The following is a 52,940-nucleotide window of genomic DNA, read 5'->3' as shown; positions in this document are numbered from 1 at the left end:
TTCAATTTCCATGTAAAGCTAAAATTGCTCTAAAAAATAAAGTCTATTTTTAAAGCTTGAGAAAAAAACCAAAACAGTATTGGTTAACCTCTACGGGCCTCAGTTTCTTCATCTGTAAAATGAAGGGACTAGACTATGATCTGATATTCCTGTTCTGTTTCTGGATTTCTTGTATTTTACGTTTCTTCCTTTCATTATTTCTGGAAAAATTTTCCGCATTCATTTCCTCCACTTTTCACTTCCTACTCACCCCTAAATGTTAATCGCATCATTTTACTGAAACTTATCCCACAAAAATTACTAATTACCCTACATCTCAAATCCAGTCATCATTTTTCATATTTCTTCTCCTACACCCTCTTGGACACATTTGATACTGACCACCTGAGTCTTAACTGAGTCCTAAACGGTTGCTTTCAAGAATATAGCTACATCTCTGCTCCTTTTCTTTCTTCCACTCATAGATTCTGAAAGAATGGTCTAAACTGTGTCATTCTTTACAGTTTTATACTCGAGCTTTTTTTTTTCCCCTACCCTGTCTCCCTCAGTGACCTTATCCCTTCTTGTGGCTTTGGCTCTGTGTGAATGGTTTGATATTCTCTAATAGTGGCTTCGTCCCCATTCTGGACACATTCCTTACTATGCCCATCAGATATTCCTCCTTGGATGTTCTGTCATGACTTTCAACTCAGTCACCTTGTCATCACACTTTGTTCGTTGGCATCCTTCTCTGTTATTTGTTGATAGAATTACCCTGAGTCATCTCATGATTATTAAGAAAAATTTTAATTGCTCTCATTTTATACCAGCTGTCTCCAGTAATTCACTAGGTACTATTGAATCTACTTCTGCAGTTTCTCTTGAAGAATTTTTCTCTTTTCCTTGTCTTTGTCACTATAATTTTCTTTCAACTCAGTTATTAGAACCTTAATTGGAATTTTGGTTTCAAGTCTTTTTTCTTTCCATCATGGTCAGGAGGCCAAGGTACCAGTCCTGAAGTACCATACCATTCACGTAATTGAAAGAACTTGGGTTGTTGAGTCAGATATGTCAGCATCCATATATCAGTTCTGCCATTTTTTTCTAACTGTGGTACTAATGCAAAGTTCATTCTTCCTGAGCCTTTTTCATTACTAAGATGGAGCCATTACTTATATTATTCAGAGACTATTGAATGGTAGCTAAATATGTTATGCAATTATGCTTGTCAATGATAGGTAGTCAATGAGTATTTCTTTCCTTCCTCTACTCTCTTTCAGTTTAAATCCATCAACCATAGGCTAGCTGAAGCTTCTTCTCTTGACATTTCAGACTCTTCTTCTACCTGCCTGACTTGTCCATTCTTTTATTTTACTCCTCCTTTCCCTCTCCTCCATTTTGTTCTTTGCTCCATGCTGTTTTCTCCATTTGGGATTATTTAAGATCTTGAGAGATCTTACATTTGCCAAGAATTACATCCCTTTCAATTATATAGATTGAAAATGCAGTTGATAAAAATATAAATTTTCATGAGATAATAAGTGAATTTTCAGAAAAGTAAACCAGAAAAACATGCTGATCAATCAAGAAATCACTTTAATAGAGCATTAATTTATTGTATTACATAAAATTAGAACATCAAAAATATTTTTTTGACTTATAAGTTTTTGTTATTAGACATGTATCATTATTACCTTTACTATATAAGTAATGAAATGTTTTTAAAGAAAAATATTGATGCTTTAGTACCTCTAGCTGAACTTTTTCCTGAATTTGAGCAAGTAATCCAACATTTTCATTTTGCATTAGTCCCTGCAAATTATGTAGCCAACTCTGGTTATTGGGGCCCTCTCTAGGGAAGCTGAAAAATCGTAGAGAAAAGAACTCAAGATACAGGTATTTGAGTGTTTTCCACAAAAGAAACTCACCTGACAACCACCGTGGAATGAAATACACACATGTACACACAGAACTTTCAAATACTTAAGGCCTTCCTCTTGAAAATGAACAGAATTTCAAAGATCACTTTACACTGAAAAACACCGCAACATGAAAGACAAAGATTCAAAGAGAGAAGCAAAAAATAGCACTCTTGAAATAATCAAAGAAGCTGAAGAAAACTTTTAAAAAGAAAATAATTATAATTAATATCCTTAGAAGTAACAAAAATACTGCATATTTGAAATATGAATAGAATATCATCAAAGTTGAACTAGAGAGCAAAAGAAAGAGATCTTGGGATTAAAAGCTAACTCCCACAAACAAATGTCAACAGATTGGTTGGAAAACAAACTTTTAAGAATCTCCCCAACAGCAGAACAAAAAGATAAGTGAAAAGATTAGAAAATTAAATGCTTGGCCTAAGAAGAACAGTCTTAAGGAGGCCTTCCTGAAATAGAGAAGGGAGAAAGAATGAAGAAACTATTTTATAAAGAACCAAGTTTCTAAACGGAAAGAGACCACCAAGAACTCTGAATAATAAATGAAAAAGAATAACAGCCAGGCACGTGCACAGACTATTTCAGAGAACCGTGGAAGAAAAGACAATATGTTTCCAAGGATGAGGAAATCAGAATGGTTCGGGATTTCTAAACAGTCCTGGAAGCCATGATTCCAGTGAAGAAAGCCTTGAAAATTCTAACTGAAAATGATATTCAACCTAAAATTCTCTACTTTGGCAATTAATCATGAGTGAGGATGGAATAAAAATATTTTCAGACATAAAAAGTCTCAAAAAATTTACCTCTCTTGAACTTTGTCATGAAGTCACTAGAGGGAAAAATGAACAAGAAACAGGAAAGCTTAGGATCCAGAGAATGGGGTTCCAATACAAGAATGCATTGAACAAATTTCCCTGATGGTGTGTACAAGTTAAGTATGACATGTCTATAAGCAAGTAAGCAGGGTCTCTAACAACTCCAAGAGGCCAGGCTTCCCACTTAAATGGAGCTTGCCTTAAATGTAGACAGAGGCAGTGGTGTTCTAAGATACATGAATGATCAAGGAACCCTATCATATACTTCTGTTACATTCCTGTATTAGCCAACTACTTCCTGAAAACAGTGAAATAGAAAGATAAGGTGACCCTGTGTCCTTTTCTGTCTTTTCTTACTTATCAGAAAGCCAGTGGTGAAGAGTGTTGGTAGAATGTGAGCCTATAAAGTGAAATTTAAAAAATAGTTGAGTTTGTTTGATGCAGTGTTCTCACTGTTTGGTAAGAATAAAATGCATGTATGAGCTACAATATATGAGCTGTGGCCTTCCCTGGTGGTCTTGAGGTTGAGACTTGTGCTTCTACTGCAGTGGCCATGGGTTCCATCCCTGATTAGGGAACTGAGATCCCCCATGTCCTGTGGGGGGGGATCAGCAAAAAAAAAAAGAAAGTATTGTGTAATTTCATTGACTGAATGTTCTTGTATTTGGATTTAAAACTGGCATTGCACAATATGAAACTGTAAAATTCATGCCAATAGCTTAAATTTTTAATTTTTATGTACCTTTGATGACATTGCTTCTCAGGTGGTGCTAGTGGTAAAGAACCTGCCTGCTAATGCAGGACACTTAAGAGATGCAGGTTCAACCCCTGGGTTGGGAAGATCCCCTGGAGGAGGGCATGCGATCCACTCCAGTATTCTTGCTGGGAAAACCCCATGGACAAGGGAGTCTGGCAGGCTACAGTCCATAGGGTCACAAAGAGTCAGACATGATTGAGTGACTTACCACACCTAATGACAGTAAATGGCCAAAAAATCCTACTCCAAAACTGTGGAGGAGCTGGAAGGCTTTAAGCAAATACTGAGAATGTATTTGCTCCACTCTTGACGAAGGTTGGAAGCTGGAACAAGCATAACAAAGGGTTATGAGCATTCACCGAGTGCCTGAGGCTAGGAACCCATAACGAAAGGTTATACGCCCGGCCTTGAGGTGTTCGAAGGCTTCCTTCTGACCATCTGTTTCTGGGAGCAAGGACTGTTGTTTCATGATAAGACTCCCTTTAGAGTTTCGCCAAAGCTATGTTATGGCTTGGGTGGTGGGAACTGTATTTTATGCTTGAATGCTTTGACGTTTTATCGAAAAAGGCTACGTGCATGTCTGCTTTATGCTCTGCTCCCTGAGACCATATATCTGTAAAAGCTGGATAATAAAATTTGTCAGTCCACTAGAGGCTGTCCCTGAGTGTCCCCTTCAGAGTGCGGCCCTCCGAGCCTTACACAAAACTATGACGTCAAGAGTATGAATGCAGAAGGAAAAAAAAACAACTTATTTTAGTGCCTTTAGTGACACTTTTTCCGCTGATTTTTGAACATAGGACTCTACATTTTCATTTTGCACTGAGCCCTGCAAGTTATGCAGCTGGCCCTATACATTGTGCTTGTGTGTGCTCAGTTGCTTAGTCATGTCTGACTCTTTGTGACCCCATGAACTGTTGCCCGCCAGTCTCCATGGAATTTTCCAGACAAGAATACTGGAGCGAGTTGCCATTTCCTCCTCCAGAGGAGCTCCCCATCCAGGGATTGAACCTGCCTCTTCTGCATCTCCTGCATTGGGAGGCAGATACTTTACCCCTAAGCCACCTGGGAAGCCCATACATTGTACTATTGGGAAATTATTTCCCCATCAATTTCTACTATTTGCTTCATTTAGTGACCTTTGGCTCAAGATTTTATAAATATCCTTTTTGCCCCTTCTTTGAACTCTCATATAACTTATGAGTTGCTTGGTAGAATTCCTGCCCTCATGAAAGCTTCTCATTAGAATCAATCACAAATTTGAGAAATATGAGAGCTGTTCTTCCTTGGCAGAGTTTAAAATTTGTTGGGAATCTCTATCATACACTTTGATCGAGAAAGATAGAAAAATGTATTCATCAACCTCATGAAATTTTAAGTTCTAGAAGAGCTGCACATGGGTTAAATCTGGCCCACCATATGTTTCTGTACAGCCCATGAGCTAAGAATGGATTTTTATGTTTAAATGGTTGGAAAAAAATCAAAAGAGGGACAAATATTTTTTGACATGTCAAAATTATTGGCCATTCAAATTTCAGTGTTTTATTGGAAGTTTTATTGGAAGGTAGTCATGCTTATTTTCTTATTTATTGTTTATGATTGCTTTCTACTTCAGTGAATGAGTTTAGTAGTCATTGAAATAGAGAATTTATGGCCTGCAAAGCTTAAAATATTTACTATTTGGGCCAAATATTTTAGAGAAGCTTGCCAACTTCTACTCTAGAAAAGAGTCATTGGCATGAGATTCTTTGCTGTAGATCTTTCGAGATTATCCTGATTATGGGGAATGGCATCCTGATAAGTATCCAGATCTCCAAATGAATTTGAGATAGGCTCATAGGTGAAACACCAGGAATGCGCCGTCTAGAGGTGGAAGTTTTCAATCACAAGAGAATTTCTAAAATTTTCCGGATTGCTTCAGTTCAGTTTCAGTTCAGTCGCTGGCTTAGTTGTGTTCACCTCTTTTCGACCCCATGGACTGCAGCACACCAGGCCTCCCTGTGCATCACCAACTCCTGAAATTTATTCAAACTCATGTCCATTGAGTCGGCGATGCCGTCCAACCATCTCATCCTCTGATGTCCCCTTCTCCCGCCTTCAATCTTTCCCAGTATCAGGGTCTTTTCCAGTGAGTCATTTCTTCGCATCAGGTGGCCAAAGTATTGGAATTTCAGCTTCAGCATCAGTCCTTCCAATGCATATTCAGGACTGATTTCCTTCCAAAATGCCTGCTCATGTAAAAATGATTTAAAGATTATGCCTGCTGCCCTAGTGGCTCAGCATTAAGAATCGACCTGCAATGCAGGAGACATGAGTTCGATCCCTGGATCAGGAAGATGCCCTGGGGAAGAAGATGGCAACCCACTCTGGTAGTCTTGCCTGGAAAATCCCATGGGCAGAGGAGCTTGGCAGGTTATAGTTCATAGTTCATGGGGTCGTAAGAGTTGGACGTGACTTAGTGACTCAACAACAACAACAAAGATTATGCCTGGTGAATGTTTAATATTTAAATGCCATGTGGTATTGACTATTATATAAAGCTAGGGTAAAAGGCAGTTAAAATATATTTCATAAATGTTTCCCTATGAATTAGACATGGAAAAAATAACTCTCAATTATTTATTTGTCATGAGTGAATGGACATAAGCGCACATTAACTTTTTTATTTATTTGAAAACAAACACCCAACTTCCTATAAAAGGTAACTAGGACAGTAGGATTATTTTTTCATTGGTGAGTAACTAATCTTTAAGGTAGAAAGTGGTTTTACTATCTCCTTGATATTTAGAATAACAAAGTTTTGCAAGATCTTTCCCCAAATGATTCTTTTCTCAAAAGTGACAACTAGAAAGGAACTCTTTGTTCTGTCTTGCCATTGGTCATTTTAGATGTCTTTTCTTCAATGGACTGAACCCTCGATGAAAGAACTTTACCACGCTGATCTATCTCTTCAACCACCGTCTTTACCAGCGTGGTTCTGGATAAATCTAGAAATAAAACATATGCAATACACATATTCAACTTAAAATATTACATGACAAAGAATTCCACTGTCGTAATATATTATGTCCATTTTTATTGAGGGAGTTAAGTATTGGTTTATAATAACTGTTTGGGATAGTTGTATCCACTCAACAGAATATTTTACGTTCAGAGCACGTTAGTTAAAATGACTCAAATATAGACAGGCTGTTGCCATAGTGTATGATTGTCATTAATGTAGAAATAGTTGCTGAAATAGAAAGAAAACTAGATTTTATTACCTTTAGATGAATTTCCTGGGCTCCCTGATCCAAAGCCCTTTGATTTAGAGCATGAGCTGTTAAAAAAAAAATCCAGTTTATTCTGTAATATTTGTTCATCACTTCATAAATTCACCGAGTCAAGGGATGAACATGAACGCAAGTAAACTTCATAGGCCCCAAACAGATTTTCATTTTCTATACAGGAAAATATTCAAATTTTTAGTTATCTAAATCTAACATTTAGATAACTAAATGTTATCTAAAGAGAGGATATAAAACAATCTTGTTTACATTTGATTTTTGTTTAAAACCCAAGAATTTAAAATGTAAGGAAAAAGTATACATTTTACATATAGATCCTGGGGGGGTTGTAAAGAGTACGTTTATTTCAGGACAGCAGTGACGTTAGGAATGAACTGAAAGGTGGATAAAGCTTGAAATCCACAAGGATTAAAAGAATAACAAATGGAGACTTCCGCAGGGATGACTGGGATCACCCAGGACAGATGAAGGTGCGGGTGTGATGTACAAAGTATGGAAGAGGGGACGGTTGAGGCAAGAGATGGCCATGCTTTTCTGCAGTGGGAAGGAAGAGGGGAGGCTTGGAGGCATGGAAGGGAATGACTGTCTACGGTTGTGGCTTGAAATGGTAAAACTGAACTTTCTAATGGCATCACTTACTTTCTGTCTCCATCTATCAGGCGGCAGTAGGTCTCGATTTCTTTTTCCAGGTGGACCTTGATGTCCAGGAGCTGTTCATACTCCAGTTTCTGGCCCTCGGTCTCAGTCCTGACCTGGTGCAGCTGCTCCTCCAGGGCCCCGATCTGAGCCTGGATCTGGGCCAGCTGTGCACAGTAGTTGCCCTCCGTCTCCGTCAAGGAGCACTCCAGGGAGTGTTTCTGAGGACATAAAAGATGTCACAACAAGGGATGAAGGAGGACCATGGAGGACCACTTGGAGGACACGTGGGCTAGTGTTTCTCAGCCAAGGGCAGTACTGCTCCCTAGGTGAGCTTTGGAAATCTGAGGCACTTGTTGCAATTAAACAGGAGGTGGAGAGAAAGGGGAAGTGACTGGCGTTTACTGGGTGGGGGGGCCAGGCCTGATGGATGTCCTGGCATGAGATACCTGACCCACGGATTTATGATTGTTCCAGCAGACATTCACATAGTTAGATATTATTTCATATAACAATCAATCTTTATATGAAACGTTGGGGGGGTACCATAATAAGAAATCAATCTTATTTTGAAATCTTTCAATTTTATTTTGAGATCGTATTGAGTTGCCTGTTGTTTTTCAATCTTATTCTGCTACTGTCTCCAAAGATCTACCCCACCGCTGTTCCAATGCTTTTTGTGCTGCTGTTTCTTTTTCTAATTCATCCTTGATTTTCTGTCATCCGTCAAAGGCCTTTTAATAAGCACTTGAGATTGTGCGAATGCCCTCACACGGGTGGGATTTCAAGACAAGAGATATATTTCATAATCCAGGACAGGTCATTATTTCAACTCTACTCTTGTGAATATTATACCTCCTCATTTCCACTTACATAGTCTGTAATTTGTCTTGTCATGTAATCTCTACTTTAATTAATATAATTTTCCTCTTTCTATTATCGTATCACATCCGGGTGGTTATTACGTCTCTTGATACTAGTTATTATCTCAGTGTGCACTCCTCCTTCCACTCTTTGATTTTCTCTGTATTCTTGTGTGGACCAACTCCCAATCTTATGTTGTTTAAAATGAAACTTATCCATGAAAAGAAGGTGTAAGCCTCAGGCTGTTTCATTACAGGGTAGTTGGGCCCAAGTGTTTACATATTAAATATATATTATTTTAAAACTTCTATTTTTCCTCTTGATTGCTGTTATGGCATTACACTGGTTTTAAAAATCTTTTGTGTATTGCTAAATATATTATCCATTTTTAGGATTATAAAGAGGGAGTTATAAAAGATTCATTATTAAACAGGAGTCTCAGGGAGCTAAGAATCACTGCCTTTGATAAACAGGCTGACCAGTACATCACATGGGTGGGGCTGGGCTCTCCAGGGAAAAGAAGTGGAAGGTGAACAGGATGGTAATAGGACGCTGAGGTGACAAGTGGCAGATATCAGGGAGCTGCATGCTCAGGTGTTCAAAACTTGAATTTCCCTGATAAAGTGTTCTCATATGATACTCCTTGTCAAGATTGTTAACACTGTCCTAAATCAGACCAGACCACAAGCATCTCTATCTCACACCTTCCTACTGTAAAGGTTGGCTTGTAAATGAGGAGACAGGTCAGGATGAACTTAGAAGTTTGTACATTACAGGAAGCAGGTGAAACATTGAGATATTATATTTAGACAACTCCCAGCGTGTTCACAGTTTGTGTTCCAAACTATAGAAGTCATCTGACCACAAAAGAATCTCAGGAATGGAAGATAGGTTCCATGCTACCCTTATTCTATTATTTGGTTATGCTGGAAGTTAAGATGGGCTTTTTTGTGGATTATTTCATGAGCCCAAACTACAGGACTACTGGCTGCACGGAATCTAGCTACTTTCTAATATCATTACTTCTCTGCGAAAGTGCTTAAAATTCTGCTCTGGGAACTCAGGAATTTATTTCCTTCAGCGCAACTCCAAAATGAGAGGGAGGATTTGTGTTCAGGAGCATGGCAGCAGGATAGGTCCTCAGGTTCTAGTTGCAGGAAAGAAGGGAATGGGGAAGAGAGGAGGGCTCCAGGGACCCAAAATGGAAGGGAGGAGGGTCTTGGGTACCAGCCAGGAGTGGTGATGAAGGTGAGGGAGAGGGGCACACTTGTTCAGATGGGGTTAGTGAGTGGTAAAGTTTCTAATCTAAATATGATATGGTAAGAAAGCCCTGGCCTTTTTTAGGGTGTCTACATTAAATCAGTCCTCCTATTGTTTTGAGTATCTTTTCCTTCTCTGCTTACTGTTCTCATTTGTATAATAGTGGCTCTTTGTGTCAAGCTGGTGTCCTCAGGGGGCATGGAAACTCTGATGAGGACAGGAACCCTTAGACCACCACATGTGCCATAATTCTCAAAACCAAGCCTTTTGAATGCTGCCAGCAGACACTGGAGAAGAGAAGCCGTTTTCCTCCTGGGCTATGTCCATGGAAACATTTGAAATAATTGGCAGTAAGTGCCAGAGAGGGCTGAATGCCAAGCCTTTTGGGATGTGTCAGGTTGGGAGGTCTCCCCTGGATGCCCTGAGGCTGAAGAGGCTAACAGTCCTTACATGAAATGTGTCCCCTTCTTTGCCTGGTGGAAAGCACAGTGTGGCCTTTAACAGGACTTCAGCAATATTAGGAGATGCTGGTGATACCAGCTCTGCTTTGCCTGACAGCCTGACATAAGCTTGCCACTTGATTGGCAGGTAGATCAATGCCGCTGCTGTTTGCTCTGCATCCAGCTGAAGAAAGGACCAGTTTCGGGGAGTGGGCGCTGAGCGTGGGCGGGAAGGAAACTTCAAAGACCTCAGGGAGGAAGCGGTGCCGCCTGTCTCTCTGAGCGTCTCGGGGTCTGTCTGTCCTCCTCTCTCCACTACGTATTTGGAGGTGAAGTTGTAACCGGGGGACTGGGAAGAATTTCAGTTAGACTTTTTAGCGTCGCTGACCTGCGCTCTCACCTACCGTCGCCAGGAGGGACTGCAGCTCTATGTCCAGGGTCTGCACTGTGCGCTTCATTTCTGTGAGCTCGCCCTGGGCGGAGGAGGCCGCGCCCGCCTCGTCAGAGATCTGCTGCTGCAGGCTGGCGCTCTGCAAGGCCGGGCGCCCGGGAGTTAGCGGGTCTGAGCTTGCCAGGGGTTGGGTGGGTGCGTGGCCGGGGGTGGGGGTGAGGGGGGTGAGGGGGTGGGGTGGAAGCATGCAGGGTGACGGGGGTGGGGGTAGGGTGTGGCAGGGGTGGGTACAGGCCGGGCTGGGCTGGGCATCCCTCACCTTTTCGTTGAACCAGGCCTCGGCGTCCCTGCGGTTCTGCTCGGCCAGGGCTTCGTACTCAGCCCGCATGTTGTTGAGCAGAAGCGTGAGGTCCACGCCGGGCGCCGCATTCATCTCCACGTTCACGTTGCCTCCGGCTGCGCACTGCAGAGCCTTCATCTCCTGCGGGGAGACGTTGACTGTGGCCTGAAGCCGGTGTGTGCTCACCTGCGCTCTTGGTCCTTTTTTAGGTGGTCTCAGTTTGTGACTTAAATTCGACTTGTCTAAGTTAAGGCACGAATGATTTTTTTTTTTAAGTTGACTTATTCCATCAGTAGTCATGCCAATCACCTATTTACTTTGTTATTTGTTAAGACAGCCACAACCAACAGCACAACATCCAGAGAGGTGTTTTATCTTTTTAAATGAGAAGTGGGTACAAAGATCAGAGAGTTCTTAAATTCTTTTTTCCTTTATTTTTTAAAAAACATATTTTATTATACTTGATTTACAATGTTGTTTTAGATTCAACTGTACAGCAAAACGATCCATATGTATGTGTATCTATTCATTTTCAGATTCTTTTCCATTATAGATAATGTTATTACAAGATATTGAATGTAGGGAATTCCCTGGCGGTCCAGCGGTTAGGACCCAGCTTCCATTGCAGAAGGCATGAGTTGGATTCCCCTGGTTGGAAAACTAAGAGCCCACATACCATGGGGTGCAGAAAAAAAAAAAAAAGATATTGAATATAGTTTCCTGTGTGGTACAGTAGGATCTTGTTGTTTATGTTATGTATAGTAGTTTGCATCAAGCATATAATTCTCGATTAAATGTCAGTGAGAGTGCTTGTTGATGGAACTAGAGCAGTGGAAAAACAAATAAAAATCTCTTCCCTCTTGGAACTCTCACCTTAAGGACAATAGCTCTCACTTGAGCATTTGTTATATGCCAGACATTGTTCCAAAGCAGTTTAGGGGTATTAACATCTCTAACCAGTAGGTACTATTGCCAGACTTAATTTAGATTGGGAAATGAAGGCACAGGGAGGTTAAACTATTTGCCCAAAATACTTAGTACCTGAAAGGACTGGGATTTGAACATTCCTGGATTTGAACGTGGTAGAGAAAAGTAATGTATTAATTTCCTAAGGTTAGGCTGTGACAGCCAGAAAATTGAAGGATACAGATCAACGGGTTAATCATGTATTACCTTGGGGGATGAGATTAGAAGGGCAGAGTGGGAGACATGGAATTCTTTGTTTTATATGCCTTGGCACTGTTTGAACTATTATAAGGAGCACAAGTTACCATTGTAATTTAGTCTTCACCCCCAAGTATTTAAAATAACTAGAGCTAAATCTTCCCCTACCTCTTCATGGTTCTTCTTGAGATAGGTCATCTCTTCACTGAGGGATTCATACTGCAGTTCCTGGTCAGTCCTGCAGAGCGTCAGTTCATCCAGGACTCGCCGTAACCCATTGATGTCAGCCTCTGTGTTTTGGTGAAGGGCAAACTCATTTTCATACCTTGGGAAACATTCAGTGAATCTCAGCATCAAGTAGACTAGCTCAAGAGACCAAAAAATAAAACCTGCTTTACTCAACTGCTCAACTGCTTTTAAGTGAAACTTAGAAATGAAATCAGGTCTCTAAATATTATAAATGTATAAAAAGAAAGTCCTCCTCTGCTCCTCTCACACAATTCTGCACAGAATAATCAGCATGAATATCTGGTCATGCAAATTCCAATAGCATATCCCAATTAAGTAGAAATAGAGCTTTTCAGGATTTTATTGAAATTAAAATTAAAAATTATAAATTGGTCAATTAAAACAAATATTTACATTTACTTTGTACTTGGCACTATTTTAGGCAAGCCTAGAAATACAGTGATATTTTGGCTCAAGAATGTCATAAATATGTAAAAATGTGAGTCTAGCTGATTGTAATCTTAAAACATGCTTTGTATTGCATTTTGTTGTAACATTGTCACATGTTACTTCCTTTAATCTCTTAGGTTATAGCTTGTTCTGTGCATGCGTGCTAAGTCACTTCAGTTGTATCTAACTTTATGCAACTCTATGGACTTACTGAGCAACTTCACTTTCACTTTTCACTTTCATGCATTGGAGAAGGCAATGGCAACCCACTCCAGTGTTCTTGCCTGGAGAATCCCAGGGACGGGAGAACCTGGTGAGCTGCTGTCTATGGGGTCGCACAGAGTCGGACATGACTGAAGCGACTTAGCAGCTATGGACTTTAGTCCTCTGTCGAATGGGATTCTCCAGGCAAGAACACCAGGGTGGGTTGTCATGCCCTTCTCCAGTCGGGATCAAACCTGTGTCTCTCATGTCTTCTGCACTGGCGGGCAGGTTCTTTACCACTAGCGCCACTTGGGAAGCCCATAGCTTATTCTACTTGGGGTGAAATTGAAATTTTATATAACACATTAAGTGGACTAGAACCATGTTCTAGGTGTGATTATTTTCTATATCCTACTTTAGCCGGAAATCGTCAGCAGCCAGTCTGGCATTATCAATCTGCAGAATGACATTAGCATTTGCCGTAGTGGAAGAGATGATCTGGAAGAAATCAGGAGGGAGAACACAACCGGTAAGTCTGTTCTAACAACCCATTATTTCAGGAAACAAGCACACAAACAAAAAACATTGCACCATCAACCTCGGTATTAAAAAATCTCACTTCCTTATGTAATAACCAAAAAGTTTTAAAATTTTATTTTTAAAAATTACAAATATGGTTTTACTCCTTTCCATATAACCTTTAGACTGTAATACTTCTTTATCAATGAATATATCTCAAAATAAGCAATAATGGAACTAGTAACATTTAAGTTGCATAGACATTCATGAATCAAAGTGCCTGTTTTTAGCTAATAGGAAGAATTATGTTTCAAAATATATAATAAATATGATATAAATGATACATAACAGTTTGAAGCATTTCCTGTTCTATTCTATGTCTTTTGCTAGATCATTCTTAGTTTTAAATACTTTGAGTAGTTCCAAATTTGTGAATTCTCACCTTATTCTTAAGATCTTCGATTGTTAAGTGATATCTGCCGTAGTCATGATCAAGTCCATGGCAAGATCCAGGACCATGTTTTTCATACCAACTCTTGATTTTTCTCTCTAGTTCAGCATTTGCCTCCTCCAGAGCTCGCACGTTATCCAGGTAGGATGCCAAGCGGTCATTAAGATTCTGCATGGTCACCTTCTCACTCCCAGAGAAGAGTCCCCCTTCACTTCCAGCAAAGCCAGCACAGGTACCACTTCCCGGGATACCACCAGCATGGTCCCCACCAAGAAGACTGCCCAAGCCGCCTCCCAAAGCATAGGAAAATCCACGTCCAGCACCAGAGTTACCACAAGCATTGCTACCTGCAAAGCCTGTGCCTCCACTGGATGGTCTGAGAGATTCAGTTCCAGACCGTAGGCAAATATGCCTGGACCCACTAGAAAATCGGAGAGACATGGCAGTGTGAGAAATGGTCACCTTGTCTCGATAGCCGTAACTTCAGAGGAGAACAGAATATTGTGTGCTGATGGCTTCTTTGGGCTTTTATACACATTGGGGGGTGTCTCTATTTGAGTTATACATGCCAAAAGGAAAAAAAGGCACCATTCAAATTAGCATGAAATTATGTATAATTGGGTGATTTTGGGGGCTAAATTAATGTCTCCCATTCTGGGTTGTTGCTTCAGGATATTTGTTATCTTACATATAATAGGGTTCATTCTATATTAAGTTCATTATTTTAACTTATAATTTTGGGTGAGTAATCCTTTACTTTCATCTAGACCCTAAGAATATACCATTATTATTTGACACAGGTTATTATAAAGTTTTAAAAGTTAAGCTTGTGATAGGGTACCATCAGCTACAGTAGGGTCTTAATTACCAGAGAGATATATTGATATAAAGAACCATTAGCTACAGAAACACATATTTTATCCCACCATAGCAAGAAACATTGTGTTGTTTTTAAAAATATATGATCCTACTAACTTCTCTTGTCTTACTGTGATTATTACATCTATTCGTTACCTTGAACAATAACTTAAATATTGACTGATTCCTTTATTTAATAGCTACTACATTTGTTAGTCAATACTAAGTGTAAAAATAAAGACGTGATGCTAAATAAATGCAAAGATGAAAAATGCATAGTTACAATCTTTGAGAAATGTATGGTCAGGACCAGATAGGGGCTGGATCATGTTTAGCTGTCTGTATTAAAGACTTTGGAATGAATCATAAGTAAAAAGCAGGGGGCAACATAATCAGGTTGAAATGAAAAATAAGGCCAGTTACAAGGCTAGGACAATGGTTCAGGTGGAAACGATGAGGGTAGTCGGATTGAAAGAAGTTGAAAGGATATGGTCATTGATTGAATTTGGAGAATAAGGAATAAGAATTAGGGATGGCTCTTAGGTCATTGCTTTCAGATGCTGGGAATCCTGTAATACTGACTGAGATAGAAAACATAGGAGGAGGAAGATACTGGGGTTAGCTTTGGTCCAGCTGAGTTTTAGGGGTTGGTGGAATGTCTCATATGAAGATAGGAAGTGTGAATGTTTAGAATAAGTACTTGGAATGGGGGAAAATGCCTGACTAGCAACAAGTGAAAGGATTGTCAGGAAGAAATGAAGGACCAGCTCTCATTTGTAAGGACATTTAAATGCATGTTTGGAAGTTATCTTCGTGTAAGAGGAGAGATGATTGGCTGATGTGCATTTGGGGTTTGAAGACAGGCTCAGAAGAAGGAAAAAATAGCAAAGAAGTTTCTGGTGTTCTTGAGAAAACAGTTGAGGCGATTGACCACAGTTTGTGCATGCTCAGTTGTGTCCCAACTCTTTTATGATCCCATAGACTGTAACCTACCAGGCTCCTCTGTTCTCGGGATTTTCCGGGTGAGAATATTGGAGTGGGTTGCCATTTCTTCCTCCAGGGGAATCTTCCTGGCTCAGGGATCAAACCCCCATCTCCTTCACCTCCTGCACTGGCAGGTATATTCTTTACTACTCAGCCACCTGGGAAACCTGTGGTTGACCATATGTAAAGAAGGAAGCAAGACTAGAGGAAGAGATACACTGAGCAAAGACAAAGATTGAGTCACTGGGCACTTTTTTGAGGATATACAGCAGGTGGAATGGGCAGGAGACTGACAGAGATGAAGGATGGTGGGTTAAAGTTGGACAGTGGAAGCCAGAGTTTAGAATTCTAATTGAGATATAACCCCAGATCTTGATAAAGTTTAGTGAATAGCCATGGGGCCTGGACCCAACAATCGCTGGAATAAGAGGTTAGAAATGGACTGACACTGAAGTCTTGGAGTAGGAATTCGACTGGAGTGTTAGATAAGCCATCTATATAGCCAGGAAGTCTCCCACGATGGCAGGAGATGAAGAGAAGTGGACTGTGAACCAGGTGCCAAAGTCCTTGGATGGTGGCAGGGTGTGGTGGGGGGTAATTGGATAGCATCAGCCTCAAAAGAAGAATTTTAGCTGAAGAATGAAATGATAAGAAGCTGGATGTGGCATTGGGTATATAGAGAATACAGATTCTGCCTTGAAGTCCATATGTTAGATACATGGAAGTGGAGTTGGAAGGGGATGAGGAGAAAGGTGGAAGGGAAGTGGAGGAGAGGAGAGCGAAAGGAGAGAGTTGGGAGGTAGAGAGAGGAAATGAATGATCAATTTCCAATAGAAAAAGTTCCTGGGCGAATTCGGGAGAAAGACGCATTAAGTGTAATATTATAAAAAATCTTTTCAATTGAACCCTTCTGCAAGGAAACCTGCAGAAAAGGTTTAGGGAGTTGTCAAAATGTGGATGAAAAGATTTTCCATCCCTTTTTGTTGACATACTAAAGGAGACTTGACTCAGTACAATGCCCGGTAAAGGAAAAGCTTTTAACGAAGGACAGCTTTATTGTTGTGGTTGTGTTATATGCTGGTGTGGACAGTCTGGGGAGGTCAAGCTGAGACGGAAGCAGAGGTGGGCAAGAAATGACCTGAGAAGCCTCCTCTTGAGGCTTTGGTGGGAGAGTGGGGTGAAGGAAGAAGAGGACAGGAGAAGGAGGGACTTGATTGGGCTTGACTGGGTCCAGTTCTGTGGCAGAGAGAGGAATGAAGTAGCTTTGCCACCAAGACAGTCAGGGTGTCTCCTGGAACTCTGTTGGCACAAGCAGTCTGAAACCTAGTTAGCTGGTACCGAGGCTGGCATCAACATGGCCTTTAAATGCATTTTCTGGGCAAAGTTGTACGATCTTTTTAGAGCTGCAGAGGGCCTGGGACATCACTAATTTCAGCCTTTTTATTTGACAGATGAGGCAAGTAAGGCCCAGAAGTGTTAAACAATTTGCTCAGTGTCACCAGCTACCTGCCAAGTGAAGACATGGCATATTTTTAGGTGACCTTCAGAGTCTTGTGAGCATATTTCAGATATAAGTAATAACTCTACTGAATATCTGCTTTATATGTTGCCATCAATAATCTTAAAATGCTGTATGGGTTGTGAAATTATCTTTTAATTAAGTTATTGAATGATTGAAATAACAAAGAATTAGGATATTAACATATATAAAGAATTGTGACTCTCTTCATTGCTTGCGTGATCACTGAGTTTGAATTCATGTCTCTCAGTCGTGTCCAACTCTTTGCAACCTCATGAACTGTAGCTTACCAGGCTCCTCTGTCCATGGAATTCTCTAGAGTACTGGAGTGGGTAGCCATTCCCTTCTCCAGGAGATCTTCCTGACCCAGGGATCAAACACGGGTTTCTCACATTGCAGGGGGATTCTTTACCATCTGAGCCCCCAGAGAACTGTAAGTAATAGTAATTAGACAAATAATTGGTGTAACGGGCTTTCCTGATAGCTCAGTTGGTAAAGAATCTGCCTGCCTGCCTTCCCTGGGTTGGGAAGATCCCCTAAAGAAGGGAAAGGCTACCCACTCCATTATTCTGGCCTGGAAAATTCCATGGATTGTATAGTCCATGGGGTCGCAAAGAGTCAGACACCACTGAGCGACTTTCATTTTCACTTTGGCATAACAGGTCCACATTCTGTATATGTAAAGAAAATATTTCCAAAGGAACATGTGTGACAAAAAAAAGAGGAAGATTTTGTTGTTGTTGTTGTTAATGCATAAATTTATTTTTTTTTTGCTTTACAACTGTTTTATTTATTTTTTAAAATATAAATTTATTTATTTTAATTGGAGGTTAATTACTTTACAATATTGTATTGGTTTTGCCATACATCAACATGAATCCGCCACAGGTATACACATGTTCCCCATCCTGAACCCCCCTCCCTCTTCCCTCCCCCTACCATCCCTCTGGGTCGTCTCAATGCACCAGCCTCAAGCATCCAGTATCATGCATCGAACCTGGACTGGTGATTCGTTTCATATATGATATTATACATGTTTCAATGCCGTTCTCCCAAATCTTCCCACCCTCGTCCTCTCCCAGAGTCCAAAAGACTGTTCTATACATCTGTGTCTCTTTTGCTGTCTCGCATACAGGGTTATTGTTACCATCTTTCTAAATTCCATATATATGCATTAGTATACTGTATTGGTGTTTTTCTTTCTGGCTTACTTCACTCTGTATAATAGGCTCCAGTAATGCATAAATTTAAATAAGTGGCTTCTCGGCATCACCTCTGGTGCGCCCACGTCATTATCTGCCCCGCCCCTACCTTTCTATTTCCACCAGAGGGCAGTGCTCACCTGCAAATGTATGTTCTTGGGGCTGACTTCAACCTGGATCATACATGCCCTCGGCAGGAAATTATTAAACCCCTGAATCCACCTGCTAATGCAGGAGACACAAGAGATGCAGGTTTGATCCCTGGGTTGGGAAGATACCCCCTGGAGGAGGACATGGCAACACACTCCAGTATTCTTGCCTGGAAAATTCCATGGCCAGAGGAGCCTGGTGACCTATAGTCCATGGGGCTGCAAAGAGTTGGACACGACTGAGCACACACACAGCACAACAGCAAGAACCTACCTCAACATTTATGTTTTCAAAGTCTAGAGCATGATGATTATAAAGACAAAATCCCCTTATGTTTATATCAAGCTTTACAAGTTCAAAACCTACAACCCCTGCATGGAAAGCGGGGAGTCTTAACCACCAGGGAAGTCCTCTGCTTTTAGTCTCCCCTTCAAATTTCTTACTTCACAAAACCTTACAGAGGCTCTATAGATCAACACAAATAACTTTATTGAAACATAGTTGGTTTACAGTTCAGTTCAGTTCAGTCGCTCAGTTGTGTTCAACTCTTTGTGATTCCATGGACACCAGGCTTCCCTGTCCATCACCAACTCCTGGAGCTTACTCAAAGTTATGTCCATTGAGTCAGTAATGCTATCCAACCACCTCATCCTCTGTTGGCCCCTTCTCCTTTTGCCTTCAATCTTTCCCAGCATCAGGGTCTTTTCAAATGAGTCAGTTCCTCACATCAGGTGGCCAAAGTTGGTTTACAGTGTTGTACAATTTCTGCTGTATAGCAAGTGACTCAGTTATACATATATATCCTTTTCATAGTCTTTGCCATTGTGGTTTATCACAGGATATTGAATATCCTGTGCTGTGTAATATGGCCTTGTTGCTTATTCATCCTATGTAAACTAGTTTGTGTCTGCTAATCCCAAACTGCCAGTTCTCCACCCCTACTGCCTCTCCCCCTTGGCAATCACACATCTGTTCTCTATATCTGTAAGTTTGTTTTTGTTTCGTAGGTATGTTCATTTTGTGTCATATTTTAGATTCCACATATAAGTGATATCATACGGTATTTGTCTTTCTCTTTCTGACTCTATTAGTTTGATAATCTGTAGGTCCATCTTTGTGGTTGCAAATGGCATGATTTTATTATTTTTAATGATTGAGTATTATTCCATTGTGTGGAATAGTGCCACAGTACCACTGTGAACACAGGAGTGCATGTATCTTTTTGAATTATAGTTTTGTCTAGGTATATGCCCAGGAGTGGGGTTGCTGGATCATATGGCAATTCCATTTTTAGTTTATTGAGGAATCTCCATACTGTTCTCCATAGAGGCCGCACCAGTTTGCATTCCAACACATAGTAATAGATCAAAACTTTTAATGAGAATTCCTCTTCTAAAGGGCTCATTAGCTTGGTCATGGTTCAGCTAACCTTCGAACCCATTTCTTTATACTTTTCTAGCATTTCTTCTTAGATAACTTATTCTGTATAGGAAAGATTAATTGAAAGCTTAAGTATGTGATTTTTTTTCTTTGCTAAAATCTTGGACAATGCTATTTTCAGAACACTACCCAAATTGTTCTCTGAGGTAATATCCAATGTTTATACCAATCCACAACAATTTCTTCTTTTCCAAACTGATGTTAGGCTGGAAAGACCTTTTAACTCAATGTTAGCATGAGGATGGTGTTTCTGGGTTTTTTAAAAAAAATAATCAATTAGTTAGTTTTATTTTTGGCTGCACTGGGTGTTCATTGCTGTGCTTTGGCTTTCTCTAGTTGTGACAGCTGGGGGCTATTCTTTGCTGTGGGCAAAGAATTCTTACTGCGGTGTCTTCTCTTGTTTCAGCACATGAACTCTAGGCACGGGGACTTTGGTAGTTGTGGCTCATAGGCTTTGCTGCTCTACGACATGTGGGATCTTCCCAGAACAGGGAATGACCCCAAGTCCTCTTCGCTGGCAGGAGGATTCTTAACCACTGGACCACCAGCGAAGTCTCAGTGTTTGTGTTTTTATCTAGAGACTAAGGAGCAAGATGACAACTCAAAGAGTCCTTCTTCTTTTGGCGTGTCTTTTTCTGTGGGACAGCCTGGTTCAAAAAGTATCCTTTAAAAAAAAAAATCCTTCGTACCTAGTTTCCAGACAGGTTTTATTTCTGTTGTCATCATTTGTTTCCCTGTGTCATCCAAGGACACAGCCTGGATAGTTTGCATCATGATCAGGCTGACCATAGCTGTAGCTTTCAGGGGTGGTCAACTATCTCAGATCTTTGGGGTGATCATCTGGTCCTTCCCACTTACTTTCACAAACTTCTTGTTATATTTTATCAGACTTCACATTCCCAGAACTGGATTAATCATAATCCTTTGTGACACTGGAATTTAGTTTTGCAGCCCAAGGACAGCAACCTGACCTGGTTCTCTACCTCTCGGTAGACGATGTTAGTGATCACCTACTCTAACAACTTATTGTGATACTCTTGTCCATCTTTGGAGAAACTCATTTAGCCAACAAGCATATTTCTTTGAAAATGAACATAATACTCTTTCTTCAGTACAGTGGGCATTTTTTAAGGGCTTTATTAACTTCCCTGGTGACTCAGATGGTAAAGAATCAGCCTGCGATGCAGGAGACCTAGGTTCAATCCCCAGGTTGGGAAGATCCCCTAGAGGACATGGCAACCCACTCCACTATTCTTGCCTGGAGAATCCCCATAGACGGAGGATCCTGGTGGGCTACAGTCCATGGTGTTGCAAAGAACTGGGCATGACTGAGTGACTAAACACACATTTTTATTAACTCATATTATCCCCAAATGAGGAAACAATAATCTCATATGAGGTATAGATAAGAAAACTGAGACTTAGGATGGTTCAAGTAACTTGTCCAAAATTTACATGACTTGTAAATGCCAGTGCCAGAATATGAAGTCCAGGAATCACTGACTTTGAAGTGCATGCCTATAACTACAAATGAGCTCTTTCCCTAATTTCCACTCTTAAGATGCAATCTAGATGGGAAATGCTGGATGAACCTTATTTAATTAAACTAACTCAAGCTGCTTCCCTATGCTGGCCATAACAAAGTTATTCTCCATGCCCACCCCACCCCCAAATATCAAGTCATTATAGACATCAATGTTAGTGTGCAAAGTTCCAAGGCTTTTAGCAGCATAAAGCAGAATCTTTGGAGATACAAGCTTTTGCTGTTTAGTGTGATTCCACGAGTCTCAAAATTGGCTCTGGTAGTCTCAGTGGACACTTCCCTGCTTAAATAGCAGGACTCTGTAACAACTTTAGAATCTGTAAGAATGTGTACAGGATTTTTGATTAATAGCTACATGTTAAATCTTTGTAGTAAAAATAGTGATCTGCACAGCTAACAATAACTTTTTAAACTATAAAAACAAATGTCCTTGTTAAAATAAAATTGTTTGTTTAGGTACATTGTCTTTATGAAACTATAGTTTCAGAGTTCAGTCAAGAAAGTAGTTTTTTTTTGTCTGTTTGTTTTACTGGGATATCATACACAGTACTGTATAAGTTTAAGGTGTTCAGTGTAATGACTTGATGTATTAATACATGTGTTGGGAAATAATTACCACAATCAGATTAGTCAACACCCATCAAGAAAGTAGTTTTCCATCAGAGATAAGCTAGTTACTTTATAAAGAAAATTAAATATAAATGCTTTAAAGAGATATTAGAAGATGGAAAAAATAAGACAGGACCACCATGATTCAGACTTTTTAGGAATGAAGGTTTGGGTCACCACCCAGCCAGATAAATAACTGACCAGCTGAGATCCTGGCTTGGAGCACATAACTATTTCATAATAATGTATTTGCATTTGTCTCAAATCCATGTTATTGAATATGAAAACCCTTATTCAGAATAATGAGAATGGCCAACTCAGATTAAGAACAATAATCTAGGTCCCAGGGACTTGGTTAATTTTGCTAGATAATAATAAGTTTTTTTGAATAATAGTATATACACAGTTGTTGTTCAGTTGAAAAGTCATGTCCAACTCTTTGCGACCCCATGGACTACAGCACACCAGTCTTCCCTGTCCTTCACTATTTCCTGGAGTTTGCTCAAATTCATGTCCATTGAGTCAATGATGCCATACAACTGTCATCCTCTGTTGCCGCCTTCTCCTCTCAAAGAATCCTTACCCATCCCTGTTTCAGGGCATTGCAAGGCAGCATCTTTGGACTTTAACAGACTGGCTCCCAAGAAGGGCGGCCAGTACACATAGAAAGTCATGTGCACTAAAGCAGTGTCTGTGGTAATGTTTGGTGCCAGGGAGGTCATGGCGTTTTCACTATAACAAAGTCCATTCACAGTAAAACACAGCTTCAGTGATCAGTTTGGGATACAGAGTGTGGGGTTTACCCAGCAGAAGTCTCAATCAAGTGGCCAGTTTCAGGTCCTTGGGAGAGCTGGAGCTCAAATCAGTAAGGATACTAAGAAAGGCTATTTGGTGGACAAGGATAACCTAGGAACCCACCAGGAAACACAAGGTAGTCTTAGGGTCACAGAGTAAATCCAACCCTTACCTACCCCATATACTCACAGAGTAATGTCAGTTGGGTTATTGACTGAAGGATGTGATTGTATTGACCTTGTGAGAACCAGGTCTTTCGTACTGGTCACTGTACTAATTGGTGAAAGTAGAGACTTACAGGTTTCCTTTTGGTTAAATTGGTATTACCATGTCTTGACAGTGCTTCTCCTGTTTGTCTGATAGACACCAAATAATTTTGTCAGGGTGATATGATTTTACTGTGCTAGTTAGTGGTGAAAGCTATCTCTTTGGCTGTGTAGCAATTGGGCAGAAGCAACATAGTAATGAGAAGAAAATATTAATAAGAACAGCTAAATGTGAGAAGGCAAGTGATCAGAAAATGTGAAATTTCCAATTAATTTAATCTTTGGGGTATTGAGACTTTTCATAGTTTCTAGGACTTAATTCAAAGCCAGAGAACTGGGAGCTGTCAACATACTTTGTATCTTAAAGAAAGAGTAACTGGTGACTCATGGACTTTTTCCTCAGTGAGATTATTAACATTGGTCCAGCATACCCATAAGATTAAAAAACGGATTCAGAGAAATCCTAATGATAACCTGTCTTCAGAATTTCTGGATAAATTAATCCTCAAATGATACTTTACTAATCTTTAATGTTAAAAATTGTCTAATTCAAATAAAGACAACTCTGACCAAATTGGATAGTTTGCATCAGTAAGAAAGTTTATTGAAATTCATTAGTAAATGAGAATAGAAAGTTTTTCTTTTTTTCCATTAAAGAATACTTTTCGGTAAAGTGAAAAGGAGAAATACAGAAACCACAAAACACCGTTTAGACACCTTATGATCAAGGAGTGGACCTATTTCCATAGGCCATTAAGACTGAAGTGTTTTCTTGGAGATTTTTTTTCATGCATCTATGCATAATGGCCTGTGTGACGGGAGACTCTTTCCTCTTAATGCGGCTTAATAGTAGTGTTTCTTGGTTTCCGATTCAACCATAGATGAAAGGACTCTACCATCAGGTGCCAACTCCTCAATAATTGTCTTGATCACTCTGGTTTTGTTAGTATCTGTAAGTTAATTACAATAAAAACAATACAATTTAGAATACAATTTGTTGGGTCCTTACTAATTAACCAGCAAAATAGCTAAATCAAAGATATTTACTACCCAAAATATCTATATCAAAATATCTAAATAAAAAAAACCCCCCACAAAAGTGAAAAAAGGAAAACTTCTTTACAGCTACTTTTAAAAACACCAAAAGCGACAGCATTTTAGACAATACCGTTTTCCCCTCAAGACCTGAGTCAACAACTATAGTCGGTTAAAAAAAGCAAATAAAGATTTTATAAGACTTTAATTTTTAAAATAATTCTAAAAAAAAAATTACAGAACTTAAAAAAGCAAAACCAAAAAATAGCAGCAAAAAAAACCATCAAAAAGTTAAAACTAATTCTGATTACCCCAGCTAGTTTCTGCTGACCTTGATCCCTTAGATGAGGACTCTCCAACAGACACTGAAGTGGTGGACTTGTGGCCTCCACTGGAAGTTCCGCCGCCGTAGCCGCCGCCGGAACTACCTCCGTGGCCACCGCCGCTGGAGCTTCCACCGCCGTAGCCGCCGCCGGAACTACCTCCGTGGCCGCCACCGCTGGAGCTTCCGCCGCCGTAGCCGCCGCTGGAACTTCCGCCGCTGTAGCCGCCGCCGCCGCCGGAACTTCCGCCATAGCCGCTGGAACTTCCGCCATAGCCGCCGGAACTTCCGCCGCCGCGCCCGCCGCCGTAGGAGCCGCCGCCGGAACTTGGAGAGTAAATGTTAATTTCCGTTAGCTCTAACGTTGGAAGCTGTGAGTCTATTTCCAGGTTATTGTTACTTTATAACCTGGGCAAAACGTGTTTTGAGGAAAATCACCCCTGCCGATTATAAACTCGTTCTTTTAAAACAATTATATATGCAACCCAAGCCTAAGAATCTTTCTTGGATCAAATTCGTTGGGACATTGAGGCTGGTTGCATACGCCTTCTTGTGTACTTTGCCTCCTCTCTTTCCACTTTCTCCCATCCTCTGACGCATCCTTGAGTTTTTGGAAAAGCCTTGCGGCTTGGAACACTGAATAAAAGCAACTGGGATGATTTAAACATTTTCTGTAATTTACCTTCCCTCTCCTTCTAGCAGGCTGCGGTAGGTTTGAATTTCATTCTCCAGTCGTATCTTAATATCCAGGAGTTGTTGGTACTCGGCATTCTGGCACTCGGTCTCCGCTCGAATCTGTTGCAGTTGTTCTTCCAGAGCGGAGATCTGGGACTGAATCTGAGAGAGCTGCACACAATAGCGACCTTCTGTCTCTGCCAAGGAGGCTTCCAGGGATTGTTTCTGAAGAGGAAGGAATATATTGTAACTTAACTACTTCATTGTTCACTTAAGTACAGTAAGGCTTGTTTAATAATTTCATGAGAAGAATAAAGAAAACGAACAGATTTGTTTTTATGTTTAATAATATTTCAATTTCAGCATTTTTCGATCAATGCCAATAATACTTTTCTCCCATTAACAAAAAGCTTCAATTTTATTTCTACTTTTTTTACCCTCGACTGTGCATTTTCTTTTATGTTGCTTATTCTTATGTGAGGATGAAACGCATGATAAAGTGATGTTATTTCTCGAGAGAATTATTTACTTACTAGGGCTAGTTGGGACTGTAGCTCAATCTCCAGGCCTTGAATAGTGCGTCTCAACTCAGTAATCTCAGATTTATGGCTCGATACTTGTTCAAGGTTACTGTTGATTTCCGTAGTGAGTTCCTTGCTCTAGAATATTAAAAACAGGGGACCCGATGAGAAAAATCCGAACGAATAACCAAACCACCATTGACTTTGCTGCAAAAGAAGATGAACTACCTTTTCATTGAACCAGGCTTCGGCGTCTCTGCGATTTTTCTCGGCAAGCTGTTCATATTGGCTTCTCATGTTATTCAGAAGTTCAGTGAGATCAACGCCTGGGGCAGCATTCATTTCCACATTCACATCACCAGTGGATACATTTTGAAGGTCTCTCATTTCCTGTTTGAGGAACAGAAATATTTAATGACTGCTTCATGACCCTGAGTCCCTTTTTGGCTGGGGGAAGTATAACTATTTATGTCACCTCTTCGTGGTTCTTCTTCAGGTAGGCCAGCTCCTCGGTCAAGCTCTCGATCTGCATCTCCAGGTCGGTCTTGGTCAAGGTCAGCTCGTCCAGCACCCTGCGCAGGCCATTGATGTCGGCCTCCACGCTCTGGCGCAGGGTTACCTCATTTTCATACCTGAAACAAGCATGATACAAATACTGGGTATAACTTATATCAGGGAGATATTCCTGGGTGGGGACTGTTTAGAAACCAAGTAAAGAGTTGACTTCATATCTTGGCAACATTTATCATACTCTGATTAACATAGGGATATTAGTGGTTTAATGCAAAGAAACTTAGCATTTACTTTAAAGCCCATCTTCTTATAATATTGCCTAAAAGGCATCACTGACTTGATGGACATGAATCTGAGTGAACTCCAGGAGTTGGTGATGGACTGGGAGGCCTGGCGTGCTGCAATTCATGAGGTCTCAAAGAGTCGGACACGACTGAGCGACTGAACTGAACTGAACTGAAAAGGTAGTACTGAGGTTGAAAATTTCTCTTGACAGCTCCAGTATTGTTTAAATTTGAATGAATTCAGGAAAATGTAAATGCTCTTGTGGGCATACATTGTTAAAAACATCTCACGTATTTATTGTGACAGTATTGTACCACATTTGCTTAGCTTACTTCATCCTGAAGTCATCGGCTGCCAGCCTGGCATTATCAACCTGAATCAGGATGTTGGCATTGTCTGTTGTCAGGTTGAGGATCTGGAAGGAGAGACAAAGAAATCAGACACAGACACAGCTTTTATAGTGGCAGAGATGAACTACATTTCTGTGGTGTTCTATTACTAAGTCTTGGGCAATTTTTTATTTTAAATCTGACATTGAAGTCTTACCTATATACTTAAGGTTGAGTCGTTTGTTCTCTTGAAGTTTCCATACTTTTCTATTTCTATATCCTCCCTTTCTGAAAACTAACTGGAGTCATATAGCTGCATTCATGTCCTGCTCTTATACCTGTGTAATTTCCATGTATTTTAGCTAACTTTTGACTGACTCGTACTTGTATTTGGTTTAACTTGTTTTAAATATATATTTTAAGTGAATATAAACCGCACACAATGCAATTCAAAAATTCCCTCAAGGCAAGCAATACTCCATTTTCATACTGGAAAATTCATGTTTCTTACAATGTCAGTAGTGAGTATTTGTTGTTGTTATCAATTTGAGTAATATTTTCTGATTCATTGAATAATTCTTTCAGTCCCTGTGTTTGTACATTTTCTAATGTATTTTAACTGTGGACTCTTACGCTCATTAAAACATTAAAAATTCTTAGTAATCCCCTCATCCTATAAGATACACAACACACATGTTGGATGAAGATTGCAATGACTGTACCCTCACAGCTGTTTACCTTTGAAGAGACTGGATTGCTCAGGGAAGCAAGAAAGTAATGTAGTCAAACACAGTGAACATTGTAGTTGATTAAAAAATTATCTATCAGAATTACATGCACAAAAAGAGACTTAAAGTTGCATTTTAAAAATGCCCCTTACCTGATTTTTAAGATCATCAATGGTTTGGTAGTATTTGCTGTAATCACGAGGCTCTCGCTGGCTTGAATTGCCATGCTTTTCATACCACTCCTTGATTTTGACTTCTAGCTCATAGTTTGATTCTTCCAGAGCCCGAACTTTGTCCAAGTAGGAAGCCAGGCGATCATTCAGATTCTGCATGGTTATTTTTTCATTTCCAGAGATAAGGCCACCATCTCCTCCAAATCCACCACCCAAACCACCTCCAAAGCTGCCCCCTCCAAAGCTGCCCCCTCCGAAGCCACCTCCTCCATAGCCCCCTCCAAAGCTGCCTCCATAGCTCCCACCGAAGGTACTTCCATAGCCCCCACCAAAGCCACCTCCTAATCCTCCTCCATAGACAATTGATGAGCCCCCCAAGCAGCCTCCAGCAGAGCTCCCACGGCTAAAAGAGCCACCACTGAACCCCCCTGAGCTAAATCCTCCACCAAGAGAGCCTTTGCTGCTTGAAATTCTGAGGGATGATCCTCCTCCTCCTCCACATCCACTGCGGGAGGAAGAGTATTGCTTGGTTGAGCTGTATCGAACAGACATGGTGATGCTGTTTAGCTCAGGGAGTGCCTGGTACCAAGGACAGTGACAGGCCTTTATATACTGAGAGGGTGTGTCCCACGTGTGTTAGAGTTTTGCTTACTTGCTTGGTTTTCTTTTTGCCAAATTTGCATCTTCAGCTTATGATTGCATAAATTATCTTAAGTAATCACCAGCCCCAATATGTTTGGTTTTGAATTAGCCTTAAGAACAAACAGGAGGTTTGCTATGTTGAAACTGAAAATGGGTGTTGGTCATATGAGCATTTGTTTCATTAAACTTTTTCACCTTTTTAGGAACCTTGAGCAACTTGACATCCATTTTTCCTTTTTTCCTTGGCACTAATTTAGTTTGTACAGAATGTTTGCAAAGTTTAGAAAAAGAATTTTAAAGCACAAAACCATAGTTAATACTTTTCAAGTTCATGTTTTAAACAGTTTTAATTAATTAGAACAGCATAAATTCAGATAAAATCATGCCATGATAGGGCTGTAAACTGCAAGCAACCAAAATGAAAATAAAAAACATGTTAAATGATTTGTGTTCAAAAGTTACCACATATAAATAAAGACATAAAAACACAACTTAAGAAATGCATGTGTGTGTATGTTTATAGAAAATCTTTTATTTGGAGAATGAAAGTACATTGATATTTTGTCTAGGAAATTGGAAGTGTGTAATGATTTAGGAATCTTCTAATTTATTAGTACTATTCTTTTTAACATTTAAATCTAACATCAGGAAGTTATCCTGGATTTTTTTTTAATTTTTAAATTCATTGTAATGAAGGCTTATATGAAGACCACATTGCAGAAATTCTTAGCACAAGATAGGAACTAATCTCCAGTGTTTTGTTTACTCTAAGTTTGGCCAATAGAAAAGGAAGTGATTATGAGTAAAAATTTTCTTACAAGAATATACCAGATTAGAAAATGATACTTGCTTCAAAATTATGAACTGGTCTGTGAACATGTGTTTGAAAGCTAGATTCTGTTTCTCAAAAAAAATGTTTCCCTTGGATTTACTGTGTGTAGAATTTTGTATAACTTATTTAATAAAGTATTTAATTGGGACTTTTAACACATGATAGCTCATGGGCTTCCCTGATAGTTTAGTTGGTAAACAATCTGCCTGCAAAGCAGGAGACTTTGGTTCAACTCCTGGGTTGGGAAGATCCCCTGGAGAAGGGATAGGCTACCCATCCCAGTATTCTTGGGCTTCCCTTGTGACTCAGCTAGTAAAGAATTTGCCTGCAATGCAGGAGACCTGGATTCGATCCTTGGGTTGCGAAGATCCCCTGTAGAAAGGAACGGCTACCCACTCCAGTATTCTGGCCTGGAGAATTTAATAGTCCTTGGGGTCATGAAGAGTTGGACATGACTGAGTGACTTGCACTTTCACTTTTCACTTTAACACGATATAAAATTATTTTTTAATCTATCTGTAGGATACGGCATTGCTATTCAAAACTATATTCACACATATATATTTCTGTATATATTCACACACAGTTTACAGTTATACAGTGCTATTTGTGATGCTGTCATTTTATTACTCAAACTGCTGAGATAGGGAGGGTATTGTCTCTATTTTATAGAAGAGGAAGCTGAAGCTGAGAGCGGTTATGATTTTGCCTAAAGAGATAAAATAGATGGATAAATGAGGTTAGAAAATTGGTCTGATGTCTGGCTTTTGGCTCTTCCTGCATTATCAATGTGTGTCTGTGTTCTCTGTTCTGGTGGATTTGGTCAGAGAGCTGAATGCCTCTTTTTCTTACCATAAACTTCTCCACATGGGAAGCAACAAACCAAACCTAAAGTACTTGGAAACATGAATATGTTGAAAGGGTAGGATGTTTGGCACACATTTCCATTACTAATTCCTTTCTCAAATTACACTTAAAGTTGCACATTCCAGTTTATGAAAACTATAGAATTAGCTTCTGCAGGGAAAGGGAATATGGCTGGGAGTGTGAATGAGGTGTTGACTGTGAGAGTGGAGGTTACTACCCAACAATTGCAGCTTCTCCAACTTGTTACCACATGCAAGTGGGGCAGAGTTAAAAGAAAAAATGAAACTCAACCGTGGGAATTGATTCTTGCTGAAGATAATATATAGTAAAGGAAGGCTATGATAAGCCAGACTGGAAAAAAACATTCCAACAAGTTCAGAGAGGATGTTGAAGACCTGATATTAGTGAAATTAATTTAGAAAGAATAGTTAAAGAGATTTTGCTAAATTTTACCTGTAATTATATTTTGGGAGTTGATCTTGCTAGTTTTGCTTTAGTATCAGCCTTTTTTTAAAAAAAAAAAAAACCCTGGCGGAAAAATACAAGCATCTCAATCTAGTTTCAGTTACCAGGTAGTATGAAGAGCTCTGTTGCTATCACATTAAATCACAGAATTTGTAGAAAGCTTCCTAAAAGTATATGGGAAAAAGTACAAATACAGAAGCTTCTAATATTGACTGCAGCATTTAAGCCAACTTTAATGTTATTATCAAAGACTCCTTATTGACTTGTGCACTCTAGAAATTGTTTTCAACAAGTGTGTGGTCATTTGTTGAAACCAGCTTTTGGCATGTGCAAAAATTACAGAGGTCCCATGTGATAATCCTGCAGCTAAATTAGATGGAAAAGGTACTATGGTCAGCTCTAGTGTTGGCCCTATTTACACCTGATTGCCATAATCCACTGTAATTATAATTTCATTGTTCTCAATTTTTGTTGTATCTCTATGTAAGGCACACTGAGAGATGTTTAAACGGTAGGAACGTAAATGAGATTCATCTCCTACCCTCACAGATCTTACCAATTGTTACAATCTAGTCATGGAGACAAAAATGTGCACTGTAAGTCCTGTGTAAATGGTAAATGAAGTGGGAGGGAGGAGTTAACATTTCCTGAACATCTGCTGTGTTCTAGGTAGTTTACTCTTCTTTAATCCTCCCCCAAATTCTCCAGATGGATATTATTTATCTCATTTTATAGCTGAAGAAATGAAGCTTTAGAAAGCTTCAGGAATCTGCCAAGAGTAACACAGCTGGTTTCTGCTACAACTTGCCTGAGTGCCTTCAAAGATGATACTGGGTTTATGACACTGAACTGCCTGTCACCTTAAGACCGATGAGCAAGGAGTCTGGTTGAATGGGGTCACCTGACAAGTGGAATTTAAGCTGAGTCTCCGGAAGGATGGGTGGGAGTTTTCCTTATGTGCAGCAGCAGAGAGGACTGTTCTGGGCTGGGGAGTGGGGACTGTGAAATGCCAAGCAGGTGGAGACCAGTTTGGCTGAAACAGATTTGTCCGGTTATTCATTTCTCTTACAGATTTTATTCAGCATCTGCAGTATTATTCCCTGGGGATACATGGGTGACTCAGACAGTTCCTGCCCCTCAGTGAGTGTACTTGGAGAGGCAAACAAACATACCCATGAATCAGAATTAGGGTAATCTGGGCTACAGTTGAGGCATGGACAGGGTGTTGAGGGAGTTAAGAGTAGGAAGTCTGACAGTTTGGCGCGCGCGTGTGTGTGTGTGTGTATAAGGGCACAGTGAAAGAATAGATCAAGTTTTGAGGAGAAGACCAATTTAGATGAAAACTCGTGAATTTGAAATAATACTGTGAAAATGTCTATTAACACTTAGAGTCATAGGACTACAGTTCAGGAGATTAGAGGAGCAGATTTCAGGATAGTGAGGTCCCCTAAGGAAAGGAATTTAGAGAAATGAGCAGAGGGTCCAAGTCTGAACTTTTTGGGAGACAACCACTTGAGGGGCTGGTGAAAAGCTAGAGAATAGTACTGAGAAGAGTGATGCCTAAATCTGGGAAAGCAGGGAGAAGGATCATGGAAGTCAAGGGGGGAAAGAACCCAGGTAAAGTGGAGCAGTCTCTAAAGGAAGATCAGGGAGAAAGGGAACTGAAGAAAGATCACTGGTCATTTAGAAGCTGTTGGCCCCCTTTCAGAGGGCAGGTTTAGTAGGGTAGTGGTGGGACAGTCCACTGTGTATACTGGAATGGATGGTTTTGCTTTTAGTATTTTATTTATCAGTTTCTTCTCAATTGTTTCTGAGTTTTGAGTCATGGTTAGAATGGATGTAGCTCTTATTCTCATTGGGTTAATTTATCTGTGGCTCTTGAAATGTGTGTTTTTTTTTTTTTTCGTTTTGTTATCAGCTTGACTCATCTCACTGTTGGGGTTTGGATCTCTTTTCTATTTCTTTCTTATTTTGCCTCTGGTAAAATTCTCTTTTAAGAATTTTTCTAACTGAAAATTCTATTTGCACATTTCTTCTCTGATTAATTGAGATATAATAAATCATTTAGTGGCAGAAAGACAAAACTGATAATGCAAGTTATGTCTCAAGATGGCAAGGTTGATAAGCTAAATGTTTAGAATTTTTTATTTATCATGTAAAGTTTGAGAATAAGGGATTCTTTGCTTGAATGTTCTGTGACTGCAAACTGCTGAAATGTGCCATTGTGATTACGACCTATGGAGTCAACACCAAGTGGAAAGCTGTACAAGTGTTTGATGGATTTGGTACCCTTCTCCCAGATAGCTGAATAATTAGGACAATCAAGATATTGGTAAAGCCCATGTCTTGTCATTGGAAAACTTCTAATAGTCAGGGCTCTGAAATCTGGAGAGACTCCCATATTACACAGTTTTTCTAAAACTTCCAAGGCTGCACTATGATGGAAACTGTCAAAATATGGAAATAGCTTGAAGGCTTTTCAGTGTAGTGTAGCAGAGTGGTTAGATGGGTGGGCTCTGGAATCAGACTGCTTGGGTAACAATCCAGGGCCATCCACTTACTGCATGACTTTATTTCAGTTTTCTCAGCTCTAATGTGGCATCACAATTTTGATTGTCCTATAGAGGTGTAAGTGGGAGTTAAATGAATATAAAGCATTTAGAACAGTGCCTGACGTTTCCTTCTGGAGAAGGAAATGGCAACCCACTCCAGTATTCTTGCGTGGAGACTCCCATGGACAGTGGGGACTGGCGGGCTACAGTCCATAGGATCCCAAAGAGTTGGACAAGACTGAAGCGATTTAGCATGCATGCATGCTGGCCTTTATAGAATAAGTGCTTTTAAAAGGTTTTTCTGTTGCTGTTATTACTGTTACTGTGATCAGAACCTAACCCACAGTTGGTCAGTAAAATATGAGTGGATGAAAGCTAGAATTCAAAGTTGAAATACAACTAGTGAGAAGGAGAAAATGGCTGGGGTTGGGGGATGGTCCAGCAGGGGAAAGGCGTTCTATTTGTTCTATTTGATAACTTTGTGACAAACCATGCTGTTTTTCCCTGAATGACACATGCTCTCATTTTTACCTTCATTCTTTTCTTTATCTCTGACATCCACCAAGTTACCAATTTTGTCACTTTTTCTTTTGCCCCATCTGATATATTTGTTTTTTTGTCTAGTCCCACCACAGCTGTCCTAATCCAGAATTTCATCACTTCTGTCATCAATTACATCACCAGCTTCTGAAGTGGTTTTCTTGGCTCGGTGCCATGTCACCTAAGATCTGTTCTATTCATGGCTGCAAGATGACTGCTCTTGAAAAATACTGTCATCACTTCATCCACATGCATAATAAGTACTTAAAGATTTCTCTTATTAGTAGATTATGTCTTTTTGGTAGCCTTGCCCTATTCTGTCTGTCCAACCTCATTCTTCCTGCAGTGAGTGAAGGTAGTAGAGTGGAAAAATTGTTGCATTCTCCTTGTAAAGTAATTATTAAATATGTGGCCTTGGGCAAAACAACTCAGCCTTTAAAAATGAGCCTGTGTGTCATTTTACTACCCTATAAAATATGGATAATAATAATAGTAAATACTAAAATATGTATATAGTACTACTACTAACAATAGGCCTTATTCAAATCAAGTCCAAGCTCCTCTCCTTCATGAGGCTTCTCACCATTAGTCTAGCCATGGCTGTCTCTTTCTTTTCATTTCCTGTGTGTACAACCTAGTAGTTTATAGTATGATATAATTATTATTGTTCCCAATGAGATAAGACATGAAAGCTCCTTTAGAGAAGGGAGGGTACCTTTTTCTCTTGCTGCACCTAGTAGATACTTAATGTTTTCTGAATGTTTTCCTATCATCTCAGAGCCTTTTCCCATTTTCTCTTCTTTGCCTTTATTTTGGTCTCAAAACTCTTTGTCTATGTTTTCGCAATATACAAGTTTAAAATTTAAATCAAGGCTAGTTGAAGACAACTAATTTGATTTTTCTTTAAAGCCAGTTGTAATAATTTTCAGATATGAGAATGTTGTGTAAGAACAATAAGAAATCTAAGATTCTGCATAGGAATTTTTAGATATTAAAATATATGGTGATATATACCTTAGATTATGTATGTGCCATGCTTAGTTGCTCAGTCGTGTCTGACTCTTTGAGGACTGTGGCCCGCCAGGCTCCTCTGTCCATGGGAATTTTCAGACAAGAATACTGGAGTGGGTTGCCATTTCCTCCTCCAGGGGTTTATAGAATAAATAAGTATTATTCATATTTAAGTGGATACATGTAATGTGCCTAGATTGAAAAAAAATCTTATGAAGTTAATCTCTTAATTTTATTGTTTAGAGATTTTTAAAATACTGAACTCAAAAGAAGTCAAGAAACTTGTCAGTTTCATAACAAATTAAGAAAAGCTCTTGTCAGAATCAACTCATTTTTGTGTGTGCAGTGGGAATGATAGGGAATAGATTTAAATAAATATTTAACTGTAACACAATAGCAGTAGAGAAAATTTACCATAACTGTTCAGTGACCTTCCTCCACAAGGCTAAAGATTGAAAACAACTGAAGAGTTTATAATGTCTTGGAGTAAATGCATTAATTAAATATGCATCATTTGCAGTCAATCCTCAGATAGTTAAAGCTTTTAGAGCTTATTAAAACTTTCTTATGTTCCAAGGGTCTGTGCTAAACACTTGACCTGAATGTTTCTGTCATTAAATCCGGACAGCAAGTGAAAGGGGTACCTTTTATTTTAACTGAAAAATTAGTAGCTTGCCCAGAATTATTCAATAAAGGGATGTGAACACAGACCTATCTTCAGAGCTTTCGCTTTAGTACAATGAGCAATGCTTACAGCTCTCCTGAAGTAATGTGGAATTGCATTTTCTAGTCCTGTAACTTAGAAATTAGCAAGAACATAAGGGATTGTACTTTCTTTCTCAGATAGGACAAGCTCTTCTTTAAAAAAAAATAGTTTTTAAAATGTACTTATGTATTTTTGGCTGTGCTGGGTCTTCGTTGCTGGGCGGACTTGTCTCGAGTTGCAGCAAGCTGGAGGTGCTCTTCCTTCCAGTTTTGCGGCTTCTCGTCATGGTGGCTTCTCTTGTTGTGGAGCACGGGCTCTGGGGTGCACGGGCTCCAGTAGCTGGGCACATGGGCTCAGCAGTTTTGATTCCTGGGCTCTCGAGCACAGGCTGAATAGTTGTGGTACATGGGCTTAGTTTCTCTGCGGCATGTAGAATCTTCTCAGGCCAAGGATTGGACCCAAGTCTCCTGCATTGACAGGTAGATTCTTTACCACTGAGCTACCAAGGAAGCCCAAACAAGCTGTTCTTATCATCGTTAACATTTGTGATGAAAAGATGGACTAATATGAATAGAAAGCTGTTGAAAAGAAAGAGCATTAATACGGCAACAATTCTTGCTTTTGAAGAGGTCAGACTTGTAGGTCTCATCTCCTTAGGCTACACTCTTAACTTTTTGAAGGTGCCTCCTACTTGGTTTTCTAGGGGTTCCTAACTCTGTCAGGATTGTCCTAAGCTCCAGACTAGTCATTAAAGTAACAAACCAGAGCAATTAGCCACCATGATTAATCACCACAATTAATCACAGTGTTAATCCTTTCTTAAATGCTGGTTTTTCCACTCAGAGCTAACACCCATTACAGAGATTAACTGCATTTTAAAAATCAGGTTTTTACTCTTTACATGTAAACACAAGGTGCATATCTGAACTAATTTTAATAGTTAACTGTGACAGAAAGGGGTTTTGTTGCTTTGAGACTTTCCAGCTTCAAAAGCTATCAAACTCTTTGATGTCTCTCACAAATATTTTCCATATTGATCATTTTGGTTAAAATGTGGAGTTTAGATTAGAATTTTCTAACCCTAAAACTTAGGGCTTCTCTGGTAGCTCAGCTGGTAAAGAATCTGCCTGCAATGCAGGAGACCCCAGTTTGATTCCTGGGTTGGGAAGATCCCCTGGAGAAGGGAACAGCTACCCACTCCAGTATTCTGGCCTGGAGAATTCCATGGACTGTTTAGTCCATGGGGTCACAAAGAGTCGGACACAACTGAGTGACTTTCACTTTTCACTTTCAATCCTAAAGCTTAGATAGAAATGATTGGATATTTATAGAACTGTAAAGTGTTGTATGTTATTTATTTTCCCCTTGACATCTCAGATATAATTGCTACCATTTAAATAGGATGTTGGAGAAGGCAATGGCAACCCACTCCAGTACTCTCGCCTGGAAAATCTCATGGATGGAGAAGCCTGGTAGGCTGCAGTCTATGGGGTCTCAAAGAGTCAGACATGACTGAGTGACTTCACTTTCACTTTTCCTTTTATGCATTGGAGAAGGACATGGCAACGCACTCCAGTACTCTTCCCTAGAAAATCCCATGGATGGAGGAGTCTGGTGGGCTGCCGTCTGTGGGGTCGCACAGAGTCGGACACGACTGAAGTAACTTAGCAGCAGCAGCAGCAAATAGGATGTAGTAGGATTACTTTTTTTTTTTTTCAACTATCCAAGGATGAGGACTCCACAACCCCTATCAGGATAATTATCACTAGCAATCTGTCACAATGATATCCAATAAGTTGCTCCAAGTGTAAGAATATTAAGAATAACAAGAACTGTCACCACTTTCAACACTAACATTTGTTTAACATTTACTCAGTGCCAGGCACTCTATGGGCTTTATGTACAACTCTATAAGGCAGACACTACTTTAGATCTTTTTTTTCCCCCAGAGGAGGACACTGAAGGTTTGAGTGGTTATATATTGTACACAGGGCTAATACAGCTAATAAATTCGTAGTGGAGCCAGAGTTGAAGCTGAGTCTGCCTCCCCTAGATCCCATAGTCTTTAACCATGACCTTTTACTGCCAAATGTCTAATTAAACTTTGCTTTGTGGTTTCAAAGATAGTCCCCAAAATATGAATTACAGTGGTAAAGATGGAACCTGTTCCAGCCTATAAATAAACTAAATGAAATTTTTAAGGTGAGCAGATTTGAAGAATGTTCCTTTTTGTCTAGCTGATTTTAAAATATTATTTTAAAAGATGCTCTGCCAACACTATGATGTGCATATGTTTTGAGGGTATGGATTTGACTGGTTGAGGTGTAGATCAGTCACAATGGTAAATTATTTTATGCCACATGCTATTGAGCCTGATAGTCTAGGTTTGATTAAGTATACCCAATAATTTAAGAACTGAGTATTTCATCAAATGGCTAGGGTTTTAGTGGATTATTTATTGTATCACTTGCCCAGATTTTCCATTCATTAGCTTATGGTACTTTTCAATCTCATTTACCAGTCAAATATTCACACAGGAGTTGTTCTGTTCAACATTCGGGCTCTCTGCTTGAATCCTGATTTGTTGAACTTGACCCCACCCACCTTGCTAATCTTTTCTTTCGTTTGTGAACGTTGACAACAGTAGTTATTGATACTTTTGGTTTCTGTCAAACTAGAATCCAAGGATTGCTTCTGAAGGAATGGAAGTAAACGTAAAAAGGTGATTCATTAAAAATTTCAGAGTAGAAAAACAGAGTGGAACGTAATCTAAACTACTACAAAACAAAACTTAAATTTTAATTTAAAATCAGCTGTTCTAAATTTATTTATTCTTTGAATTGTGTCTTTCTCTCTTCTTCTAATCTACTGTTCTTCTCTCATTTAGCTCCTAAACAGAGTTGTATTTAATTTTTATAGTGCAGACATTGTTCTATGGAGACATGAAATAGTTTGAGAAATCTGTGACCTCTCAGTAACTGTCACATGTGGATAGTGGACTTTGGGAACAACAACCTTCTTACCAGAGATCACTGGACCTGAAGCTCTAATTCCAGTGGCTGCAGGGTTTGCTGCAGCTTACCATCTTGCTCCTGTTGATACTTGTCTTGTTAGCAGAAGTTGGTACTTGCCCATTCAGTTCTTTACCCTAAAATATTAGAGGAGAATAAAAATATAAACGTTGTACCAGCTTTCATGAGCTCTGCTTAATATTGGATGCTTTTTGGGGGCGATGATAGGTTTAATTTTTCATTAAACCAGACATCAGTTTTTTTGTGATTTGTTCTGCTGAGACCTCAGATTGCCCCCTCCTGTGGTTCAGCAGGGTAGTCAGGTCCATTCCTGGGCCATCTTGATTTCTACATTGACTTCAACATGAGGTAACATTGTCAACCCTCATTTCCTGATCCAAAATAAAATAATCAATACACCACAGAGGAAACAGTGGAAACAGTGTCAGACTTTATTTTGGGGGGCTCCAAAATTACTGCAGATGGTGATTGAAGCCATGAAATTAAAAGACACGTACTCCTTGGAAGGAAAGTTATGACCAACCTAGATAGCATATTCAAAAGCAGAGACATTACTTTGCCAACAAAGGTCTGTCTAGTCAAGGCTATGGTTTTTCCAGTGGTCATGTATGGATGTGAGAGTTGGACTGTGAAGAAAGCCAATTGCCGAAGAATTGATGCTTTTGAACTGTGGTGTTGGAGAAGACTCTTGAAAGTCCCTTGGACTGCAAGGAGATCCATCCAATCCATTCTAAAGGAGATCAGTCCTGGGTGTTCATTGGAAGGACTGATGGTGAGGCTGAAACTCTAATACTTTGGCCACCTGAAGCAAAGAGTTGACTCATTGGAAAAGACCCTGATGCTGGGAGGGATTGGGGGCAGAAGGAAAAGGGGATGACAGAGGATGAGATGGCTGGATGGCATCACCGACTCGATGGACATGAGTTTGGGTAAACTCCAGGAGTTGGTGATGGACAGGGAGGCCTGGTGTACTGAGATTCATGGGGTCGCAAAGAGTTGGACATGACTGAGTGACTGAACTGAACTGAACGCTGCAGGTTACTTTTTTTTTGCATCTGCAATATGGTAATTTAAAAGGATTGAAAAGATGAAAATGGTAATGTAGATTTTAGAAATCATTTTTAAGGTTTTAAAAAATTTCTAGAAGATTATAAAATAGTGTTCCTAGATTTAGCAAATAAAAATACAGGGTGCCTGCTCAATTAAATTTGAATTTCAGATAAACAATGAATACTTTTTTTTTTAGAATGTGCCCCAAATGGCAACCCACTCCAGTACTCTTGCCTGGAAAATCCCATGGACAGAGAAGCCTGGTAGACTACAGTCCATGGGATCGCAAAGAGTCGGACATGACTGAGCGACTTCACTTTCACTTTCATATAATATTTGGAAATGTTTGTACTAAAACTTTATTCATTGTTTATCTGAAATTCCAATTTAGCTGGGTTCCCTGTATTTTATCTGACAACTCTGTTGCAGAAATAGTCAAGGGAATTCCCCGGTAGTCCAGTGGTTTGGACTTGACACTTTCACTGCTGTAGTCCCTTGTCAGGGAACTAAGATCCCACAAGCCACATGGTGCAGCCAAAAAAATAAAATATTGAGGATCAGTGTAATAAAAGATAATATTTTTATGTTTTAAGAGGATTTTGGTGTGATTCATTTGATCTTTACTGTCACCGTGAGGGGTAAGTTTTGCTGGGAGGAGTGGGAAGGGGTGTTATTATTCTTTAATTAGCAAATAGTTGAGACTCAGTAACAGTTCAACAAAGCCATGGATGGAAATGCATGGACCCGAATCCAAGTCTTTTGATTCTTAGTCCAGTACTGTTTTTAAAATTTTGAGACTTTTGCAAAATATGAAAAAGCACCAAGGATTAAGATTCAGAAGGATGCAGATATTAATAAATAAGAAATTCCACATTCCCACCACCCATCATTGCTGACCCTGGGTTTTCATGTTCGCTTCTGATTGAGTGTCCTTTCCGGCATGATGCATTACCATGCTGCTCTGAGAAAGCATTATGTTTATCCATACCCTGTCATGACCCAGGTGCCTGTGGGTCATTCCTGAGGTCAGAGGGCTAGGTAGCGGGAGGGAGATGGGAAAAACCTAGTAGACATGTTAGCTTTGTAGTCTGTGTTATATTACCTGTGCTTTACGAAAGGAGTGTCTCACAGTGACACTACCATTGTATCTTCATGTGTGCTGCTATACTGAGACTTTTGGTTACATTTCATGTAATTCCTGACTCCAGGAAAGGTGCTAGGTTCTCTAATTACTAAAACTTTATTCATTGTTTATCTGAAATTTATCCTGGGGATGTTCTGCAACTTTGTGAAAATAGGTCTCTGATCTATGATTCGAGGGTCATATGCCATAGGTTACATTTCAAAGAGCTGGAAGTTTTCAGATAGCTACCTGATGGTTGCTATTTATTGTAATTTAAATGTTTTAAAACAGATTGTTTTATGTTGGGATGTTTAATAATATGAGAGAATGATATTGTAAATTTGGTAGTAATTTCTCTTTAAGTTAGAGTGATTATGGGGAAAATATTTTCTTGATAATCAATCCTTTACATGTTTTCTGACTTAACTTGAGCTGGAAGTCATTCACAGTGAGCCTGGAACTGTTGATCTGAGGCAGAGTGTTGACGTTTTCCAAAGTCATATTTGTGTTGACTTTTGAGAGAGAAAAAGGAACCATATCATTCAACAGAATTCATTGGGTGCTATTAGGTCCAGATTATATACCTCACTGATTTCAGTTATCATAACTATATGCCAATCATAAGTATATTTGTATAAACTAGATAAACATCTATGAGGTTTAAATTCATACCTTCCTGGGATGGTTATGGAACTTTTCAGCTAAATGTATTTTCTTTTATAACTTCTGAAATACACACACAAAAAGGCAAATATTCCTCTTTCAAATGAGTGTCAAGCCATTTCATGTTAATTTTTATGCACATTAGATATTTTTCTGTTTGTATTAAATGCATCAATTTGTTTGATATGATGGATGTTGGCCAGGGAAAAAAGTGTTTTCTAGGTAAGACAACTTTCCTGAGTTTTAAGGTCCCCCATTAGTGATGTAATGTCTACTGTAGTCTTGAGATTGACCATTCATGCCTCAGTTTCCAAAGTTCTCATACCATCTTTTTCTTTTGAATTCAGTGTCAGCCCTGGTATTTTCTAGGTGATGCACCTTATCAAAATAGGAGACTATCAATTGATGCATATTTTCCCTCTAATTACTTGAAATAAGGCAGCAGCATCAGAGCCACCAGCGTTTCCAATGCTTCCATTTGTTCCAGCACTCATGTTTTTCCACCCTGTGCCAGTACCCAGCCCAGCCCCAGCACCATAAACTCCTCCACGCCCTACTTCTCTGAGCCCCCTTCGGGCCACAGCTTCCCCTGAGGCCTTAACAGACCCATAGCCACTTCTAGAACTTCTCTGCTACCAAAACCCAGAGGAATAAGCCATTGAGTTGCAAGAGTAGCTGAGGTCAAGGTCAAAGTATAGCCTCCAAGTCAGTGAGACTATTGTAGAGCTTTACATGTATGTACAACTGTAACACAACATTTTTAATGAGAAGATTTTTAAGTATAGTTTTTTTGAGTCAACTTCATTTTTCTATCCCTTAGTTTAGCAATTGGTGAGCTACATATACTGAAGCGATGCCTCCTCAGGGTGTTGATTACATGTGACAGAAAACTGTGCGAGTGGGAGAAACGGAGACGTCCGTCCTTTCCCGCTTTTGCCCTCTGACTATGCTGAATGACCATTGTTTTTTTGAAGCCCTGCATTGCAGACACTCTTTTAACAGAGAATCTTTGTTTCTTTCTGACCTTATATTCATATCATTCTCCTGCTCTTGAGCCTAGCTCAGGTTTCTCTCTCTCCTTCCATGTAACTTTTCAAGCCAACTACTAGTCCCTTTCCAGGGGGTACATGTGGAGTAGAGCATACACTCTGGAGTTAAACAGAGCAGTGATTGCGTCCTGGCATACTGTTTTCCTGCTCGGGTAAATGTTAGTTATCGTCTCTGAGTCTCGGTTTTTTTTTTTATCTGTGAAACTTCCAAAAGATGTTAGGAAAATGAATGAAAAACAAATAATAGTGCCTGGCACTTAGTTGGCACTCAGTAAATTCTCATTCTCTCACTGCTCCCTCTTACTTCCCCACTTTAGCTGACAGTGATCTCTAACACTCACTTATACCTAATTATACCACACTTTCATTCAAGGAATATTTATTGAATGCTTAGTGTGTGCCAGGGACTCTTTTTAGACAGTTACAGGCCCTTGATTTTTGGCAATTATCATGCATGCTTCTTGATCAGATTTCCTTATAAGCTCAACATCTGAGCATGCATTTGATTCTAGATATTCATACACATCTCGAACTTTGAGGAGTTGCCTTTAGACAAAATTGTGGAGTTGTTAAAGTTTGTTGTTGGCATTTCTACTCTTTTCTTTATTTGCTCCATCTTCTTGAGGTCAGACTCTCTGCCTTTCATCTGAAGCCATGGGCTATCTTGTGTTCTAACTTTTTTTTTTTCTGTTTAAAGAAAAGATATAGTGCTGTTCATTTCAGTTCAGTCATTCAGTCATGTCTGACTCTTTGCAACCCCATGGATTGCAGCATGCCAGGCTTCCCTATCCATCGCCAACTCTCAGAGCTTGCTCAAACTCATGTCCATCGAGTTGGTAATGCCATCCAACCATCTCACCCTCTTGTCACTTCCTTCTCCTTTTGCCTAGATTGAAGCAAAAGGGTCCCAGCATCAGGGTCTTTTCCAGTGAGTCAGTTCTTCGTATTAGCTGGCCAAAGTATTGAACTTCAGCTTCAGCATCAGTCCTTTCAATGAATATTCAGGACTGATTTCCTTTAGGATTGACTGGTTTGATCTCCTTGCAGTCCAAGGAACTCTCAAAAGTCTTCTCCAGCAGCACAGTTCAAAAAGCATAAGTTCTTCGGCGCTCAACTTTCTTTATGGTCCAACTGTCACACACATACATGACTACAGGAAAAACCATAACTTTGACAACAAAGACGGACCTTTGTTGGTAAAGTAATATCTCTGATTTTTAATATGCTGTCTAGGTTTGTCAAAACTGTTCATTTACCATAATAGAAATATAGCTGTATTCACCGTTTGTTGTTCCAGGCACTCTAAGCATTTAGCATTTTGAACTTTTTCTTCAGGTGTAAAATAAGAGATTGCTCCTTGTAATAGGAATTTCAGTTCTTGGTGAGAAGAAGATAGATTATTTTGGGCAGAAGTCTGTTGAAAAATCACGTTGACCACTTAAAAGGGCAACTTTTAAGAATAAGCATTCTTTTAGAATGCATGTAGACCAAAAAGAAGGCACAAAATTTTCTATTCCTTATTCTGTGCACAGATCTCTTCCTGCTCTCATGCCCATTTCTCAGACTTCTGTCCCTGGAGCCTGCTCTGAATTTCAGGAAGTTGCGTCTTCTTCAAATTCTCTCTCTCTGTCTCTCTGACACTTCTTTTTCCTTTCTTATCTCCCAGTCTACCTAAGATTCCTAGATGCCCATATGTGGAAGCTCAATGCTATCCTGTTCCCTTGTGCCAGGATCTCCACTTCAGTCCACTGCATCCCATCCCCACAGCATGGGGATTGTTCAGCCTTTTCTATGTCAGCTTCCCATGGCCCTGAGAACTCATAATTTTGTTACATTTAGGTGCACAGGATGGAGGGGATGAAAATGCATGGAAAGACATAAGAGTCTCAGCTTTCACCAGGGTTTCAAGAGTAGACACTGAGTATTGGGAATTTAGATTATGGACAGTTGTCTTTAAGCATGTGTCTATTTCTGTAGCAGAGAGGAGGAACATGTGTTAGGAAAACTGTCAATGAAAACACTAATATAGCAATTTGAGAACCATAAAATGGGAAAAGAGAAACTAGACATTGTCTAGAGACAAGTAGTAATAGTAGTCTAATCTGACAAACGGGTATTGAGTGCTGATCCTACAAAACCATTTGCCTTCCAGACCCACTTTCCTCCTTTCTCCAGCCTGCTCTCTCCTCCAGGAGATCAGCTGCCCTCTGGCCTTCATTAGGTTTGCCCAATGGGGACCAAATCAGGAAATTGCAGGAAGGTAAGAGAATGGATTTAGGGTGTTTATCCCCCTGGCATCTCCTCCATGTTGACTGTGACTGTCCATGAAATGCACAGCTCCTCTCAAGGTGGCCCTCTTTATGAGTTTCACTTTCTGACTCACTCGCCTTCATCCTTTGGATGTGGGGGTCATAAGTTACTACTCCCAGTGGTTTCCCTACATCATTTGCCACACTTTGGCAGATAGTCCTTTTACTAAACTCTTCTAGATTTCCCCGAATTCTAGTGCCTAAGTTGTTTCTGCTCAGGCTCTGCTGTATAGTAGGACTTGTATAAAGTTTTTGTCCTACAGGAGGTTAATAGGAAAATGAACAATTACAATGCCATGGTTAATAAATACTTGTCAAAGTGTACACTCTTTGAAAGTAGAAACCAAAGATTATGCCTGTTTCTTTCTTGACCCTTGGCATTGTGCTAGGTGTAAGCAGGTGCTTGCCAGTGTGGAGGTGGAAGTAGGTGTAAATGGGTGGGAGAATGGGGACGGAATTGAGCAACTGTTCCAGGAGGCTCCAGGTAGGCTGCCCAGTGTAGCTACTCATTAGAGTCAGAAACAGACAGGTTGCATTAAACAAAGGAATTTACTAGAAGGATATCAATGGCTTCTAGAATCGAAAGAAGGCAGGAGAACAGGTTTGGAGGAACTGGGTGCTCTGTAGGGCTAATTTACTGAAACCACAACAAAAGTCACACATTCCATATAGCTGGGGCATCGTCATGGACAGCCCTTGGCTTTGGTTTCTTTAAGGTGGATTGACACAGGTCTCAGAGGAGAGAAAGCATTTTTGGATACATGTTATATTCACTCCATGGAAACTTTCTGGGCTTCTTCCTTCCAAGCTTCCTCATAGAAGGCCTGCTTACTGCTGCAGGTAAGGTAGGAAGAAAGAAATAGGTTGAGATCTAATCCTCTGTGGCAACCTATGTCTTAGAACTCCCCTCTCTCCTTGGCCTCCTCACTACCCAAAAGGCAGGGTGATGGGGGCAATAGGCGGGAACAGTAGTTACATTACGAGAGTCAGCAAGAATTAAGTAACAATGGGAGATGAGTTCTCGTGAAGAGCTAGGTGTATGTGCAGAGGTGGGGCCACTTTTGCTGAGTGTGAGAGAGGGTGTGTCCCCATCTTTAGGGAGGAGTAGAAGCAGCAGAACCTACCGAAGTTTCCGTCATTGAATACGGACCTTTGTTTTGCTGCTTCCTCTCCCACGTCCTCCAGTAACCCTCTGCTGCGCAGTTGCTCCCCACTACCCTAGAGCTGCATCCCAGCTGAGTTTCTCCTCCTCTGATGGGCTCCATTCCCCTTACTTTTCCTTCTTCCTGAAGCTTTCAGCCCGTGTGGGAACAGGTGTTAAGAGGATAACCATCTGGTTAGTTTAATTCAATCTAAGGGGTTACTTACCAACACAGGCAGGTATGGTTGGAGAGACCGTCACCATAACAACAGTCATAAAAAAATGTACCCTGGTGGCTCAGTCATAAAGAATCTGCCTGCAGTGCAGGAAATGCATGTTTGACCCCTGGGTAGGGGAGATCCAGTGGAGGAGGAAATGGCAACCCACTGCACTGTTCTTGCCTAGAGAGCCCCATGGACAGAGTGGACTGGCGCGCTATGGTTCATGGGGTTGCAAAGAGTCAGACGAGAGAGAAGCAACTAGAGAGAAGCCTGAGTGCTGCAATAAGACCCAGCACAGCCAAACAAATTTAAAAAATTAAATAAATATTAAAAAAGTAAGTCGGGGGACTTCCCTGGTGGTCCAGTGGCTAAGAATCCACCAGCCAATGCAGCAGACACAAGTCCGATCCCTGGTCCAGGAAGATCTCACATGCCACAGGGCAACTAAGCACATGAGCCACAACTACTGAAACTTGCATGCCTAGAGTCCATGCTCCACAAGAGAAGCCACTGCAGTGAGAGGCCCACAGACAACAACTAGAGAAAAGCTCATGTGCAGCAATGACGATCCAGTGCAGCCAAAAATAAGTAAATAAAATGAAAAAAATGAGTGGGGGAAATTTTTTCTAGGCAGAGACCAACATACATAAAGAAGGTGTAAACATACATGACATATTTGAGGAACTGAAAAGTTTGATTTGGCTGGGGCATGAAGTTTGTGTAAATGAGTGCCAAGATATAAGACTGGCAAAATAGATTGGGGCCAGGTGGGGAAGGACCTTTTCTTGGGCAAGGGGAGGGACCTTTACTATCATTCTAAGGAATTTGGACTTGGTTCCATAGTCAGGGGGTGTATCACTGAAGGTTGCTAAGCAGGGGATAAATATAATCTTAAGTTTTAGAAAGATAACATTGTTGGCAGTGTACTATATGAACTGGATTGAAGCTGGAGGCAAGGAGATGAGACAGGAGAATTTGCAGGGGTCTGTGGAAGAGGGTAACAGACAATGACAACTTCCAAGAAAGTTGCAGTGGGTTGGTAGGAAGGGGAAGTTAGAAGATAGAAATGGTGGCATTTGACTATTAACTAGTTACAGGTTGATGAAAGGGAGGGAGGGAGTCTTAAATGACAAGCGGTCTCCAGTTTTGGACTTTGGGGAGTGCCATTAACTAATATGGAAATGTGAAGGAGAAGCAGATTTTGTAGGAAAGATAATGAATCCAAGATAACAAAGACTAGGGATGGAGCTTTGACCAAGAACTTTGATGGAGGACCAAGAATAAAAGGAACCTCAAGGAATTAACATTTAAGGAAAAACAAGAGAGATTTAAAGATAAAGTGAAAAAGAAAAAACCAAGAGACAGAAGTTTCAAGAGGAAAGGAGAATTTCAAGAAAAAGCGATGGTCAACAAAGTCAAAGAATTCAACAGTTCAGAGCTTCCAAGTAGGACAAGGACTTTCAATATGGCTGCTTTGGGTTCTGGAAAGACCATATAAATACTGGTCCTCAAACCTCTCTTTGAATCTGTGCTTGTGCAGCAACTTTATGATTCCTAATTCATTCTACAAAGTATGCCCTGAACATCTGAAAGAAATGTCCGTTATTGCTAAAATAAACTGGAATTCTAATCTGTACATTAGTGTTGTATAAATATAATCATTGTATAAATACTCTTAAAAACTTAAGAGTTCTCTTAAGATGCTCATTCTTTAGAGTTTGTGAATTATATTACATGACCATTTGCTCAGACTAAAGGAAATCTTTAATTTCCTTTAAAAGCAAATTGATAGAAAAATTTAGGAGAGGGTTTAAGGGATCATCCATACTGAGGTGATAGTCAAAGCCTTGAGAACAACTGCATTTTTAAGGCAGAGAAGAGCAGAAGGTTAAGATTGGAAGTTGAGGATATCCTCAAAATTAAGCTTAGCACAGAGGAAAAGTAAGTAACTGATAAAGGGAGTGAATCTCAGCATGGGTTGAAGCTTGGGTGATTCACCTGGTGGAGTTTACAGAACCTCCTGGAAGTTCTGCAGAAAGATCAAGGGGATTGAGGTCTAGGAAAATGTCCATTATATTGGCCACAAGATCCTTGAAGATCTTAAAGCAAGAATTTCTGGGACAGTTCAGGCCCAGAAGCCAAAACTCTTGTCACTAGGAAAGGAAAGGATGGTGATGGAATGAAGCCACCTTTGTCTTGTGTTGCTACAGCATGCAGAGTGGGCATGAAAGAACAAAGGATGATGAGGAGGGAAGCAGGGGTGGAGTGAAGACAAGACTGTTGTGTGTAGAATGCACTTGAAAACAGAAGCAAGTAGAATTTTGGAGCTACTTGAGCTTCTGGGAAACAAAACAAGCAAAAAAAAAAAAAAAAGCAGAACACTGAGGGAGCCAAGAAATAAGATAACTCTTAGATACCTGGAAAAAAAGGGTAATCAAATAATAGTGATCCAAGAGCAAGTGAAGCCTCAGTGCTGCAGGAAACCACCTTTTGGATGGTTAATTTAGCCTTCATCACAGGGAACTTTTCATAAAGAGAAGATGTGTGGTACCATTAAAAAAAATGACTGAAGAAATTCTGTATTTTAGAAGAGTCATTGTGATGAATGGGCATTGAACCTGGAAGGTGTGTATGGTTCTCCTTTGTATTTTAAAAAAAACAGACTTTATTCTTATATGCCATGAACCTAGGGGCTGCCCTCTGATACTTGAAAGAGGTGGCTACAGCTATAAATATGGGTGACGGTGAGGTATCCCCATGAACTTGGGAGAAAAGGGAAATATAGTTGCCTTTGTAACTGAACTATTAAAACCAAAATATAATCTGTCTCTGAGAGTCAACACCTGGGTAAGGAGTGTGGTCATTAGGGAACATCAAAAGGAGAATTCAGAGAAAGTGCCTTTGGCTTCATCTTAGGCAGAGAGATGCTGAATTTGGGCACATAGACAGTCCAGTCCCTAGAGAGGAATTGCCACGTGTGGGGCAAAGATGTTTCACCTGGACTGAGTAGGATCTGAAGGACGTGGTCCTCAAACCTCTCTTTGAATCTGTTCTTGTGTAGCAACTTTATGATTCCGAATTCATTCTACAAAGTATGGCATGAACATCTAAAAGAAATGTCCCTTATTGTTAAAATAAATTGGAATTCTAATCTGTACATTCAGTTCAGTTCAGTTCAGTCGCTCAGTCATGTCCGACTCTTTGCGACCCCATGAATCGCAGCACGCCAGGCCTCCCTGTCCATCACCAACTCCCGGAGTTCACTCAGACTCACGTCCATCGTGTCGGTGATACCATCCAGCCATCTCATCCTCTTTCGTCCCCTTCTCCTCCTGCCCCCAATCCCTCCCAGCATCAGAGTCTTTTCCAATGAGTCAACTCTTCGCATGAGGTGGCCAAAGTACTGGAGTTTCAGCTTTAGCATCATTCCTTCCAAAGAACACCTAGGGCTGATCTTCAGAATGGACTGGTTGGATCTCCTTGCAGTCTAAGGGACTCTCAAGAGTCTTCTCCAACACCACAGTTCAAAGGCATCAATTCTTTGGCTCTCAGCTTTCTTCACAGTCCAACTCTAACATCCATACACGACTACTGGAAAAACCATAGCCTTGACTAGACTAATCTGTACACTAGTGTTGTATAAATATTGTCAGTCTGTCTTCAAGTGCCAGGTCACCTCGGGTATACTACTAAAGTCAAGTTTCTGGACACGAAAGACTGAGGACAGATTCTAGGCTGTAGAAAGTTTTCCAAAGTCATTCTTATTTATATCATTTATAAGCCTTCTTGATAATTAGTCTCATGGACAGCCTTCTGTCTACCTTGTGCATTTCCATATCCTCTGCCACTAGTTTTAGGAATACTGTCAGTAGTCATCACTTTCAACACTTAGTTGGTAAAGAACATAGAGCTTGTATTCACTCAAGAACTGAATGAAAACATGTAGACTAGAGATGAGAAGCACAAAGCATTCTTGTTACCACTCTTCTGTCCTGTATTTGTGCAAACATACTAATTGATAATGACATTCTTTCCTCATGAACCTAGACTGACCATAGAACTCTTCTTAATGACATTAATCCAGAAAATCACAACCAGCAGCCTAGATTGGATCCATGTGAGATAAAACTCTGCCCTTTCTAGTTTAGATGGGTTGTCAGGGATTCTGGCCATCAAAATTACAGAATTCATCAGGAAAGGATGGAAAGGATGGTTAATCCTTTGAGTTTGATGTCATGGAGAAAGCAGATAGGCTCTTTGACCAAAGTCCCTGAATATTTTGACAGACTAGATAAATTGACAGAAATGATCATAATGAAATTATTTAGACAGTGAATGCATTCACTGCCATGGGGGTGTCAACCAGGAAAGAATTTGCAAGGCCTTACAGGTCATCAGTTGTTGTTCAGTTCCCCAGGTGTGTCCCAGTCTTTGCAGCTCCACGGACTATAGCATGCCAGACTCCTCTGTCCTTCACTAATACCCAAAGTTTGCTCAAACTCATGTTCATTGAGTCGGTGATACTCTCTAACCATCTCATCCTCTGCTGCCCCCTTTCTCCTTTTGCCTTCATTCTTTCCCAATTTTAGGATCTTTTCCAATGAGTTGGCTCTTTGAATCAAGTGGCCAAGTATTGGAGTTTCAGCTTCAGCATCAGTCCTTCCAATGAATATTCAAGAATGATTTCCTTTAGGGACTGACTGATTTGATCTCCTTGCAGTCCAAGAGACTCTCCAGAGTCTTCACCAACACCACAGTTCAAAAGCATAAATTCTTCAGGGCTCAGCCTTCTTTATGGTCTAGCTCTCACATCTATACATGACTACTGGATAAGCCATAGCTTTGACTATAGAGATGGACCTTTGTTGACAAAGTGATGTCTCTGCTTTTCAATATGCTGTCTAGGTTTGTCATCGCTTTCCTTCCAAGGAACAAGCGTCTTTTAATTTTGTGGCTGCAGTCACTGTAGTGATTTTGGAACCCAAGAAACTGAAATCTGTCACTGTTTCCACTTTTCCATCTTCTACTTGCCATGAAGTTACGGGACCAGATGCCATGATTTTAAGTTTGTTTAATGTTGAGTTTCAAGTCTGCTTTTTCACTGTCTTCTTTCACCCTCATCAAGAGGCTACTTAGTTCCTCTTCACTTTCTGCCTTGAGTGGTATCATCTGCATATCTGAAGTTGTTGATATCTCTCCTAGTAATCTTGATTTCAGCTTGTGATCATCCAGCCTGGCATTTTGCATGATTTACTCTGCATATAGGACTGCCCCAGTTAGTGCTAGTGGTAAAGAACCCTCCTGCAAATGCAGAAGACTGAAGAGACACTGGTTCGATCCCTGGGTCAGAAAGATTCCCCTCGAGGAGGGCATGGGAACCCGCTCCAGTATTCTTGCCTGGAGTATCCCTTGGACAGAGAAGCATGACGGGCTATAGAACTGCAAAGAGTCAGACATGATTGAAACAACTTAGCATGCACGTACTTTGCATGTAAGTTAAATAAGCAGGGTGACAATATACAGCCTTGTACTCCTTTCCCAGTTTGAATTAGTCAGATGTTCTGTGTCTTGTTCCAACTGTTGCTTCTTGACCTGCATACAGGTTTCTCAGGAAACAGATAAGGTGGTCTGGTACTCCCATCTTTTTAAGAGTTTTTCAGTTTGTTGTGATCCACACAGTCAAAGGCTTTAATGTAGTCAATTAAGCAGAAGTAGATTTTTTTCTGGAACACCCTTGCTTTCTCCAGGATCCAACGAATGTTGGCAATTTGACCTCTGGTTCCTCTGCCTCTTCAAAGTCATCCCAGGTTTTAAATACTAGCTCTTCCTCTTACTGGGAATGTAGTAAGTTAAGCCTCAGTATCTTCATATGAGAAGTCATATCCATTTCGTAAGTTTGAGACTACAAATTCAGAAAGCACATAAAAAGTGTTTGCAAATGAGATCCTCACAAATGTTAGCTCCCTTCTTGTTTCTCTTGTTTAAAATATTCAACAATGAGCTACCTTATCAGAACTACCTTATCAGATCTCTCCAGTCTCTACTTGAATATTTCTAGTGAAGGGAAGCTCATTGTTTCACAAGATATTTAATTTTGATCTGCTCTAATTAATTAAAAGTTTGTCTTTATATTGAACGGAAATCTGCCACACAATATAACTTGCTTTGCCACATAGAACTTAGCTTTGTAGTCTTTTTGATATTTGAAGAGGAATACTCAACTCTGTATACCCGTGGTGGATTCATGTCAATGTATGGCAAAACCAATACAGAATTGTAAAGTAAAATAAAAAATAAAAAAAAAAAGAAAGCAAGGGAAAAAATAAAAATAAAAATAAATAAAACCAGCTTGAAAAAATAAAAAAATAAAAAAATAAAATAAATTCAGAAAAAAAAAAAATAAAATATTTTCTTTTCTAAGCTATAGGGTCACCAGTCCATTCAATTCTTCCTAAATGACACTTCCATTATCTCTAGGTTGCCATAACTTGGATCACTTCCAAACTTGCAGGATTTATCTGGCCTTTTTTTTTTTTTTTTATCTCTTTCGTTTTTTTCCGAGAAAAAAAAAAAATATATATATATATATATATATATATGCTGTGTTTTATTTCATTTCATCAATTCCCAGCATAATATTACTTCTGGAGATAGAATACAGTGCAGAATTTCTTGCTTTAAATCTATAAATTTAGATTTCTATTAAATGTATAGAAATTATTTAAACTTAATAACTAATAACTAATCAGTAGTAACAAAATTATCTTCCTCATGGTTTCAGGACTTTCAGAATGGCTCACATGCCTTGAACACATTTTAATGGAAGCTCGTTTTACTCACTTTTTGGGTTCACCCCCTTTTCTTGGGTGTGGGACCAAGGCTTGTCCCTTAGATATTTCTGATTGTGGTGTTGACTAACTAGTTGGTTCCTAAGCTGTAATTATCTTCCTCCTTCAATTAAAATTACATTTCTATATTACAACATGGGCTATTGCAAAATCTAACAATACACATTGGATTTTTATTTCCCTCTAAGCAACTTTTCCTGACAATATGTATTTTTTTCTC

General features: G+C 39.9%; 2 protein-coding genes and 2 long non-coding RNA genes across 6 annotated transcripts; 2 read left to right on the top strand and 2 right to left on the bottom strand.

Annotated features, from left to right (window-relative positions):
* Positions 1 to 5,970: 5,970 nt before the first annotated feature.
* On the bottom strand, positions 5,971 to 14,476 carry KRT28 (keratin 28). The gene is made up of 8 exons (XM_040245410.1): positions 13,714 to 14,476; positions 13,168 to 13,250; positions 12,039 to 12,195; positions 10,686 to 10,847; positions 10,380 to 10,505; positions 7,415 to 7,632; positions 6,752 to 6,807; positions 5,971 to 6,475 (listed from the first exon to the last, which is right to left on the bottom strand). Exons 1-8 carry the CDS (start codon positions 14,161 to 14,163, stop codon positions 6,333 to 6,335), a joined length of 1,395 nt encoding a protein of 464 aa, XP_040101344.1. The 5' UTR covers positions 14,164 to 14,476; the 3' UTR covers positions 5,971 to 6,332.
* LOC120867184 lies at positions 10,653 to 15,535 on the top strand. Its single transcript, XR_005721818.1, has 3 exons — positions 10,653 to 10,880; positions 13,173 to 13,281; positions 13,825 to 15,535. It is a non-coding gene; the product is annotated as an uncharacterized LOC120867184 (long non-coding RNA).
* Positions 15,536 to 23,667: 8,132 nt separating this feature from the next.
* Positions 23,668 to 28,227, bottom strand: KRT10 (keratin 10). Of its 3 annotated transcripts, XM_040245407.1 has the most exons (9): positions 27,649 to 28,227; positions 26,772 to 26,854; positions 26,117 to 26,273; positions 25,870 to 26,031; positions 25,654 to 25,779; positions 25,128 to 25,345; positions 24,564 to 24,772; positions 24,435 to 24,509; positions 23,668 to 24,038 (listed from the first exon to the last, which is right to left on the bottom strand). In XM_040245407.1, exons 1-9 carry the CDS (start codon positions 28,219 to 28,221, stop codon positions 23,932 to 23,934), a joined length of 1,710 nt encoding a protein of 569 aa, XP_040101341.1. In that variant the 5' UTR covers positions 28,222 to 28,227; the 3' UTR covers positions 23,668 to 23,931. The 3 variants fall into 3 exon arrangements, with proteins under 3 accessions (XP_040101341.1, XP_040101340.1, XP_040101342.1); XM_040245406.1 differs by having other exon boundaries at positions 24,435 to 24,772; XM_040245408.1 differs by having other exon boundaries at positions 24,455 to 24,772.
* LOC120867185 lies at positions 24,706 to 26,876 on the top strand. Its single transcript, XR_005721819.1, has 2 exons — positions 24,706 to 24,818; positions 26,453 to 26,876. It is a non-coding gene; the product is annotated as an uncharacterized LOC120867185 (long non-coding RNA).
* Positions 28,228 to 52,940: the final 24,713 nt, after the last annotated feature.

Source organism: Oryx dammah, unplaced genomic scaffold, assembly GCF_014754425.2.
Source record: "Oryx dammah isolate SB20612 unplaced genomic scaffold, SCBI_Odam_1.1 HiC_scaffold_8, whole genome shotgun sequence".
NCBI lineage: Eukaryota > Metazoa > Chordata > Mammalia > Artiodactyla > Bovidae > Oryx > Oryx dammah.
The sequence above is the reverse complement of the archived record's forward strand: the minus strand, read 5'-3'. Positions and strand labels throughout refer to the sequence as shown.

What these genes read in the sequence shown, in the direction of transcription:
- KRT28 (XM_040245410.1), bottom strand. Translation starts at nt 14,163, where the DNA reads ATGTCTCTCCGATTTTCTAGTGGGTCCAGGCATATTTGCCTACGGTCT. An exon ending in TGCAGTCCCTCCTGGCGACG is followed by an intron (nt 7,633 to 10,379) that starts GTAGGTGAGAGC and finishes TTATGTCCTCAG; the next exon opens with AAACACTCCCTGGAGTGCTC. An exon ending in CTGATAGATGGAGACAGAAA is followed by an intron (nt 6,808 to 7,414) that starts GTAAGTGATGCC and finishes TTTTTTTAACAG; the next exon opens with CTCATGCTCTAAATCAAAGG.
- KRT10 (XM_040245406.1), bottom strand. Translation starts at nt 28,221, where the DNA reads ATGTCTGTTCGATACAGCTCAACCAAGCAATACTCTTCCTCCCGCAGT. An exon ending in TACAGTCCCAACTAGCCCTA is followed by an intron (nt 25,346 to 25,653) that starts GTAAGTAAATAA and finishes CTTCCTCTTCAG; the next exon opens with AAACAATCCCTGGAAGCCTC. An exon ending in GTCAGCAGAAACTAGCTGGG is followed by an intron (nt 24,039 to 24,434) that starts GTAATCAGAATT and finishes ATTAACTTACAG; the next exon opens with ATACTAACAAAACCAGAGTG.